Genomic DNA, 72,089 nt, shown 5'->3' with positions numbered 1-72,089 from the left:
TTGCATGTCATCTTACACTTTTCTCTGCCAAAGTCCAGTGTACTTTTTCATCGTGAGAACAGGGCAGATGGAAAGGGCTCTCAGGAGAGAGAGGCTCTGCCACAGTAGGTGGCCTTGCACATCGAGCATTTCCAGCCTCTCTCCTCTTCCCATTTAGATTTTTCATCCTGACAGGCATCATCAGAGCGGTCCATCCTGGAGAAGACAAGTTCCTCTTCACTACACTGCTGTCAGTTTTTGTTTGCTCATGTGCTCAGGAACCTTGGAGAGAAGGGGAAACCTGAGTGCTACGGGCTCTCCAGGCTGCGCTCCTATTTTAGGCGTCAGCAGCTTTCCTCATTCATTGTCAAGCACTGTTTTTTGCTCTTTTCTGCTATGGAGGGGCCAGTCTACAGTGGATTTCCTGTACCTGATTACACTTCCCACTCCTGCCTGAGTTGCCAGACCTCACAGGGCATATTCTACCGGTGGAATAAAAAAGACAAATAGAACAAAACTTTCTTCAGATAATTTAAATTCCTGGTCGAAATTCCCTGCCACATCCAGCTCATAATTCATGCTTATGACATCACAGCCAGGAATCACAGCAGGAAAAGACAAGTGTTTAATATGAAAGTTTTCCTGTACAGCCAAAGTTAGTTAGACAGGATTAATGTTTTACATTTATTACCTATAACTAATGTACACTTTCAAACATACATGAAACTGTATATTGTAAATTAAAAGATTCTAGGTTTAATGAATTATTTTTTTTTCAGGCAGCAAGCCTATGAAATATTATTTAATGAAATTGTTTGTACTCCATAACAAGCCAGTTACGTGGTGGATGTATGATGGCGCATGCTTTAAATCAACATAGATGATACTATTAACAACCAAATTCACAGTTCTTTAACTCCTGCTTTTTGCCATTTTGTTATTTATAGGACAAAAAATATATATGTGGTTGAAGCTTGTAGTTAGAGCTAAAAAAACACAAGAGGTATAATATACAGATAGGCAGATGACTGTTTCAGTACAGTCAATATGACGGTGACAATGCTCCTGCAGGCTAGAGTGGTTTTCAAGTGAGCAAAAGATGCAGAAACAGCAGAAATTTGTGAAGTAAGGTAAGTTGTCCATTTTCAGAAGTGCTGTCGCATGGAAACCTTTACGATTTTCACCAGAGGAAATTCCATTAGAGAACACACAATAAAAGAGACAGCCTATTCACCTAACACCAAGAGAAGCCAACTGTTTGTCTGGGGCAAAACTCAGGAAAATGGAACCTGCCAACATGGTGACTTCAGAAAGGAGGAAATGCCTAACAAGAAAATTTTGTTCCAGTCTGTGTCTGATATCGTATACAGATCACAGAATACAATTGGTTTGCGTTTAATTTTGATCATGAAAACTTTCAGTTCAAGAGACAGCAAAGTGCAGTAGTTACTCTCCCATCCTGCCTCTTTCAAATCTCTGCTCTTCAGAGAGTGGGCAAGGCAGAGAATGTGTTCAGGTGCTAAATGGAAGTAAAATTTACCGATGCAGGAACCCCAGGAGACATTACCAGCTGGTTGCAATTACCAAGGTTCAAAACCTGAGTTAAAGGAAGTAAGTTGGTAGGTGGAACTGAGCAGGAGGCAACAATAAACTAATATGGTTTTGAAAGGAGACAGAAAACTAAGTAGAAATGGGAATATTCAAGTACTGGATATAATCTGGGGCATATTAAGTGGAAGAAATAAATCAAGCAATAACTTTGAGCACATGGTATAGAGCTGTGTTTTCCTTTATAATTTGTGAAATGATATCAATTTTTGACAGAGTTTTTAAGAATCAACTGGACACATATTGGAGATGAAGAAGTAAATCTGCAAACTCACACCACTGAAAATCTGGAAAGCCTGACAGAAGCACTCTTACTACAGCATAAGGCCTGAGTTTAAGCAGCTTCAGGCCCATACAGTGCATACAGAGATTATTAAAGCATTAGGTATGACAGTTCAAGTTAAATGTTAACTAGAAACAAATAGTACTTTTTCATGGAAAATGCATTGATGAAAAATGACAAATAATGTTAAAAATAATTAAAAAGAAAAAGGAAAACACTGCATGCAAAAAGATCATATTTTAAAAATGACAAAGAGTTTGAATGGTGTATGGAGTAGCAGTTAAGTATATGTGAAATCGGAGGGGAAAAAAAGAAAAATGCAATTAATGCTATCAAGAGAACACATCCTTTACAATTAATGCTATCAAGAGAACACATCCTTTAAGTACAATATAGCAATGTGATGGACTATGGCTCTAGTCCTGGAGGCTGTTCCTCATATTTATGCCTCCAGTCATGCAAAGCAACTTGCAAGAAAGAGATCTTAAACAATAAAACTGAAGTCCTGAGCCTACTAGATGTAAGCAGCAAAATATCCAGTGATGTCACGGAATGGGGGAAGACTGAAAAAAAGGTGCATTTTTCAGTGAAGCCATTTTGTGTTAGAAAGTGTCAAAACCTTTTTAAATCATGTAAAGACAGTTCTTGATTAAATTTTTGGTCAAAGGATGTAGAAAGAACAGCTAATAACACAACAGCTGGGGCATACGTATGAATTGTGGTAAGGGATTAACCCCGATGTATCTCTACTGGAGATGAACTTTGGATAAATAATTCTTTGAATAGAAAAAGATAGACTGATCATATGATCTAGTGATTTGGGCACTTATCTGGAATGGGACAAAGGCAGAAACTTGATCCTCTATCCCATACAACCGATAGATCTCCAATGAGCACTCTAGCCACTAAATTATTGATTTTACTGAATTAACCTGCACATATTGAATTAACCTTACATGTATAGTCATTCGCTGTCTTAATCCCCTGCCATCATACTCACAAACAGGATATTTTTTAAAGTTTCAAGTTTTGTTCTGAGAAAAAAATTATCTAGCCAATTTGCTTCACAGCACCATAAAAAATCGTAAATAAAGGTATAAACATTACAGGAATAGCCAGGAGTTATTACACATGGATTTTTTTTTCAAGTATTTTATAAGCAAGAGGTCACCAAGAAGATCATGAGGCCCCTTATGGCTGATGACAAGACTAATTTGTTGACAGAAGATTTAGCATTACTTAAGAATTATATGAATTCTTTTTATCAAAGGGAAGAATGGCTGATAGATACCAGAAACAGATTTATTTCCCTAAGGAGGAAGAAGAAATACTAAAGGAAATCAATATCAGATCAGAATAGGTGATTGAGAAATGTGAATGTTCTAGTTGCAGGAAAAAAAGTTGTTTCCTATGGCATTTTTTTTCTCAAAAAGACTACTATTGTGGTCTTAACATTCTTATAATTTGAAAAATGGAGAATCATGACTAAAGAAATTCAGAAAGATTCAAACTAATTGGTTTACATCAGGAGCATCTCCAGGTAAATGATATTTCAAAACAGTTTGTTAAGACAAACTGAATGGGAGATTACATTTTTCATTTTATTATGCACTTCATCCTATTTTAAAGAAAACAAACCAGAATGTGAAGGTGGGAGAGTTTCACAGCAAAGGAGCTCTTGGGCTGGGCTTACGATCTATCAAGAACCAGACATTGTCAGCTGAGGAAGAAGTCCTTACAGGCGAGCAAGCTGGAGTAGTCTTGTTCTCAAAGCTGATTTGTGGGTTTTGCTGTTCATTTGGAAATCAAGTTCCTACATCACTCTCATAAGTATTTTCCTGCTTCAGTTCCTTCCCCTTCCCTCTGACAATCACTGGCTTTGTGTACACAGAGCAGAGAGGAGGCAGATATTACTTCAGAAAACACAGGAGAAAAATAAGCTACTTCTTAAATAATTTTTTTCTGAAGCAACTACTAAGATTAAGCGTATTAGTCCTCCAAAAAGTGGATTGATAGTGTCTGATTACAGCATGATGGTTCTGCCCGAAACAGAGCCAAGCTTTCCAAAACCACCACTGTTTAATGTGCCTCTTCTTATGAGTATTCAATATAAGATAACTTGATCACAAGTTTTGAGCATTCCCATCACATAATGACTTCTTGGAGATCAGTACTGCTGAAACCTGAGAGATGGCCATCAGGAACTGAGGCCTTTAAAGACAGATACCAGATTTTACATGGTTTTTGACATGTGAGCTGTTGTCACAGCATAGTCTAGGAAATATCCACAGACTTCAGTAAAGAGGCACTTCAGTACTTGGGCTGTCCCTGGGCTGCAGACAACCCGCTCGTGATGTTGTTGCTCCAATTACGTTGACTGAGGGATCATCTGGAGCGTGATGTGGCTCTCTTCCTCTCAGCCTATTCACCCATGTTTCTTTCCTTCCCGTGGAAACAGGGGAGGGAAAGGCAACTGAGACTTGTCCAAACATGGAGATGGAGGCTGGTCAGGGGTCACACCTGGAATGGGATGGCCCTCGGAGGTCCCAGGGTACAGCCAGACTGTGTCAAAGTGGAAATGTCAGAGCACATCGATCAGACAAAGTGCAGTTTTGTTTCCTGCCGCATGCTGCTTTGTAGATTTATAACTTCACAAACAATTCTAATAAAAACAGGAATTATTTCCACACTAAGCTGTTCCTCAGGATGAATAAGAAAACAGGAAAGAAGCTAAGTTACCTAATACCAGCTGGTGTTTCTTCAAGCATTAGGGGAAACTGAAGAAGAAATACGTAAGCTTCAAGTACAACTACAATAATATTTGGTCTCATTATAATGAGCTGTAGCAGAAAGATGGAGAGTATCAAGGTGAACTTCAAGTGTTTCAAATGAATTTGGCTATATTGAGCACTAAGCCCTACCTTAAGATCAAGAAAATGAACTAAGGAGTAATAATTGTAGAATATTATAGGAACAGTAATTTACTAAGAGATTAATATATAGTCTATAAAGGCACAATTTACCATTTGAAATTTTTGCAGGGAGACAGCAGAAGATACAATGGAGGCTTCAGTAAAGCTACAATGAGGTTACAAAATACTACTGACTTTTTCAATTTGAGCTCAGAAGAGTAAATGCAGAGAGCGGCACCAAGCCTACTGAATCGGAGGTAAGTCTGAGCCAAAGGCACAAGCCAGGGTGTTTAAAGGCAGTTGTGCTTCCCAGGCTGCAGGGGAAGTGGTCTCAGGGCAGCCACTCTTCCACCACAACACAAATGGTCTTTCCAAGCTAGGAAAATTATTCAAGGCAGCAGACAAGGCCTCACAACCCTGTCACCAGGCCTATCTATCACATATATATATATATATATCAAGTACGTACTGCTACTTAAAAAGTAACCTTCCTCTGACTCCAGCTGTTCCTACTAATTTGAGATTGCATGTTTCCCTGTACTTTTCATGCAGTAACTAAATGACAGTCACACATGCAAATCCTGGATAAAAGTTGCCTTTCACATCACACTTATTAGTTAACAATCACTGCTGTGAGATTTTCCTTAGCTCATGATTCATCTCTTCCTGGTAGCAAGCCAATGTCCTACTGAATCAAAGGTGATTCTAGACCACGTGAATAATTCTAGTCTTCGGCTGTTTTAACTGTAAGGGTTTTTGAAGAAGGTCACAAGAAAATGACCGGCACTCACTCATTCTTACCTAGTTCAGACTTTCTTCAAACTCAGTGATGGTTAATGTGCAACTACTCAAGCTTTCCTTAAAAATAAAAATAAAAAAAAAATAGAGGAAAAATGAAACAACTTCTGGGAAAATCCTGTCTGTGAAATAAAATGTCAAACATTTAAGAGTACCTGAAGATTTGAGGGTAGCTTAAATGAGAGTGTCAGAGCGCAGCAGATGCTGCAATTACTGCTGGGTCTCTTACAATTCCCTATTAAATGTTAAGTTACCTCTGGACAACGGGGCACCTTACCCCATGAAAACTTTCCATTATCTACAAAGAAAGCCTGCAAGACCATGCAATGAAAAGGAAAGCCTCTCTTCTTCTCATCTTTTGGAAGTCTCTAGTATTTTGACAAGATCCTTCCTGTAAAGACTCACATGCTGTCTGAAAGTATCTAATCCTTGCAGAGGATCCAAGGAAGACAGAGAAGGATGCTTCTCCTCTTTTAATTCATGGAAAACTAAGAATAACCTGGCTCTCGGATGTTGTGATGAACATAGATGAACTTCCTGATTTGTGTTGGGAGGCTTCCTTATCCCCTATGCTAATAAACACCAAAATGAGGCAAGCAGGAAAATGGTTCAAAATCTATTGTGTCTTGCTTCATTTGTTTTAAGAACAATTCAGCTTATAACTTGCAATAAAGTTACTCCATAGTAACCTCATCTTGTATTTTGCCCTCTCCTTCTTATATTCACTAACAACATCAATGGCTAAGAGCCACCTCTGACAAGTAAGTCTTTGCTACAGTTTTGGTGATAACCCAAAAGGTCATATTGACTGAAACTGGCAATAGAAGTTCTTGAACCAATGGCTGCATCAAATTTTCTAACCAGAAAGCCATTAATAGCACTATAATCTGTATTTCTTCTCCTTGTCAACACTGCATTTACCTTGTGTCCTCTTGGAGCTCAGCTGCAAGTTTCAAATTTGCAAAAAATCATCACTAAAGTGTCACTAGGAATCTGGGTGATGGTGCTTCATATGGGTGGATCACAGCTCACTCTAGTCATCTCTCAGATAATTTCCCGTATTTTCTGTTCTTAATATACCAAACATTTCAATGCTGTCAGAATTCCTATCACAAGATGACATTAACGCTGTAATCCCAACATCTTGTCTCATGTGACACCTCCTCACTTGACTTTCACAGGTGGGAGCAGTAGCACACTAAAACACCAGAGACATGAAATTGGACAGGGGGAAAGAGTTATGTGAGAGCTGCCAACAGCAGGAGGGGACCTGTGTCCATCCCGCACTTAGATACATGACTGCAGCTGCATTTGCCAGTGGGCATTACAGTGTGTTCTGGGTCCCACTTCTAAAAGCCAGCATATATCTATGGCTAATAAAAAAAAAAGGAAAAAAAAAAAAGCTTAAGCATGAGGACACTTATCTATTTAATAAGCTTACCAGAACTATAACTCATATCTGTTTTTGCTTCTGGAGTTTTGTTTTGAATCTGACCTTTAGTCTGACTGAATAAAACACTTTGTTTTCTTTTACTGCTAAGCTGAGTTGGCTCCGTACCTCTGGGGGAGTCAAGGAACTGCAAGCACAGAGTGCAGATACTCCTGACAGCCCTTTCCAGCAGGACACCTTTAGAGGGTCCAGGCATTGGAGAGTGTTTCCCAAAGACCTGTGATGGGCCCTTTTGATGTTCAGAGTACTGCCAGCTGCTGAGCGTGGGGAAGAGTCCCCTCAGCAGGAATGGGTCTTCCCCTCAAGGAAGAGACAGCTGAAAGACACTTTCACTCAAACACAGCCGTTCCTTGTAAGCCGCTCAAATCCAATAATGTCATCTTTCACCTTTGATACACTGTCCAGTCACCTGTCCAAAGTGATGAGTGGGGCTGTGGATAAAATACACCCAATTCTCTCCGCTTTCTGGCACCACCAGAAAAGACACAGGATCACTTTTGTTGGTTAACTCCTTTTGGTGACACACTTCTTCAAAGCACCCCTCAGCTGTTAGCATCATGTACAGCTACATTTTGTGGTAGCAGAGTTTTCTTGTTTTCAATGTACCCATACATACCTTTGGGAAATAACTGTAAAGAAGGTATTTACCAGTTATGGGTCTCATAATAGCTTTCAGAAAATGTAGCACTGAATTCACACCTCACTACGCATTGCCATGCTCAGACTAAGAATCCAAAGAGGCTCCTTATAACAGAAAGGCTGGCAGGCTTTAAGGGCAATCGTTCTCCTTCCTCTGCCTCTCACTCCCTTTCTGTAAGATGAAGATCATGCTGCTGTCCTGCTTTGTAAGACTTTTTGAGAGAAAAAAGTCATGAGGGTGATTGGGGAGGAGGTACCTTTTCATTTTAAGTCACCCAGTATGAAGTAAGTGCAGTGCTGGAGCAAGAAGTGGGGGAAGGAGCCAGGTTTGTTATCCCTCCTTCCACTCCTCGCTGCTGCCAACTGAAACAAAAACAGGAGAAGGGGGAAGGTTAATGCTGAGAAAGGGTTCGCACACACTCAATCTTGGAAAGCGTCCACTCCTTTCCTCTTCAGCGTCAAGCCCCCTGGATAAACCCTCCCAGTTGAGTATAAACAAGGCGCCCCGTGGAAACCCAGGGCTCAGTTCTGGTGCGGGGTTCGCTGCTGCCTTGTGCGAGGCACCAGGAGTCAAGTGCTTTTCATGAAGGCTGGCTCCTGTGGCATGAAAGCAAACACCTGCTATTCGTATGCCTGACATCAAACACTGATTCCTCAGCCCCTCTGCCACCCAAGAAACAATGAATCCAAAAAAACTCTCTTTCGTACATGGAAATAAAACAGTAATGTAAAACAAGGGTGCAAAAAGTCATGTAAAGACTGAAGACCTGCCTTGCCCTTACCACATTTTTTAGGAGATGGAGCACAGATTGCCTGTTCATCTCCTGCCTTCCTGGCACTATTTTTCACAGCACAGAGAACGATGGCGCGCTGTGAACGGCTGTTTTATTTAACCTTTCTTCACCTTAATGCTCTGTTTACTTTTTTTGCTGGTGGGTTTTTTGTTGTATGTGCTCAGGCCAGAAGAGCATCACTGCTGAACACGTCATTTCCCCTACACAGTAAGAGAGATGGGTAGCAGCATTCTTGCTATCAGTCCACGGGGCTTGGCAAGAGGATTTTGTTAAGATGGGCACCTCATCCTACGCACCACGGGAGCACTGGAGAAACTGCCAGTCCTGAATCCTGTCAGCACATTTGGTGAGGAGGGGGAGCATGCAAACAGCACTGTTCAGGTGACTCATTTTACTGTGTGGCACAAACAACATGCACTACAACTTACTTTGTATTTGTTCTTGCCACAGTCTGCAGGCGTCACACCCACCTCTGCTCCCCAGGAGCTCGCTCAGCGCAGGGTTTTGACCACTTTAAATAACACGCGTGCTAGGGACAGGGAGAAAACTACAGCTGGTGGGAGCAGCAGGCAGCTGGGATGGAGAGCCCCATCAGCTTCTGGAGGTAAGAAGGTCACAGTGAAATACTTCATAACCCTGGGTATCTTCTGAATTTGGTGCAGTCCCCGTGGGAGTGGAAAATTCCAGGGGTTCTCCTTTGAAAGCAAATGTTTATTCCTGATTGCAATGCATAAATTACTTTATGGGTCCAAAACCCTCAAGGGTGCATATCAGAGTCATATAATGTTTCCATGGGCTTCTCAGATTTACAATAGCTGATAGATGTGTAAAATCCCAAGTAGCCAGAAACTCCCTCATGAATCCAAATGTGCAGATGCCACAAAGCAAAAATTATCTCTTCTAATGTTACCATTAATTTATACTCAGAATTTTCCCCTGCAGATTTATCTTTTTTTTTTTACTGGCTCCCACATGTTTGTGGACATTATACCTACTTTTAATTAATTCAGGCTGATTTTAATAACTCTTCTCACATGAATGCAGAGGATGTAAAGTGCCACACTTTCTGAAAAACTGAAGCATATCAGTGGGCTCTTAATCCAAAGGCCCTGAAAGAGAAAAATAAAACGAAAATTGAAGTGGTCTGTGAGGCTGATGATACAAAGGAATTGCCTGGTCTAAATTTTGTTATTTCCTTCAGCAAAAATATTTGAAACCGAAATGAATATTTATGCAGAATTACACTTTGAATAAACTACTCCGAAATAATGAAAATGCTATTCCATTACTTCAGTCAGCAAAGCATGAGCAGCAAAGCCAAACTTCTTCCATTAAGACAGAGACCCATTTCTTGTTGGTCGCATTCCAGTTGATTAGGTTCAATGAGATAAACACATGCTAATATGTTGGCAGTTACAAACACAGACCTGTGAAACTTTTTCCTTGATTGTTAAGATGAAGAGGAACGCACCCAGAAATCTTGCAAGAACAACATTACAGCCCAACCGTTTTGAAATGCACCATTTTGGTGGACCAGTACCTGGGTAAAAAGGGGCATTTCAAAATGACATTTGAACCATGGTTCTTGGGTAGCTGCTGCTCGAGCCCTTCAGTGGCATCGCCAAGTCTTCCTCCTTACATGTCCACCCAGCCCTGCTCCCTGGTGAAGGGGCAGCCCCATGAACTGGCCATGAGAGCCAAGTGCATCACTGGGGGACTCTTCTGAAGGTCTGTTTTCACAGCATGGAACCCATTTCACACCACCCCTCTCCTTCAGGTTTCCCTCCCCCTGGGCCTAAGTAACACTACTGTGGCACTGGCTTCAATAAGTAACTTTTTATTGTGTCTAATCATGTGCAAATGTGTTAAAATTGGTAGTTTTTAGCAAACAGTTATGGAACATATTACTGTAAGGCATTTGTTCCTGGCGTGACAATGATTGGCCCCATGCCACTCAAATGTTTTATTTAATAATGTGGGAATTTCAGTGTGTTTTCCTTTCATTATTTTTAACTTGAAAACAGAAACAGAAAGCCCCTTCTTTAAAGTTAAAACTTTACCGCCTAGAGTCTGTCAAAAGCAATCTAAGCATCTGGATTTTAAAAAGGGAGCTTTTGCAGGATGTTAATTTAATATACTGGCATATTTCATGCATACTTTTTATATTTTGTATGCTTGAAGCTATCTTCACAGTGACCACCCAGGAACAAGAGACTTCAAAATTCAAAACTTACGAGCAAAAGATGATGCTCATGTAATGTTGTGTATTTCAGGTAATATCTCCCAATTTTGGAAAAGAAATGCTACACGTAACACTTCAGCTGTTCCCTGCAATGCATTTATAGAAGCCATCAGCTAAAATAAAAGGGGTTACATTACAAACAATCTAACCTTTAGCTAACCTTTACTTCCAAAACAATTCCACTTTTAATAAGCTATGCTATGAACAGAAACATTTTCAATCTTACATTAGTAAGAACTTTGCAAGGTAACGTCTCAAGCCCACACTTTTTTGTCCAAGATGCCACATTGCATTGTATGTCATGTGAGAGGAATTAATAACCAAGTATGAGTTGCTATTCTAAATTGGGAACTTCATTAGAATAAGGAAAAACATGCATAAGTCCTCCCCTAGTTTCATGAAAAACTTCTGCTGAGATATTTTGCAGCAGTCCCTCAACTGGAAAAAGAGCAAGTGATTTGCTCATTCATTTCCATAAATCAAATTTGGAAGCTAAAAGGAAAAAGCCAACATATTTTGTTTTCAGCTGAACTCTTTCATTTCAGAACTTGACCCTTTTTCTTCTTTTTTCTTTTTTTCTTTTTTCTTTTTTTCTTTTTTCTTTTTTCTTCTTTTTTTTTCTTTTTTTTCTTTTTTTTTTATTTGCCTGTCTACAGCTATTCTGTGGGCTTTCTTTGGGTAACTATGTTGAAGTTCCCATTTCATACAATCAGTATGGCAAACCATTCTCCTATTGACTGTGCCGTAAGAGAGAGTTGGAGAGAAAAGCAAGAATACGTTGACAAATAAATGCTTCTAAGAATGGCCTGCCCTGACTTTTAAGGTGAATTTGAGTGATGACACAAGACACCCCCAACACCCAAATTACAAGAACAGAACAGGAGAAAAACAAAACAGAAGAAAAAATGGGGTATTTAGCAGATACAAACAAACCTAGAGTGAAATATGCAGGCTTACATTTCATGCTTCATCACTGACCTAGACAGAATTTTTTGTTAGTTAATCTTCTTTTGGACCCTACTGTAATGGTGTTACTGTAGTTATCCAGGCATTCAGTGTCTCTTGTTTACTACATCACATTTTATTTTATTTTTTCCTACCATCATCTTAACCATTATCCTCAAAAAAGAATAAACTGTTATGCAAAACCCCTGCTCTTGGAAAAGCAGAGGGAAAAGCAGCATTAGGAAGAAAGACCTGGGCGTGCTGCCTATGCTACAGGTTTACCAGTCCTTTTACCTGACAACTAGAAGGTATGCCAGCTCCACCACCACAGTTTCTGGGGTGAAACAAAGTCATTTTCAAGGGTCTTTCAGTTTCAGCCATGGAAGCATTAGCTGGAGAGCTGGAGAAACTGGGAGTATTTTGGAAGCTGGAGAATCAGGAAGGGGAAGGGTTACTTGATTTTTGCATTTTTGTTTTATGTCTTAAACCCAATTTGAACTCAGGCACCAAGATTCATCCCACTTGAAATAACACAGTTGAAATAGTTGCACTTACTTGGAGACACTACTGGCACTGATGGCCACAAATTAAACTACCTAATGACTATGGTGGGCAGATGGGGGACTCACTGTTTGTGCCAGAGTGACTCTTTGACCTTTTGTGGACCACCTGAGCAGCCTTGGATATTTTCTGCTCAATCAGCCAGTAACAGAGAACAAATAGAATAATTTTAAATTAATTACAATCACCATTGGTACATTCATGTATCTGAACAAATTAGAGAAAAAAAAATCCCTGTGCTTACTTCAACTTTTTAAAGAGTTGATTGTGGTACTCTAAAGAAAATTATTTAACATATATATTGTTTTAAAAAAACAATTATGTTATAAAATAAATATTGGCAGCAAAATGCTAAAGCAGAGGCATCCAGACTCTCTAACCAAAGGCTGCATTAACAAGCTGCCAGGAGCCCAACAGCTGCATTTAATTTTCATAAAAGGGAGCAGATTGCTTCAGCTGCCCTCCGTAGGAAGGTGAGGCTCAGGGTATATCCTAGCAGGCACACTGCTGCCGCCCCAACCATCCCATGCATGAGTCAGAGTAACATCACACCATGTCCCACAGTCTACTGAGCCTCTCTCGCGTGGAGTGGTAATTTGGCCTTTTCCTCCTCCCATCCCACTAGCCTGAGAGAGAGGCTGTGACAGAAATAAGGGCACTTAGCCACTTCCTAATCCACCCATACTCCATGGATACAATAAGGTAGGATGGAAGATAATTACTGACTAATGAAAGCATTTTTTTTTATGCACTCGGAGAAGAACGGCTTAATAGGTCTGCTAGATATCAGTTTCAAAAGTCCACACAACTCAGGCTGCTCAAGAGGGCAAAAGTTTAGGCAAGCAGAATTGCAGTGCACATCTTTCAGAGGATTTACTTTTCACCCAAGTCTACAAAATATTATTTATGATTCCACAACGGCTACCAGTTGCTGATGATGTCACACTTGGCTTTTTACATCTTTTCTGCCACCTGAATTCCAACTCCAAGAAATTCTACACTGCAGTGAAAGGCAGGAAGATGTCAAAATGCATGTGCTATGACTTATCACACCCCAAACATGCTGAGAACACAGACACTATGTAATGCCAGATAGAGTGCTTTCACATCAGGACATCAACAGCTTTTCCTTTGTCAGTAGTGCTAAATGAATTGGAAGATTTCTGTGCTACAGCTTCTCAGTTAGGAGAGCTGTCAGCAGCTTTGCGATGGCCATCTGGGGAAAACAAACGCTTGGCCCAAAGCAATATGACGTAACAGGCAAGGAGCACTGGCAGGGACACGGTGGATTATATTAAAAACCTATCTTATTTTTTAGCTAGCTGTGGATGACAGCATTGGAGTGCACAATAAAATGCTTTTATGATGCTCTGTAAATCCCTTGGGTTCACCACACGTGTGTATATCTTGAGCTCATCTATTCCAGGAATGAGACAGAAGGCAGTTATGTTTCATTCAAGATTAAAATTGTTATTCATGTATAACTCAATAATAGCTGCTGCGTAGTGCAGAAGTCTGTCAACTATATTTTGCATTTTTTTGGCACGCAACTTTTCAACTCATTTTCCTTGTACATTTGTTTCATAAGAGATCATAAATGCTTTCCTTGCTGTGCTGTGGAAAACTAATGCTGTAAGGTAAAGTGCAATATGTGTTATTTTTGTTCTACACAGGAGAAAAGAAAACCCATCACAGCAATGACAAATGCCAAAATTCAGGTGTCTGGTACCCCAGTTTTATGATGAATAGAACATTCTTTGTGCTTGGCAAGATTTAATCACATCAATAACAAATTAATTTTATTGATTAACAAATAATATAATAACTTCTACAAAAAGATGATCAGTTCATGTCTATTTCAGAAGCATGCAAAGGTTATTCAGTTGCATGTCTTTTGCTTGCACTGTTGGGTCTTGGCTGACCCATAGTGGCAGAATGGGTGAGATTTGGGTCCCGCTTGGTGGCTAAAGCAGAATGACTGTGTTTAGTTCAGTGGAATTTCTCCTGATTTACATCAGGTTCATGAAGATCAGAAGCTGGTAAAAAAAAAAAAAAAAAAAAAAAAGATTATTTTTGGCCAAATCTACAGCACAATGGCAAAACAATATTGATGAGGGTGCAGCTAATCAGCAGACCAAAGTGACTACATCCATATTTTAACATGACACTGAGAAGTTTGCATGGTCGTGGCCCAACCAGAGCCCCTCCAAACTCACAAACCAACCTGCAGAGATGCAAAAGGCAAAGGTTCTTGTACCTTCACTATTTAAAGAACACTCAGAAATGGACAAGCAATACAGAGAGCATTTACGAGATTCGATGTTAGCCCACTCTCTGGGATGCTGTAGTCTGCACTGAAGAACCTCAGCTAATAGACTTTCATCCTAGAAGTTTACAATACATGTGCCACTTCAGTAATAAAATCGTGTAAGTTGAAATGTAGCCAGAGAGGAGAGGTACAGAAATCCAGTGTGGGGTTTATTTAGAAAAAGATGTTTGCCATTGAAGTCTGCATTAGCAATCAAGCTTACATTCACTCAGGAAAAGAAGGAGAAAAGTACCTTGAATGGATTTCAGAGGATCACCTCTGTCAACCAGGACTTCAGCAGAGACCAACATTTAATTTATAGTTTTCTCAATGGAAAAGTGAACAGTATGGCATGTTCTGAAAATTAAATTTCAGTGATTAAAGAAATTATTTATTACACATGAGCTTGCCCCGGGCAATTACTGAACCTAATTTTGTTTCTTTGTACATTTCAGTATGATCCACTGAAAAAGCTTCTGAAAAAAAACACATTTGCATAGCTCTGTTCGCTTAGTCTTTTTGTTCACAGTTACCATAGTTTTCAAACACCTTCCTTTAAGGAATGCCAAAATCCAGATAATAATTAGGAGCCATAAATTAACAAAAACTTGTGGATGCATGAATAGTGCAAAAGGAAAAAAAAAAACCAAACCCAAAGCAAGTTGCAAAAGAGGCAGCTCTGGACCCTGGCTTCCAGCAGAAGCGTGATTCTAAGAGATTACACATCAGGACCAGATCACACTTCTGTGCAAATTCCTGAAATCAGAAGTTTGGGGGGGCTTTTTGTGTGTTTTGGGGGGGTTTGTTTATTTTTTTTTTTGTAATGGGAAGATAAAATAAAGGTTAGTTGCAATACCACAGGACAGAGTTCTTGCACGCAGCTGAAACATCCAAGGTCTCAGAGACAAACTGCAAGACACCATCTCCACTGCTTGCAGAGCAGGCAAACAGCAACCGGAAGAATTATGTCTCTATCCCAACCCCAAATTAGCTTCCATAAAAAAAAAGAAGCAAGAACCAAACAAAACCAAACACCACATGCTGCTTCTCAAACAATATTAAAAAGACTGAAAATATTTCATTGCAAAAATTGTGCCATTTCACAACTTTCACATAGCTGCATAAAGGAAACACTTTAAAAAAATGGTACAAAAATCATAGTTGAAAAGACAGAAAGATTTTTAAGAATGTATTTTGTGATTGCTCATGTGTTACTTAAAATGTTCCCATAGCTCTCAATAGTAAATAATTCCTTTCTCACTGCAAAGCAGGCATTTTTCCTGTGATTTCAGAGAAGGGAGGAGAGTTTAATGCTCTGGTCTGGGACCCAGGTTAGTGGGGTTCTGCTACCGGTTCGAAGCTATGACCTTAAACCAGTCATTTCTTCCTCTCCCTTTATGGGCCCGTCCTTTTCCCTTTGCTTGTAACTTCTTGACCATTTATGGTGCTTTATTCATCCATTGAACAGCTTGTCAGTTTGCCTGCATTCCTCCTCTCCCATCATTGGAATGGTTCGAGGTTTTCTTCCTAATCACACCTAATTGGCTATTTAAAATGCATAATCCTCTTTAGAAGATTACTGTAGCAGAGGCTTTCAGGAAAGGCATGCTCTTGGGTTATCGAAGGTCTTTGGTGTAAATGGCTTGTGGCTTTCTACCTGATTCCCCCCCCACCACATCATTGGAGATATTTAGAAGAATGCACAAGCAGCTTCCAAAAGTTGTCTACAGCATCGCTTTTCCTCTGGGAAACAACAGCAGCTGAAGGCGGAGGTATAGGTTTGGGCTGGTGCTTTGGAGGAGATGATATAATATAACAACAAACTTGATTAATTAAGAGGCATTTTAAATTAACGAACTACATTCTAAGCAGCTCACAATGTGCATAGTTTAAATAATTGTATCAAAAATAGAAATAGAATAAATATTTACAAGAAACTACACATCTACTATCAGTGTTTTTTCCTACCCAAAGACTGAAAGATATGATACTACAATCTATTGAAGTCCTTAATCAATCAAGAGGAAGAGAAAAGGTGAGGAGAAAAGAGGGAAAGAGAATTACAGAAGAATTAAGTTTCCTAACCTGCTAAAGATCCAATAGCCACTGTTGGAAAAGGGATGTCTTCTATAATAACCACATTTATTATGCATTGCTAGTAAAATCCTGACAGGTTTATCAAGTCAGTATACAGAAACCCTACCACCAGTGAATGCTCACATACCAAAAGCCCACAATCTAAAATTACATGTTTGGGCATTCATTGGATAAGAACATTTCAGGGGGGAAGATGAGTGAAAAAAAAAGAGAAGAGATAAAAAGAAAGAATCTCCTAATAACATGAGAGGAGTCAGGCATATCTGCAATTCTTGACAACTGCATTATTTCCACCATCACTATCTTGACGTTACCTTGTAAGCCCCTTGAAAATACCTTGGAAAAAGGCTACCTCAGAATCCACTGATCTTATGAAACTACGAGTTTTAATTGCCTAAACCCACATCCTCCTCCGCACTTTCTCTCTTTACAAAAGATCCTAACAGACTTGAAATGCCCAGGCAGTAGTATGGAACACAGCAAATTTAAACACAAATAGGTTAAAAAATTCACCGAAATACTGCAAGTTTTCAAACTGACTTCTGAGGAGCTGGGTGTTCTGATAGAGCAGAAACAATATGGATGGAAAATGATGTTGTTTTTTTTGAGGAAAGGTTATGATGACACTTAAGAACGACGTCTGGTTTACCCAAGAATAAGTGCCAATAAATACCTTAAGATGAAGAATTGACCATAGGCCTCCACAATCACGCTGGAGATATGTGAAATTTATCGTAGGCCTCCCTGTTATTTACCTCACTAGAAGCAGCACAGTGCTAAAAAGCAAGAACAAACAAACAAACAAACAAACCCAGCAGTTCGAGAGGCTGTCAAAAAAACTGAAGCAGGAGATGAAGGTGGCGAGACCTTATTCAGTATCACGACGCAGTCAGCGTGGTAGACACAGTGGTCCCGGTTCACAGCTCACATATCTGACTTTATGTGATCAAGTCAGTGGAGACCTGGGTACATTAGCTCCCGCCTTTCGATGCTTATTTGTTTCATTTACACCACAACAGCAGAGAACAAAGGCAAAGCAAATTAGGACTCATGCAGAGTTTATTAATAAAGTGTGGATGGATGCCATTTCCAGGTCATAGAACGCAACCTGGGTAGATCTGTAATTAATTTCCTTGCTGAATTTGCCCAAAGTCTTCCTTGGTGTTGTGCTCACCACCAGCAGCCCTTGCTGCAGCTACAAGTCAGAAATTGCACAGGTATGTTCTAAAAATGAAGTCCTAATAGAGAATTTGAATAAACTGACCTGAAACAGAGTCACCAATGCTTCTCTCAGGGAATTTCTAAACAGTGTCAGAAGCAGGGAACTTTCTTTTTCATGCTGGCACTGTTACAAGCAAAAAAAAAAAGGTGTAGTAGAGTCAAAAAAATGTACAAGATATCATCTTTAATCTTTGTACTACAAAATATTAGAAATATAAAAACCCCAAGTGGCCAGGGTTGCTTAGAGGCCTGAGGAGAAAAGCAAAGGATATCAGAAACTTGAAAGTTTACACAGAGGGATTTGAGCAATGAAAGCACCGGAGGCAGGAGTGATCAAAGCAGATAGAAGACAAAATGGGGCTGAACCCACACCTCAATCTCAGGGCACTGGGTAAGGTCTTTCTATCAGATGCCAGGCTTTAACGCAAAAGCAGCAGCTGCAAATTGAAATATCAGACTTGTCATTCAAAAACTTCCAACTTTTCTATGTTTCAAAAAAAGTTTAAATTTTCACTAAAACATGTCTGTTTTTTTCTAGAGTTAGAACTAATCAATAGTTTAGCAAGATGCTGTTCGCTCATTTTGTTTACCCCATCTGAACCAGAAAGGCCAGGGAGCTCTGGAAGCAGTCTATCCTTAAAGCATTTCCCTAAAGAAATCTGGGCATGTGGAAACAAAAATAAAATGCTCCTAAGTTTTTTAAAAAACAAAGCACTTGCTGCATGCTAGGACAGAGATTTTTGACAGGATTGACAAGGGAAAAATGATCCATGAAGAGGGTTTAGACATTGAGCCTTGATAGATGGTCACAATTACACTAATAAAGCAGCTGTTGTTGGCACTACCAAAGTTTACATATCAATTTATGACAGTGTGCTGTTACAGAATAGTATTGCTTAGTAGCAATTAGTTTTATTTGGAGTGATTATGTGTTCAGTTACTCACAGAGGCCCATGGTGTTAGGAACCATTCAGAGTTTGTTTGCAAATTTCTGCTTTGAAAAGTCTTTGAGTATTACAAATATTTCTTGCCACCCAAAATCCAGAGAAAAAAAATCATGGAAGCAATGCTTGCAATAAAAAATGTCAGGCAACCTAGAATGAATGAGATAAGGCCAAGCTGCCTGAAAACAAATTATCTAAATGTCAGTGCTGCTACCCACTTACCAGAGAGGAATCAGTTTCAGCCAGAGCTGCAGCACTGGTGCAGCTCCACCCAAAAACATTTCTGGGGTGTCTGCAGAGAGCAGGTCAGCGACAGGTAGACAAGCATAAGGTCACCCCTCTTTTCCTGTGCACAGACTCCTTCCATCCTGACATCCTGATCTGCTGGGAGAAAACTCATGTGCCCTTCCAGGTGAAGCCCTGTTTGTGCAGACAGACCAAAGCTCTGTGCTTGCAGGGACTGCCTGGATACAATGGAGTCTGTGCTAGCACGGTGGATCCTGACCACCGCTCCAGGTCAGATCCTAGCCAAAAACCCACAGCACAACAGCAACAGCGTTACAGTAACGTTGCCTGTTGCACGAGAGAGTTGCACATTTTCCTGTGGAGAACTCTAAATCTTATATACAACCTGGTTCCCTAAGACAGAACGTGTTTTAATTGTCCCATTAATAAAACTTTAAATATCAGTTGCTCAGATGCCAATGATGTTAAAAGAAATGTAAATATGAACTGTCAAAATTTTAATATCCCAGTGACCATAAGATGCTTTACCAGTTATACACACGCATTTTGATGGATCTGCACCCACTTCTGGAGAGGAGGCCCTTCCCTTAGTTAAACAAGGTATGAATTAATAAGATTAACATGGTACTACTCTAGTAATATTTGCCCTTGTATACCACTCGTGGATAGTATACAGCATGTGATATACTCCAGTCCTCCACATGTTAATTCCAGGTCACAGTTTAATTAGCCCATGCATAATATATTTGAGGGATCTCTATTTGTGATGTGATTGCTTTTGTGTTGGTGGTTTAATTCAAGAATCGTTTCCTGTATCTCTGTTTTGGGCAGGGGAAGACCATGCTGGTCCTAACAAAGGCACAGCAGCCTTCAGAAATCCTCTGCCAGCGATGGGGTGAGATGAGAAGCAGCAGTACAATCATCTTCCACATTAAACTCCCATCTCCCCAAAGCACTCTCCTAAGTGTCTCAGCCAGTCTGCATTGCGTGCCTATGCATAGATACTGATCCCTAGTGATTTTAGCTATTGCTTTTCTAGCATGTAAACCCAAAATTGTTTCCAACACAAATGTCCATCTTTGGACCACAGCTGAAGAGTGGCTGATTACTTCCCCATGAAAGTTAGACCATGTGTGTTACACAGAAAATTGTAAGCACTGAAGCTTTAAAATGTTTTACAGAGAATATGTTCAAGAAGCAAACCTGTGAGGTCACCTGAAGGAGGTACAAAGAGCTCACAAATGTAAAAAATAGTATTTTACTGGTCTCCCTTCTTTAATTTGTATCTTTTGTCTTGTATAGAGACATGGTCTCCTGACTCCGTAGTAATTAGTATTAAGTTCTTAAATTATTCATACTACTATTATTTGGGTTTAAAAATCAAAAGTTGCTTATAGTCACAAAATATGAGTTAATCACTTATAAACATATATGTAATACTGAAGTTTGTATCAATGTTTCTAATAAATAAGGAATTACTGACAAAATTAGTGTCATCTAAACATTAAGTGTTGTCAAAGATACAAAGTATCATGAAAACAAAAATCTGTAGAGTTGAGGGCATGATATCAAAAAGAGAAGTATATCCATGTAATTATTCTACACCAAACATTAATCCAATTAATAAAAGTACTAAGGGTTTAAAGTAATTTGGCTTGCACACACGAATCACTTCACTACAATAATCACATGCTCAGACTAATTGTACACCTCATTCTAAAATAAACCTCACAGCTTAAAACATTAAGCAGAGGGTTAAGATGCTGATGCTGAGGGTGATAAGATACAATTATGGTTTCATTGTGTTTTAGATAGGGTTGTTTTAAAGGTCAGTGCTAGCTTGGTCTACAGCAATCCAAGAGTCAGACTGAGCATGTTCATTGGACATACAGGCTTTTTTTCTGGTAATACTACAATTTTCATACACAACATACTGACAGGGTAGCAGGGGAAGAAAGAAACAGAGCAATTAACTGACGTCATTTGTACATACTTAGGCTCATTTTCTTTAGTATCAATTTAAGTTAGTCCTCACTACTTTTCTGCATTTCTGTGGTCACTAGTGGAATTTCCTTCTTAGACAATATTGTCCTTTTAAAACCTGTGCCTTGAAAAGGTCTGCAGAAAAAAACAAGCCATCTAGATTTCTGAAGATGTCCTGCCCCTCCTAATGATAACAAGTTGCCTCTGAGGATACACTTTAAATCATGTATCTCTAATTATAAACCATAACTTTGCTTCACTGTTTTCAGATTCTTCTGTACCGTCTTTATTCCAAATGAGTACCTACCACCTGTTTCCAATAGCGAAATACCTTATTAGTCAATTGCTATCAATTAACCTTCAGCAACCACACACTGCATTACAAAAGGATTATGAATGTAGATCAGATCACAGTCCATCACAGGGAGGGAATTAGGTGTATACATGATCAAAGTCCATTACACCATATACTGTGTGTAAATTACCACAGCAGGGCAGCATCAGTGTTTTCACTATATCTGAAAACCCTTGGTGCATACTAATAGTTAGAGCTTCTCCTGTGACGAAGGGACCTAGCAGTAGTCAGTAGTCTGACTAAGACCTATGGTATTAGAATTTCACTGAATTTTATTCTCCTGTCTTTCATTCACATCTCATGTCAGGACACATTATGCATTTCTTGGCTCAAAGAGAAATATTCTTCTCCACAAAAAACCACACAAAATCACAATCTATTAATGAAAATTATTTACATTAACATAAAGAATTATAAACCTGAGATCACAGAAGGAGTTATTTCACTACAGAAATGAATCCTATGTTGTATTACATACTATGCATGAAGAATTCCTAGGTTTTCCCTTAATTCCCATGTTTTCTTAGTATTCAGATGTCACATTTTCTTTCTGTTCTTGGATCTGGCAGATCAACAAATATGACTGTTTGTGGTCCATCCTAATTCCAGTGCCATGATGAACCTCCAGCAGCAGTGATGTCATAGCTGAAAATTAAAAACACAACAACTTACTGTTGAGGACTGGCAAGGGATGCACTCAGAGATTTGACACTCCTTCATTTCTAAAATGCTGCCTAGGCTCTTAAGCTGCATGATCCCTGTTAACACCCATACAGATTGGGAAGCTGAACTCAGATGTAATGATTGCAGGCTCTTAGAGATCATAGCCCTGTTACTAGACACCAAACTGAATGGACTGCAGAAACAACTGACAGCAAAAATGTTATTAACTGTTCCCAGTAGTCACTGCTTTGAGATACAGATTCACCCCAATATTCTCTCTCTCTCTGGTGCTTTGTGATAAAATAACATGCATGAGAAAAATCATCCTTTCTCTCCAGGTGCAAATTTTTTTGTCTATGATTGTCTTTTCGTGCTCTGTTTCACTCCTGACATTCCCGCTTTTCCTCAACGTTGCAGGGTTGGCTGGCCCAAAGAGAACTGAAAAACAAATGTGGTCCCCTAAGGAGTCATTTTAAAGTAACAGGCTTTCTGTATTAATACACTTGCTAACCCAGACACATGGAAGCCAGGGGCTAAGGCCACTGAAGCCAATGGGGCCTAGATCTGTCCTACATTCAAGAAACCTCACTGTGTTTTGAGACAATACCATCTGTTTTGATGAGAATTGCTGTTTCACAGAGCCATGACCTGGGGACATGTCTTAGAGGAACCTGTCTCCAGGATTCCCCATTATGATTTGGGCATCTTCGAGTGAGAATGTGTCTATGTTCTCACACGTACTTGTCTCTTCATCTTCAAAAGCAAAACCAAACAGCGTCACTGGACCTGATCCTGGCAGACTTAAGGCGTAATTTGTATGGTTAAGTGGAGATAATATAGTGTTCTGTATTTAATCCTACTCCTCCCTGTCTTTCTGGTATAGCACAAATGAGAAATTGAAGCTTTGGTAAAACATCCACAAGCTTCATTAAGTTTTAGCACTGTTTAATTAATAGGAGAGTTCTAAGTTGCATTGTTTGCTTTCTCTTCCTATGAGAGCCTTGTAATGTGTCTCCCTAATAGGAACTGAAGAAATAAGGTTAAAGAAATGCAATGACAACTCAGACTGAATTTTGGCTTGTACTTTCAAACAATTCAGTATAGGAAAAAAAAATTATTTTCCACATTTTCTGTTGGTTTGCAGCTTTGTTCTTTCCCCAGTGCCAACACAGAGAAAACCTACCTCTGAAATTCTCTGCCTCTGGTTCTTGATCCTATTTTTTACCTTGTGTGGTTCCTGTTCCCTCTTCTTCCTCTGCACCATGGACAATTCAGCCTCTCACTGCCTCTTTCCTCCCAAAATTATTTCACTCTGGGGCCCTTCCTCCCTGTCCTGGCCCTTCCCATGAGTGGCTGAATGGAGGCTGGCACTTGAAAGCATCCCAACATGTTACATCCCGGTTGCACAGTGCTTTCTCATGACGGTGCTGAACACACCTGTGGCAGTCAATGTGCTGCACAGGTGCGTAACTGGAAGCAGAACTGTGGGTTTGGAGAACCCAGTGTACATTATAGAGGCTACTGTTTAACAGAGGTAGTTCCTGTGCCCCAACCAATGTCCCTGTGGTCCATCACAATGCCTACCAAGAATCACTACAGTGATGTCCTTGCTGCTGCTGAAGTCAAAGGCAAAATTACCACACATTTCAGGGGTGCCAGCTCGAGGCTGGGAATCCAGTGTCTACTTAATTAGACTTCCATTTGCCAACTGCCTAAACTGGTTTTCCAGACCTACATTCCTGATATACACCACTGTAAATGAAGGAAGAGCTATGTACTCACTTAGCTACTTGTTTGAAAGATATCCATAGTAGACCTACAAAAATAGATTACTAATACTGAAGAATTTGATGTATGTAAAACCACTTCAAATGTCAGGAAGTGTCATATATGCAACATACACACAACTAGGCTTCAGCCTGCAAAGAAACTGGACAGAAAATAACATTTGTCCCAAAGTCCCAGCATGTGATGCACTTCCCATTGTCCTCACATGTGAGTACTTTGATGTTTACATACCAAAGGCATGAATGACAACAGAACATATACAGGAGCCTGTACAATAATCCTGCTAAAAGCTCTGAAGAGAAATCTCACAGAACATGCAGTTCTCTAGTTTATCGTTCAACCATACAGAAATTCATTATAACTTTATTCCAGCATTAAAGCCGCTAACTTACTTTGGACATAACCCTTTCTATAACCTGTCCCCGTGAAATTATTTCACTACTACCTTGCTCAGAGCATTTGTCTCTCTATTACCCATAATTATTTCAATGTGCTCCCTTTTGCCCTTTTATTTCCACTAAGACAGCTATAATTACAAAGCCTTTTCTTGTCCTAGACATCCTTGCATCACTAAGAGCAGTAGACCTCCATCAGGCTATGTTGTTAATCTTACCCATAATGACAGAACTTGTAATATTCTGGAATCAAATCCATTTTACAGCTTGTTTTACAGCTGCGGGGTTAGTTGTAACAGTGACAGCTCTTGTGAGATGAGATTAATACATCTTTTACAAAACATGTAGAGCATTTGTTCTGATAAGGTTTTCTGGTAGTTTTGATGTCCTCCACTACTTGATATTTTATATATATATAACTACAGTATTCCACACAGTGGTGCAAAAAATGTTAGTTTTCAAACTGATACCTAAAAAAATGCTTCCCTGCACTCTCTCTTTTTTCTTTTTCTTGCCTTTTTTTTTTTAACTACTCAGAGACTTAAAGAGTCATTATGAAGGTTTCAGTTTTAATTCTTCTTAAATCTGGTCTACAAGAAGAGATGCCTCTTATAGATTTCCTGACAGCTTAATGACCTGGACTTTTAAAAATGTTTTTTCTTTATTAGCTATGCTGGAAAGGAAAACAACAGCAGCACTGCTTCTAAGGGAGAAACAACAACAAAAACACACCTAAATGGGGATTGGACATAAGGAATTTTGTAAGTCTGAATTTAATATGCTTGTTTTCAGTGGCAGGCAGCTTTAGGAACCAATTATACATAACTTAAGTACATTGAAATTGCCACTGTGACTTACATTTATGGGGTGTGATACAAATAAAAGACCAGCCTGGATTTTGAGCAAATAGATTCTAGGCAGCGGATCTGAATCTCTTTGAACTTTGGGGGAATGAGATGTGGGCTGACATTTGTGGCTTTGCTTCATCTCCACAAAGTTTCACAAAACCAGAATATCAAACCCAATTTCCTCAGAGATTGGAGTTGCTCTGATCTACCTCTGAACTTCATGGAGGCAGTAAGTGAGTAAGGTTCAACACGTGGTTTACTGAAATTCACTGAATGATTTGAAAATTAGAAAACACCATCCCAAATGTAAAAAAAAAGTTTATGGTTACACAAGCAAGAAAGTCTGTGGTTTATACAGGGCAGAGTGCATGCAAGCATTGCAAGCAGGTGTGAGAAAGTTCATTTTAGATATCATGTACTTTATTTTTACCAAAATTCTTCTGTGAGATTTTTTGTGTATCATAATCCGAAATAACAAGATCCAGACACTATTAGCTTTACTGGAACTTTTCATAGCTGTTGTATTTGAAAACATCAGTGTTAGTGCACTGATGCAAGCAATCCTTTTGACTCTGTTTCCTAGGACTATTCCCTTAATCAGCGTAATAATATCATCAGTCTGGTTATTATTCATCCCAAGAAAATCCTATTGATTTCACCGGGGTAGTATTAGACTTTGAACATTTACACATGCTGGATTATACTCCTGGCAGCTTCTTATGGATCTCTCCCATCCTCCTCTGGTTTCTGCCCTCCACAGAACTTTCCTCTGTAGACCCATGTCCTCTATAAGTGTTTCACCCAGAAGTCTTCACCCTACCCATTAGATCCCAGGGGTCCTTTGGGATGTCAGTCAGGCCAAAGGCAATCAAAGGTTGTTCTAACATGTATTACTTGAAATTGTGCCTTGTTGCGTTGAAGAGTCAATTAGCTGTCAGATATGCAATTAGATCAACCTGTGTTGTGTCTCATTAAATCGGATACAAAGCAAAGAATAATTTTTTTTTTTTTTTTAAGACAAAGATTATCCTGGTCTCAAAAACACCTGAGCAGCTTCCACGCATAAAATTTATCCTGGAGCTATTTGGGATAAGATTGCCAAAATGTTACGTGTCCTTAGACTCACTGACTTTGATGAGAACTGGGTGGCTGAATCTTTATATATTGCTTAGAAAATTGGGATCACGGGAAACGCATGTCTCAATTCCATGAAAGCATAGTATTGCATGTATTTTAATTGCTCTATTAGCACTTATTCATCAAGACAATGCCAAAACACAGGACTAAAAAAGGTAATCCCTCAGAGGAGTGATGGACAATTCCTTGTACAGCTGCAGCCAAAGCAGTTCACAGAAAGAGTCAAGACGGTTCAACTGTCAGCACATTTGACCAACGGCTGCCAAGATGGAAACTGATACAGGAACGAAACATTTATGAAATTCAGAATTTTCACAAATTTCACAGGATCCAATTCAGAGGATCCTCAAGATCTCACTTTAACAAAATATCTGAAGTCTCACTGAAGACCACACCATACCACAGAATCACAGAATCACAGAATCAACCAGGTTGGAAGAGACCTCAGGGATCATCGAGTCCAACCGTTGCCCTGACACCACCCTGTCAACTAGACCATGGCACTAAGTGCCATGTCCAGTCTTTTCTTAAACACATCCAGAGATGGTGACTCCACCACCTCCCTGGGCACCCCATTCCAATGTCTAATAACCCTTTCTGTAAAGAAATTCTTCCTAATGTTCAACCTGAACCTCCCCTGGTGAAGCTTGAGGCTATGTCCTCTTGTCCTATCGCTAGTTACCCAGGAGAAGAGGCCAGCTGCCACTTCACTACAACCTCCCTTCAGGTACTTGTAGACTGCAATAAGGTCACCTCTGAGCCTCCTCTTCTCCAGGCTAGACAACCCCAGCTCCCTCAGCTGTTCCTCGTAGGACAGACCCTCCAGACCCTTCACCAGCTTGGTGGCCCTCCTCTGGACTCGCTCCAACACCTCAACATCTTTCTTGAAGTGCGGGGCCCAGAACTGGACACAGTATTCAAGGTGCGGCCTCACGAGTGCCGAGTACAGAGGGACGATCACTTCCCTAGACCGGCTGGCTACACTATTCCTAGTAGAGGCCAGGATGCCATTGGCCTTCTTGGCCACCTGGGCACACTGCTGGCTCATGTTTAGCCGGCTGTCGGTCAGCACCCCCAGGTCTCTTTCCGCCGGGCCGCTTTCTAACCACTCTTCCCCCAGCCTGTAGCGCTGCATGGGGTTGTTGTGGCCGAAGTGTAAGACCCGGCACTTGTTCTTGTTGAACCTCATGCCGTTGGTCTCGGCCCATCTATCTAACCTGTCCAGATCCTCTGTAGGGCCTTCCTACCCTCCAGCAGATCGACACTGCCACCCAGCTTGGTGTCATCTGCAAATTTGCTGAGGGTGCACTCAATCCCTACGTCTAGATCATCTATAAAGATATTGAACAGCACCAGCCCCAGAACTGAGCCCTGGGGAACACCGCTAGTGACCGGCCGCCAGTTGGACTTTGCCCCATTCACCACCACTCTCTGGGCTCGGCCATCCAGCCAGTTTTTAACCCATTGAAGAGTCCACCCATCCAAGCCCCGGGCAGACAGTTTGTCTAGGAGGATGCTATGGGAGACAGTGTCAAATGCCTTACTGAAGTCTAGATAGACTACATCCACAGCCCTGCCCTCATCTACTAAGCGGGTCACGTTGTGACAGAAGGAGACCAGGTTGGTCGAGCAGGACCTGCCTTTCATGAATCCATGTTGGCTGGCCCCGATGCCCCGATTGTCCTGCATGTGCTGTGTAATGGCACTCAAGATGATCTGTTCCATCACCTTGCCTGGCACCGAGGTCAGGCTGACAGGCCTATAGTTCCCTGGATCGTCCTTCTGACCCTTCTTGTAGATGGGCGCTACATTTGCTAATTTCCAGTCAGCTGGAACTTCTCCAGTTAACCAGGACGGCCGGTAGATAATCGAGAGTGGTTTGGCAAGTTCGTTTGCCAGTTCCTTCATTACTCTGGGGTGAATCCCATCCGGTCCCATAGCCTTGTGGGTGTCCAACTGGCACAGCAGGTCACTAACCATCTCCTCCTGGATTACGGGAGGTTCACACAGCCCCCCGTCCCTAACTTCAGGCTCTGGGGGCCAAGTCTCCTGAGGACAACCGGTCTTGACATTAAAGACCGAGGCAAAGAAGGCATTGAGCACCTCTGCCTTTTCCTCATCCCCTGACACTACACTACCCTCCTCATTCAGCAGGTGGTGGAGGCTCTCCTTGACCCTCCTTTTGCTGTTGATGTATTTGTAAAAGCTTTTTTTGTTATCTTTGACTGTAGCAGCCAAATCAAGCTCTAATTGAGCTTTGGCCCTTCTAATCTTCTCCCTACACGACCTGGCCACGTCCCTATAGACCTCCCAAGTTACCCGACCCTTCTTCCAGAGCAAGTAGGCTCTCTTTTTTTCCTTAAGTTCTAGCCTAAGTTCTCTGTTTAACCAGGCCGGTCTTTTTCCCCGACGGCTTGTCTTCCTACAGACTGGGACAGCCTGCTCCTGAATATTTAGCAATTCCCTTTTGAAGCATGTCCAGCCTTCCTGGACTCCTTTGCCCTTCAGGACCGATTCCCAAGGGACTCGGTCCACCAGCCTCTTAAACAGGCTAAAGTCAGCCCGCCGGAAATCTAAGGCAGAAGTTCTACTCTTGCCCCTCCTTACTTCCCCCACTATCGAAAACTCTAACATTTCACGGTCGCTATTCCCAAGACGGCCACTGACCCTCACGTCTCCCACTAGTCCTTCTCTGTTCACAAACAACAGGTCAAGCAGGGCCCCTCCTCTAGTGGGCTCACTTACCACTTGCATGAGGAAGTTGTCCTCCACACATTCGAGGAATATCCTAGATTGCTTCCTCTCTGCCATGTTGTATTTCCAGCAGACATCCGGCAAGTTGAAGTTGCCCACGAGTACAAGGGCCGGCGACCGGGCGGCTTCTGACAGCCGCTTGTAAAACGCCTCGTCCGCCTGCTCATCCTGGTTGGGTGGTCTATAACAGACTCCCACCATAATGTCCGCCCTGCCGACCTTCCCCCTGATCTTCACCCATAAACATTCAACCTTGTCATCCTCACCATCTTCCTCAATTTCAACACAGTCCAAGCACTCCCTAACATACAGCGCTACCCCACCGCCTCTCCTGCTTCGCCTGTCCCTCTTAAAGAGCCTATAGCCATCCATAGCTGCACTCCAGTCATGAGAGTCATCCCACCACGTTTCTGTGATGGCAACCACATCATAACCTTCCTGCTGTACAGTGGCTTCTAGCTCTTCCTGTTTGTTGCCCATACTGCGTGCATTGGTGTAAACACACTTCAGCTGGTCTAGCGGCCTTGCCCCCGATGCAGGCCTGTCACCCCTAGGTTCATTTGTGGCTGCCCTGGTCTTATCCCCCTCCCCCATCGAACCTAGTTTAAAGACCTCTTGATCAGCCCTGCCAGCTTCTGGGCCATAACCCTTTTCCCCTTCTGATTCAGCTGTTCCCCATCCGGCATAAGCAGGCCCGGTGCCATGAAAGCCGCCCCGTGGTCAACAAACCCAAAATCCCACCTACGGCACCAGTCTCTTAGCCACATATTAATCTGTTGTACTTTCATAGTCTTTTCCCTATTTTCACCAAACACCGAAGGAATTGAAGAGAATATCACCTGCGCACCTACCCCCTTTACCTAATGCCCCAGGGCCCTGAAGTCCCTTTTGATAGCCCTGGCACTTCTCTATTCAATCTCATCCCTACCCACCTGGAATACTCACAGTGGGTAGTGCCTCCTGAATACCATTTATTTGAAACAGTTAGTGTTTCCAGTGACTTCAGGCTCCACCAGATGTAAGACCTAGTCAAGAAGCAGGTATCAAGAAACTGAATACCTTCAGGGGAATATGGAAGGAAGGCAATACTATAAATTGTAATTTAATGTGAAAATTAGGAGAAAAATAGTATTGAAAAGATAGATCTGCACTATTCTTCCCTCTTTATTTTAATTATTTTTTAAAAAGGCGGGGGTGGGGAAGACATCTAGAAGTCTCTATTACCTGCCAGTTACTTCTGGTAGTTTCTGGTTATAGGCTTAACAAGCCCCAGCTGACTGATAAGGACTGAAATCAAATAACACAGCTACAGCAAGTAATTAAAAATGGCTAACTGGGCTTGTTTGGCCACTTGTTTGTTGTGGATGTCTGTTTTAAACTTTTTCACTACTTTTTTTGTAAAAACCCATATTTGAGAGCCAGGAAATCTGCAAGGGTGATTGACAAGGTCCAACTAGTCTCCATGTGCCCATACATTTTTTCAAGACTTATTTTAACCCATATATATTTCAGTATTGAATTTTCTGCAATTGGCTGTTAATGAAAATCTGTTATAAAAGGCAGCTTCTCAGGAAGCAAACATAAACCAAGGACAGGGATCTGGGAGTGAGCTACAGCTCAAGGAATACGGCAGCGAGAGGTATGAGCAGCACATCTCTCCCGTGGGAGGGAACCAGACTCCCCAAATGCCCGTCTCCCTCCCACATTTCTTCAGGGGCAACACAAAAACACCCTGACCCTTACCCTCAGAAGGTTGTAAGGTTGTCATCTAGCCCTCAAGGATTAATTCAGACTAATTTAGCTCCTGCTGTGCTCAGAGGGGCTCATGGTTGTTCCTAATGTGCTGTCTTAATGCCATGAAATAACATTTACCTCACCTGTACCTTGCAGCTCCTCAGCAGTTCCAGGGTAGTTGCAGCAGCGGGATGCAAGTCCCCATTGCTGTGCTGGATTGCTGGCTTCCCACCAGAGGATATCCAACAGGCACATGGGATTGTCCTATCCAACAGAAGAGGCAGAAATGCCACTTTCAGAGGCTTTTCACTTCTCTTACAGGAAACCTTCATCTGACAGTCACTTTAAGAGAGCTGTAAATAATCTGGCATTTCTGCAGGTAACTCAAGTCTCACTAGTATTACAATAGACTTTGTAATCTGCTGGTGGTTACTGCAAGTGCCATGTAAAACAGTGCTCAGGCAGGACATCACTCTTTTCTATCTTGGGCTTTAGCCACTCTATCTAGCAAAATATTTTGTGACAGGCTCCTCAGCAAGTAAAATTTAGCCGTTCATGGTAAATCTGTGGAAAATTGCATCTAGGATAAACATAGCACTTTGGTGAGTTCTTAACAGGAAGGGGTAAGACAGATATGTGGGTCACCTGCAGGAGGTTACCAATGCCAGAGCTTTCTTCCTGAAGCCCTCAGCTTTCTAGCATGCCCAGTGCATGTGGTCACAGGACTGTGAAGCTGTTCAAGGGTAGGGTATTAGCTAAGGGATTGGGAAAGCATGGTGATATACAAGTGCTCCCAAATCCCAGGTGCAACTCAGACTGATTTTTTTTTTTTATTTTAAACAATAAATATTGTTAACTTTTAAAATTGGAGGACTCTGGTTCTCATTATTGTTGGACGTAGACATTGGAAACGAAATTTCAGGAAAGACAATTACAGAAATTACAAGACAAAACTCTCCCTCCCAAACTGAATTGGACTGGTATGAGTAAAAAAAATTTAATCTTGCATTTCCTTTCTTGCTTTGAACAGTGGAAGCTGCTTTTGCCCCTCCAGCCAAAATGCACAGCTGCCCATTTACACTGGGGTTGGCTGAGGCTCAGAGAAGGGTTAAATCTGTGTGGAACCCCTCAGCATCCCCCCTCAGATCTTTTCCAAAACGTGTTTCACTTCTGTATATTTCTAGCCATACTAAAATCAAACAGCTCTTTAGCTCCATTAGAAAGACATATTCAGTGAGAAACCCAGCTCAGTTTTAAGACCGGGGATTTAGATAGATTCACATCAGACATTCAGATGAACTTAATTCAACTTAAAATGCATGTTATTTGGCTATGATATTTCTTCCTCTTTTTATCTCATGCTTATATGATGTCAAGAAAAATTTACAAGACACATAGGCAGACTCTAATGATGTGTTCATGTCGCAGAGGAGAGTGATTTATGTCAATTAAAGAATCACTGTAAAAGGTATTAGGAAAAGTTATTTTAATATGAATTTGTAAAAGCATTACTTAATGTTCAAATGGCAAGGTTCACTCAACATGGGAGAAACATACAAAAGGGATAATCAAGATGGAATTGGGCTAGAATGATTTACACAGAGATCGGGGATGAAAAGACTAAGGGAGAAAAAGGTAAAGGAGAAAAGGTCAGGGAGACCCTCCTACTGAGTCACGAGGTTCAGAATGGACCCCCTTGCTTTCTAAACTCCTTCTCAGAAAGGATTCTACGTGCGGCTGGATCCAGTCCTAGTCCTAGACTTGGTCAACTGTTTATGTCTAAGGGAACTGGATACGGGGATTTCAGTGGTATTGATTGAACGTGCTATTATGATTTCACACAACTTCAGGACAGCAGCAATTTAAAATTGTTAAAACTATTACAGTAAATCACAACATTAGATTACAAGATTTTCTAGCAATACTTAATCAATCAATAATCAACAATCTATTATAATTAACACAGTGACTTAGTTCAACAAAGTTTCCTAAATCAAATTGCATACACACAAATATACATACACAAACACAGGCAGATATAGAGGTTAACCTATGGTTAAGATTTTTTTTCTCTGCAGATTATAGTAAATTTTGGGGACCCAATAATCTTTGAAAACCTTGTGAAATTAAAATATAGTGAATTGCTCACTCTTTCTATCTTTGAACCTCGCAAAATCGAAATATAGTGAATTAATCACTTTTCCTTCGTTGGCATCTATTGACAGATGATCTGCATTACCCTGTGAATCTATCTCGACCCTCATGAAATCTACCCTGCAAGGTGTCCAAGCTCAAGGGGAGATGCTGAGTTACAGCCTGCTGCAATCCCAGAGTGCTCAAAAGGCCTCACTTAGGATTGCTATTTATAGGATTACAAGATGATTGACTTTGGTCAGTACTTTTTCATTATGGCCATAATTCTTGTCATGTAATCTTGGCACCTTTCAGAGTGGGCTAGGATCCAGGCAGGAGGAGTTTCAGGTACGTTTCTCAAGGAACAGGAGTTTCAGGTATGGTTAGGGTGTGCCTGATCATCCCAACTCACTGTACTTGTACTCAGGACTAGAATGTACCAGTGTCTCAACTCACTTCACCGGTAGGCAAGATCAGAAAGTGCCAGATTGTTTCAGCCTCTGTACTTGCAATTAAAACAAGAACACAATTTTGGCTGGTGCTGCCATTGCAACATGGCCTGGGGGGTGTCTACACCACCACATGAAATCTCTCACAAGCTATTATTCTGTTCAGCATGCACAAGAGTTTCTTGTGTACCATTGGTAAGTCACTACGTTATTTCCAACCTTGTATGACTTGGGTTTCTAAACGCAAATATCTTAGTAAACTATGCAGTTGTCTCCATCTCTCCTCAGAGTAATCTTCAGATTAAGAGTGAAATCAAAAATCAGGAAACAAACTGTCCCTCATTTGCTAAAAAGTAAGCCTTTCACTGCTAAGATTGTAACTTTTAATCAGGCAAGAAATAAATACATGAGAGTTGGGCAGACTATAAAACTGTAATTACCTTTTAAAATTACTGCTAACAAGCAAATTAGCCACAGCATGAAATAGCAGCAGATCAATAGCAACAGTAAAACTAAAAAGATTTTGCTGATCGTGTATTGTCTGTGGATGCAAACTGTAAAAGAGGTCCCCGCAGGCCTCACAACAATAACCTACAAAAGAATGAGACACAAAGGGTATTGAGCTCAAAGATGCTTCAGTTTCCCTAGGTGATGAGTGCTCGTCCCATCAAACCACCTATTAGTCACAAACTCATACAACCAAGAACTCTCAGGCCTCTTGAGGTCTCCTGTCATCTTGAAAGAGATAATACCAATGAGAGGCACTAGTTCCTCTTGAAGCATGTTCAGTTTATTGTTTTTTAATGGCTCAAGCAATTTACGATGGTGATGCTGCAAACACATATAAATAAGTTTGCACATCCGCTCTTCAGCAAAGGTCTGGAGGCTCACTGCAAATTAGTTAACTCAGAGAATTAAAACAATAAATGGGCAGAAGCATTTTAAATGACAAGATTTTGCCACAGAACAAAAAAAAACCTTTTCTTCACCTGCTTTAAAAGTTATTGGCTGAGGTATCGTAGCAATGGCACATTTACAAATGTTTTGTATGGTTGTATATTTTATAAAAATAATTATCTTTGCTGCATCTGACTTTCCTACAGCACACTTTCAGTTCTTTCTGAAAACACTGAATGATACAGCTATGTTTTGTAAAAACGTCCCTTTTCCAACACTGAGTACTATCAAGGTTTGTATTTGAAAAGTGAAAAATGTTGCTTTGAGATACCTGAAAGTATGATTTCCTTTTTTTCTATTACTCTGTATACACTGTACCACAAAAAATGCAAGCAGAGAAATAATCTCACTGAAAATACCTGTTTAGGTATCCAATGCAGTTAATACATTTTCAAGAGCTATGTTTGTATGTTTACATATGTATACAATTTAGGCTCTATACAAACCATAACAATAAGTTTATTTTAAAATAAGTTAGGTACACATAACACAAAATACCCTCTGTAAATGTTTGCTTATCAGCAAAGTAATAAATAGGCTTAGAAAATCTTTCTGATAGGATATTAACTGCAATTAGCAGTGCATTAGTTGTATGATTTACAGAAACTGCACACACAGCACCATCATTTAAGGGTAAAGATGTGTTGTATGGCAATGCTTCACAGCCTTCCTATTATGTAGCCATTGTGTCTGTGAAGGTTGAAAGGAAGGAATAAAGTTGATACTCATGATGATAAATAATGTCTGTTCTACTATTCTAATTATTCATTTACAGCCATTCTGTTTATTATTATGCTATTAATTAGTCAGAATATGTTTTTAATGGCTGTTCTATCAGTTGTCTTTCCTTGTACGAATTACAGCAACAGAAATCAATGTATCTCCAATACAAAGCCCAACCAGCATTCAAAAACCTCCTTTTAATTACCTTGAATTGTATCTTGTGTTCCAGAATGGCAGAAATACTAAATGCTTTCAAGTTCACCACACACATTCAAACAAAGATGATTCACTGTAAATAGCTTTTAGACAATTCGTCACTCCAATATTTGAACCCATGCACTAAATGGAAATCCTGTAGAAAAATAAAAAGTAGTGCATGGTCATCTATTTAAAGATATTAGCTTTCTGGTGGCACAATAGGAAAACTTAATTCTGCCATTTGCTACATTTTGAGCACTTGTCTTTGCAAACAAAACAGAGCATACATATATTTGCATGTTTTCTATGTTTTTATAACCACTGATGAAGCACAGTACGGGATGGTAGCTGCAGGAAAGACACAGTAATTTTTAGAAGACACACACCCTGTAGAAAGCTGCCCACCCAGACATGGCAAGAAACAACTTCAGTTCACTGATCCCTGATTTTAATCTGGGTAAGGCTCACACCCTGCGCAGAACTGATGTGGACAAAATGGGGCTGTTCCTGACAGGACTAACTCTGCCCTCTGTGCTGCTAGTCAGGATGATGGTGGAGCAGCATCCCCAGCAAGAGATGCTGCAGGACCAGCTAACGCAGCAGCCAGGCCATGAAGTCAAACTTGGGGCAATGCAGTGGGGGGACTCCCCAAGTGTCCACAGATTCCATGGGCTGGAGAAGAGCCCTTAAAGCCTGGCCAGGCACTCCAGAGCCTGTTAAAATTCACAGTGAGGGGGAGGCAGATGAACTAAAAGAGCGCAAATGTCCTGTGGATATGAAAAATGCTGACTAGGTCTCAGTCAGTGGGGCAAATAATAATTGCGAATCAGAGGCTAGTATTGCCTCCACCACATTATTCAAGGTATGCTTCATTTCATTTTTAATATAAATATCTGTGTTACGCTGTGTGCTTGTGGTTTCATATTCCCAAGAGTGAGACTGGGGAAGAAATACCTGTAAAGGTGACTACAGGGCTTAAATTTTAAGTCCCTAAAGCCTGGGAGCTTTAGGTATGGGCTTGAGCCATATGTTTTATTTATTTTAGGAAGGGTCCCCTAGACATGTTATTGAACCAGTCTTGGTTACTGTTATTGATATCTGACATAAGGTTATACTTAATCACTAACATTTAGTACCACTGCTATGAGGAATCTGAAAAATCCAGTCTGACCAGCCAGTCTACCATTATGGGAAATCCTTTCCAGACCCCAACAGGCAACTGCATAAATAAAGCACACAGCAAAATATCAAACCCATGAATAAGCCGTCATATAAACAAAGCCAAACAAGCTAGTAAAAACCACACTAGCATGTAAAGTAGGAGAACAGATATCTATGCCATCAGAATGAGACATACAAACCAGGACAGAAAATGCACTTTCTTGCAAAGGATCAGGCGATGGAGGGGCAGGCAGAACAGCTGAGCTGGAGGCTCTGACTCCTGCTCTGTAACCACACACTAGAAGCAATCAGCAGAACCTTTTTAAAAACAACAAAGGAGCAAATATATGTTTGTAGTGTAGGACTTGGAAATGTGTGGGAGAACAGAAAACCCCCCTTTCTTGCCTACAAAAGTTTGGTGGAGGGAGTTTTTTACTATTTTTGTGTTGGACCCATTCGGCAAGCGGGGTTTCATCTTTATAAAATTAATCCTAGTGCAGATTTCAAAAGGTGGCAAATGCTTCCATGGCTTTGTACCTACTGAACCTATAACTTCTATTGCAGTGAGGGAAATTTTCGAGAAAACGCTCACCCTTCATAGCCAGCTGAATATTACATTTTACTTTTTCATCCCTTCAGGAGAGACAACGACACTATGATGAGGAACAGAACTGAACAGGTAAGTGACTAGTTCAGCAAGTACTACAACTCTCCACCACTTGCGAAAATTAAACATTTTCAAATCTTAAGCAGCCCAGGAATTTTACATTGCTAGGTAACAACTGATCCTCATCTTAGGTCAGAACTTGAAAGAGAATAATCTGACATAATTAAGTCACTAAGAGTCAGAAGTGTGAAATCCAGTCCATACTGTTTACACCAGAAAAGTACTTAGCCCAGTAAGCTTAGCCCAGCCCTGTATGTACTCACTCCCACCATGTAGTTTCCAAATTAGCCCTTTTCCAATATCTGTGTTAAATACCATTTATTTCTCTTCCAGCTTCAATGTTGCTGAATCTGCATTCCAGCTGAGACTCAAAAGGCATTATATCAATTTTATCCTTTCTGAGAATATGAGAGAAGTAGAAATCATGCAGATCATGTACACCACAGTTACATAAAAAAAAAATTAACAGACTAGTAACAGATGCTTTAATCACAGTGTTGCATATAGTAACCATCCCCTTTTCCCACAAGCTAAGTCTGTAATTTCTATGTATTTGTGTGTGGTACTCAGACATGTGGCTGTAATGACAGTTTTTTGTCTTATTTTTCCCCATTAATGTTGTTACATTTTATTTCTAAAGTAGAAAGAAAAATCCACACAATGTCTAAAAAACACACACTGAAGTATTTTCTAAGAAATTAGTGGGCAAATCTATCAATCGAAAGTTATTGTGTGCCACTGAGTGTGGTTTTAAAAAATAAAACCACCTATGAGGTTTGTGATATTGATCATGTGTACTCTACTCTTCCTCCAAAAGGAAGCTAACTAACTCTTCCTAAGAATAAGTTTCATAAGAGTATTTTTTTTTTCTTCTTACACAGAAACATGTTTGGTTTGGGAATAAAAAAAATAGTTACTTGACTTGTTGTGATGGCTCAGATGGCTGAGTCACTACACCACACTCGTTTCTATTGAAAACAAGTCTCTGCAAAAAGGGGAAAATATCAGTTTAAATGCACGGTTGCAGATTGACGACCTCCTTACCTTATTTCCAGCAGGAGGCAGTGGCGAGAGCTGCACGGCATTGCAGAGAGCCAGAGAACAAAGGCTGTCTCTTTGTAGTTCTGCCATCAAGTTTTTATGCTGCTCTTTACTATTCATCTCTAATCCAAATTCCCAAATGTGCTTCTGATTGCCAAATGATAGTTAGGAGCCTAAATAAGTTCCAAAAGGACCTTCTGAGCATTTCATTTTCATCATTACATCACGTAAATTTCCTAGACTCAGTTCGAGACTAGTATGTGGAAAGACAGGGAGAATACAGGTTGATGAAGTGGGTTGTTGATGAGCCAGTTATGGAGAAGAGGAGTTCATGAGAAGGTGGATAGCGGCTGTACAGGTAGGAAATGAAAAAGGAAAGATGTGGGGAGGATGCCAAATATTGAGAAAATAATAACCTCTTGTGGCATTAATTATTTTGCTTTGGTATTATTTTTCCTATTTCAACACTGGGATAAAATAGGGGACACAGTACTCTATCTACACTTATTAGGATCAGTTCTTGTTGCTTATGGTAGATTACAACCACCTACCTCTATTTGACCTCTTTCACAATCCCAGTTGGAAGTCATAGGATATTACAATCACAGAGGTAAGTTGAGAGCATCACTGAGATGACTAAGTTTGATTTAAACTGGTTAGCATAGGTCCCTTCAATATGGACCTTAGACATGCATAGCAGCAAGGAGTTTGGTACCATCTGTTCACACAGCTTGGCTGCTTGTCAATGTATGAATAGCCTTGAAAAGTCATAAACAAGGTCTGGTAAGTGGCGTCCTACACATGTTGTGGAACTTGTGTATTGCAGCTGACAACGTTTCCCAGCCCAATCTTGAACTCAACAAGGTGTCACCAACAGTTCAGCTTTTGACTCAATTGATCCTGAGCAATTCTTCTGCCCTTCTAGTTTTTGTGGCTCCTCTGCACCTGATTGTTCTTCTATCTTCTCATTTTGCCTTTGGTTGTCTTTGGCAGGAGATTTCTCATCCCTTTTCTCAGCTTTCTGTCAAGAGCCTAGATAAAAGCTATCCTTGAATCTCCTGTTCTCTTTATTTACACCCTATCACTGGCTGATCTTATCCTTTCATTTAAAAAAAGATGCATGTAATCTCTCCAGGCTGTTGGCACACACATCTACCTTTCTTCTTCAGAGCTGCCAGCAAACTGAAATTTAACTTTGTTGTTCTGACATTGTATCTGATATGACAAGACATCATCTCAATATGAATAAAATACAGATCCCCCTTTCTATTTTTTCAGTTATTTCCCACTTCTTAGCTTTGAGCAGGGTATTTTTTCCTAGATATCTCTTCTTTACGTTCAAGTCTTGTGCCTGCTTTCCACAACACATGGGATGCAGACTTCCCGATCTGCCTGTATAATGAAACTTGTGTATCTACCATATCCTTGGACAAAGCAAATGCAAGTTTGACCAACAAATATCCACCCAGATGACTATTGCTGCTAAGATCATTTTCCTAGCCATTGCTTTACCAATGGCTGCTTTCTCTGTGCATTCACCTCTGCAGTGTCAGACATAAGCCATTTGTCTTTGCTTTCAGAGCTCTTTGCCATCACCTGTGTCCATTTATTATTAAATTATTAACTTCTGCCTTGTGTCTTGAGCCTGTTCCCAGCTCCAGCCTCTCTCATATTCCTGTTAGGCACAGAAATACATATCTTCATACTTTCTACCATGCTGCACATAGAGTTACCCTTAAAAACCTGTGAAATTGCTTCCTTAACCTCCTTCCAATCCATCTTTAAATCTCTCCTTGACAGCAATTACTTTGGGGACATGCTCTACCACTGCACAGGGTGCTGATCCTTGTTTTCCAGTGCTCCCTCCACTGTCCGCATCCACCCATTTTCTCTCTTCTGGTACCTGGATATTGGAAATGCTTGACTGCAGGGACTCATCTTTTGTTCTCTATTGGTACAGCAAGTAGTCAAACAGGTTCCTGGCCCAAGACTGGTCTCTGATTCATGATTGTAGTAAAAATAAAAAACAATAACATTAAGAAACAATAATAATAAGAGGAACAACAATAATAAAAGAACCTAAGAAGGCTTTAGGTATTTAATACTAAACACGCTTCATTGCAGTTTTCTGAAATGTGACATAAAAAAGCAGTAGCAATAGCAAGGAAGTATGGGGGGTGGGCGGAGCGAACAAAGCCGAGCAAAGTAAAAATCATGTCTCAAGATGATATTTTATGCTTTGTTTTTAAACTAATTCTGGTCACAAAAAAAAACCCCAAAAAAAACACAACAACAAAGCAAAACCCCCACAATCCAAACAAACAAGCAAGAGCTAAAACCAGGGAGGAAAAGAAACAGTCATAGGAAATGAGAGGGAGACATGCAGATGACACACAGCATGTCAGACAGAAATAATAATACAAAGCCAGGAAATTGTTGTCCCCTAGCGATGACTTTGGCCCACAGTCATGCATAGCAGTGCTTACCCCACCCTTCAATATCGTTTGGATAGTTAACTGTAATGCATGCTATAGTGTTAGTTTTTATAATTATATTTACTTATTTTTATATGAATTCCACTTGCAGAGCTTAAGGAAAACACATCTTTCTGCAATTACTTCTTTAAGCTGGATGCTGTCTCAGTGTAGAACTAGCTCATTTTTATTGCCTTTCACCTCCTCATCTCTGACATCAATGGAAAATAACTGTCTGTGTAACTACCCAAATACACCTCTGAGAAAAAAATCTATGCCAGAAAAGAATATTACACTCCTGACAAACATCCCCTTAAGCAAGCAAGTTCTGTGACGCAGACGTCTCTCTGTCCCTCCTCTCTGCGCCCACATAAGAGGGTCGGAGACAGATGAGAACCTGGCTTTGAATGTTTGACTTGCACGGGGCTCCTTTGGCTTTGCTAGCACCTTGTCTCTGGTGCTTACCTTGCAGCTTGTTGTGTCCCTTGTATCTGTCTCTCGGAGCAGATGCTAAGAGATTTCTCATGAAAAAGTCTTGTCGAATTTGTACTCATTTTTGAATGCATGAATTTTGAAGTTTGAGGGTTTGTTCTTCTGTTGAGTTGTTTGTATACTTGGCTATTATAAAAAAAGCTAGGAAAAGATGAAAATAAAAAAAAAAGTCAGGCTCACTAACAGATTTCTGGAATAATGTATTGGCTTTATGTTTAAAACTGGAATGTTTCACAGTAGCATTAATATTACAAACAAAAGCAAACCCAAACAATTCAAAGGACATTAATGGTTGATGTACAAACACACATTTAAGAAACAGCAGGAATTTTGGACTAAATAAAAGCAGAAGTAAGGAGAGACAGCTGGGAGAGAGGAACAAGGCGGCTTGAAACTTTGTGCCAGCAAATGATAAAGTACAGTTTTTACAAGCCTGCTTTCTTTATTCTCTATTCAAGAAAAAAAGCATTTTGCTACTGTCAGTAACTTTTATGCACTGACTAAAGCTAAAAACACACTGGCTGTGTGTTTAGTTTTTAATTTAGCACAGCCTGTGTAAAACATATGCAAAAAACCCTAGTGCGTTGTGCTCATACTTAAGTTTCTTCTTAAAAAAAAAGTAAGATGCTGACCTTGCAACCTTTCTGCACATGAGTGTTCACTTCAGGTAAATAATAACCATTCAGGTATTTCAAGGCACTGTACATGCATTCACCTACCAACAGGAAAATTTTGCACATAAAGACAAATCCAGCAAATAAAGATTTACAGGATCAGGTCCTAATTTTTATCTGATTTTAAACTGATTTAAAACTAAATACATTCAAAAGCCTGAGGTAAAACCAGTACATAAACTTATGAGTTAAATTGGCTGTAGAAAGCACAGAAGATAAATGTAAGAAGGCAAGAACAATAAGTTCAGTGCCTGTTTATAAGGTTTGGGTTCAGCATCCATATGTTTCACAACTGCCAAACACTTTTCAGCTTTCTCTTGCTCCAAAATACACTTTCAAAGAAAGTACTGACATAGTTGTATGTGTACAAGTACATGTGTGTGTATTACATGTATAAAAATGAATATTTCTGTACAGGGTGGAGAAATTGATGTAGTTTCATTGAAATCACAAGCCATGGATTAGAATTTAGTTATATCATTAGGTAAAACATAAAAGGTTCAGAAAGACACATTTTAAACACCGTTTTTCTGGCCACAGGCAATGATGACAGTGTTTCTTAGAGCACCTCTGTCCTAAGGAAAGTGTATTTCTTTCTTTAAGTCTTCTTGTGCCGACAGTTTTTGAGCAGTGGTTTGCTCTGCCTAAAAATCGACAGCTTTTGTGTTACATACCACAGAGGGGTCCAAGACACACACGAGGAGCTGCATCTAAAAGAGCCATCACAGTAGCCCAGAACAATTCCATGATTTTATTTCCATGAATTACACCTCTCCTTTGTTGCTGTTCCCAATAGCCCAGTTCTCTATAGAAAACCATTCCTCTTTTGCAATGAAGCAACATACACAAAGAAACCTTTTTCTGGTCCAAATATGTGCATTTGTAAGCTTTTAGTGCAAGCACCATGAATCTTGGGCGCTTTGGCTAGAGCACTAGAAAAGGTAACTTTACTAGTGAAAAAAAAAAACGTGCGTGAGCCAAAGGCTGAAGCAGCATGTGTTACGGAGCCAAGCTGGCAAACGAACAAGTGGAGATGGATCTTACGTGGGCCTGTCAACACAGTAATGAGAACATTCCAATGGTAAATTAAATCATATTGAAGCTGTACTGCAAATAGCATTTTAAAAGCATGGAAGAAAGGAAAAACAATCACTATTGGTGCAAGATTGTAAGCAGCACCAATAATGACATGCATTTCACAAAAAATTGGGTCTATTATTAGCACAGGATTTTCTTACACTTGCACTCTAAATCACCAGTGTCAGCTGAACACCAGTAATATCAGCCTAAGTTTTGTCCCAGCTAGTAAACAAAATCAGCACAGATCAAAACAAATTTCTCAATGTTAGGACTGAATGCTGCTTGTCAAAAAGCATCCTCATGAGCAGCTACAGGGAGATAGCCCTACAATAATCAATCATCAATCAGTCATAGAAAGTGCTTATTCTGCTATTATACAAGGATCTTCATTGCTATATGTGCACTGTTCTCAAGAGAGAAGAGAGAAAGGTTTCTTTCACTGATTAAAGCAATAGTTTTTATGCAGTAAACCAGATTTCATTCTAGGGAAAAAAAAAAACCCTAAACCAAACCTAAAACAGGAGAAAAGTACCAAACAATGTAGATAGAAGCAGTAGTGTTAGTGAAAGGTCCCTATTCTTCTATTTGTTACTTCATTTAAAAAGCGCAAAATTATAACTTTTCCAGTTTAGGAAAGGGGAAAGGATATTGTAATCCACAGCAAAATATTCTTGAAGAACTTAGAACTTAATATTCCCTTTCAAAATGACGGGGAATACTGCATGGCTCCAAATTTTGACAGTGGAAACTGACCCAGTGAAATGTGTGCCCTTTCAGAGTAAGCAGAGGGCTATTTTAAGCTCCATGGAAAAAATATTGAATTATATTAGAAGGTTGATAATAATATTAGTTTAAAGTAAAGGCTAAGTATCTAAATAAAATGTGTACAGTCCTCAGTATAAATGCAAAATCAGAGTGAAAAAATTGTTTGAATCTGCAGAAGTTTTTTATATTAAAATTCATAACTCTTGAGATCTGCAGATAATAATATTAAATCCCCTGGAAAAGGGGGGTGGAAGGAGAAAAAACATTTCTGCTGTTTATTTTTGAAACATAGGCATTTTCTTTCCCTTAAGTGAGCCTGCAACCACCCTGGCACCTATTCTGCACCACTAAATAACAACTGGATGCTCATGCTTGGAAAGCTGGGTGAGGGAAGCAATTTAAAATTTATTTTCGTAGTGGAAAATAGGTTTTGCCAAAATAGTTTCAGTTTATGAAAGGAGAGAACAGCTGTATTTGGTTTATAATAAATCTTTCACAAATCAGTAAAAGCAAATAGACAGCACAACTGTAACCCATAAAAGTGGAAAATATTAAACAACAGACAGTGAAGTTGTTAAACTTTCCCACAGATGCTGTTGGTAAAAAGCCTCTGCAGAATACATACATGAAATGTGCATGAAAAGCGAAGCTGAAGGCAAGAGGCATTGGAATGAGGCAGAATTACTTATTAGAGGAATATCCTGTTAAGATGGCTATTCTGGGTACACAGGAAGGTGTCTCCAGTAGTTTCCTACTCCCATTACTGAATGTTAGTGCAGAATAATTACTTGCTTGCCAAAAATGACAGGACGTTGACCCTGCAGACTTATTGAATTCGTACTGCTTGCCTCCAGGCCATGTTGGGGGTTATTCAATTTTGCCCGAGGAGGACAATCTATTATGAGAGATGAGTCAAGAAGGCATCTTCCCTGATTGCCCACCAAAACCATTATCGCAGTGTGGAGGGGGCATGAGCAGCAAGTGGATGGACAAGGCAGCGCTGATCCCGATTACCGGGGGACCAGATACAATTTGCATTACGAGCAGCAGTGGAGCTCAGGGCAATCAGCCGGGCATGGGGCTGCCGGCCACACGAGCACCACGCACCTAATTGCTTGTGCTTGGCCTGGGAACCTTCACCCTCATGAGGAGAAGGCTGATTGGCTTGATCTGAAACTGGGTGAATATTTTTGCATTGACAAAAACCCACAACTTACTCCCAAAAGGAAACCCAAATGTTTAAGGTGCATACATTTTTACACCTCTGACACCACCTCTTCTTACAGCAAATTGTTTGACGTTGATGTTTTTCAGCCACTTAATGAGATAGAGTCAATTCACAGCTTCATTTAAAATGAACAGACTAACAAAACCAGAAAAATATTTCTGTGGAGTTAAAAACCAAAACAACAAAAACGCCCAGAGGATTCATTTTTATTGAAAGATAAATATGTGATCCTTTGCAATCTTGTCCCAACATCAACGGGAATCTTTCCAGTGGCTTTTAATCAGGCCCTTTTTTTTCAAATGAAGGTCCTGTTCTTACAAGCTTTTTACGGGTTCCTCAGCTTTGAGAGGAGCAGTCCTGTATTACATACCTGAACACAGCTGCTTAATTTATGGAACTAATTGGACATGTAAAATAAATCAATGTTTTCCTGTTCTCAAAGGATACGCTCTTCCCAACATTGTCTGGTGCTAGTAAAATTGATCTGAAACCTGACTCAAAGCAAAATGAAACCGCTGGAAATGCTATGTCGTTCATTTAAATGTGCTGAGTTTTATTTGAATAACGTTAAACTCTTTGCTTGTGAGAAAACAGAAACTTAATGCAGGAATTCATGTGAAAACATAGGTAACAGCACGGAAAAATGCAATCGTTTCCTCAGTTCTCTTACTAGAAAAGTGGGGAATCATCCTCCTGGCCTTGCACCATATTTTCCAATATTTCGGGTAGTCTGGAAGTGTAAAACTGTGATGGGAAGCTGTTATCTCAAGAAAAAAATTTAACAAATCCTAACATCCAAGAAAGCCTGAAATATCTTTGTCTAGATTTGAAAGTTAGTTAAAACCTACAGCTAGTAAGGTTACAAAACTAAAGTCAAATTTGCATTTTAACACATCCTAGTAAACAAAAAAAAAATCTTTGCATTGTTTTGCTGTCCACAGTAGCATAAATTATCACCTTTAAAAAGAGAACAGAAAATTCTAATATTACCCATGCATCACCAAAATCAAGAGCAAGGCAAAGTGAGTATAAGTATAAACTGATTTATTCTGCCATGATGACAGGTCTGTCACTAGTCTGTGTGGACAGTTTGATGGGTAGAGTGTGTACATATCTACAAGTTACCAGACTAATTCCTCTTGAAACCACAGCTTGGATTACAGTGAGGGCAAAAAAAGGAAGATGAAGATATTGTGTCAATCTTGTTTGCAGTGAATAAGAGCAGCCCATATTTAAGGTCTTGGTTTAAGACCTCTAGGTGTATTCAGACTGATAAAGTCAGTCCTTTCCTCATGGAAACTCAATTTCATAATTAACTGCCTTCCTTAAAACAAAAAAAAACAGTCAAATTGTTCATAGTAACTTTTTCCATTCACATATTTCTTTCACGAAGCAAAACAGTAATCATTAGAGTAACAACAATGTGCATAAACACAGATATCAAGTGTCATATGGGCTACCTGGAACATCCCTTTTGTCCAGTTGTTGCAGAAGGGCTCAGATCTCCCATCCATCCTAGGTCATCTGTGCCAGCCCCACATCGATCTCTCCAGTTGGGCTATCTAGAATGACACAAGGTAGCTCTGTTCAGGCACTTGATTCACATCATACAGAACTAATACAGAACTATTACAGAGCATTATATAATATTAAGCAATCACTGAAAAGCATTCAAACCTTGCTCTGAAGAAAGTTTTCTTAATTTTCTCCCTGGCTTTTCTGGAGTGAGCATTCCTGTAACATCAGACAGCTTCAAAGCACTGGGACAATTTCTGCCTGAAGTGAACCAAGGGACTCTGGCCAAGATCCTCCTTGTCATATTTTCCTTGTGTCCCAAATCGCAGTATATCCCACACATCACATGAAGAAAAGTTCTTGAGCAACATATTACTATAATGAGATAACAATAATAATAACATTTTGCATTCTCAGTTGGTGTTTATTCAGTTCAAAGTTAAATCCCAAGTTACATGCATGAAAGAGCTGTACTAAAGAAGACTCCATTTTAATATTTACTAACTTCTTAGTCCCTGACTTGGCAACCATCATAACATTTTTTCAACCATAGGGGTTTTTGAAGGCTTTGTGCTCTTTGAACAGGATTGGGGAAAGCTCTGGATGGATTTCCTTTGTTTTACTTTCAGGCATGCTAATGAAAGAAATTGCTCTGTGGAGCCTCAAACTGACATCCAAAAGCTTCCGCAGCCATGCTGAGCTTCCAGGTACCTTGTCCACACCAGGAAGATATGTACAGGTAAGGGCAGGGGATAGGCTGCCTCTTTTTCCCCAAATCCTGCATAGCAAGGAAAGAAGCAATCAGCTGGCCATTGCATTTTGCAAGTAATTGCTAACAGCAGTGGAATGGTGACAGCTGAGAATCTTCCTCCTCAACAGGGGAGGGCAGCACAAAAAGGAGACTTTCCTGCCATCCTGCTCTTCCTTATTTGGCCTCTTTTGGTCTGCTGGGAGGGCAGGTCATGCTATCTGAGGAGAAGCATGGTGCTAAAATGGCTCTGCGTTTTGCCAAAGTAAAGACAACATTCCTATCATATTTAGCACAATCTGCTAGTGTTAAATATTAAAGCCCAACTATTTTGTGTAGTCTCTACACAAACGCCATCTATCCACCCTTTCCACTGAGACCACACCAATTCACATCTCAAGACCATATTGGCATCCCTCTGATCTTCACAGATACCTGAAAATTATTCTTCAGATGAAATAAGTTTTTAATGATGCGTTCTGCATTGCAAGCCTGCCCCACCCTAGAGAGAGATCAAAATGCTTCAGCTAAATCTGGTTTTAGTTCCATTAGAAAATATGACTACTGGCATTCCAAACTTCTTCTAAAGAAAGATATTTAAATGCAGCTTTTCTTGGAAAAGTGCTAACGGATAGGTACTATAGCAGAACCACAGCATTTCTGTGGCCTCAGTGGCTTCACTGTAGATGCAAATATTTTTCAGGTGATATTGACAGTCCATGGTCCCTGGGGAACATACTCTAGCACAAGATGGATCTGCACAAACCACAGAAAAGAAAAACTGCAGGATAATCACATACCTTCCAAAGGGCTGTTTACCAGCAATACATGGCTGTTTATGGCCACAAATACAAAGCTTTAATGAATCAGAAGGAAGTGTTCCCGCTTGTTAAATTGCTGACATGGATATTTTAGAAGTAGGTGCACCAGATAGATTTCTCTTTTCCTGGCATTTTTTGCTTTCTTTCCTACTAGGTGATCAGCCTTACTAGTATCCCCAGCACTGGATTTCTGAAAATTAGTGCTTTGTAATATTTCCTTTATGAGAGTCAGATTAACCAGAATGACAAGACAGAGGACGCATTGCTCAACTCTGCCTTTTACTCAAAATTCTATCACGAAATCATCAACAATTTTGCATGACTAAAGGCAGGAAGATTTGGCTGAGGAGGTGATAATGCTGAGCTCCATCCTGCACTGTGAACAGACACCCAGTCCTCCACATTCTGTCATGGCAGAAAATGGCTCTTTTAACATTTTACATAAAACAAAAGTTACTCTTCTGAGTTCGGCCCTTTATTTTCCAAAGCAACCTTCCTCCTACCACTGGAAGCACCTGGAACTCAATCAGCACCTCATCTGGAAGGATTGACTTGAGACATTGATTCTTGAGGTGCTGGATTAAGGCAGCAGGAGTGAGGCAGATTGATCCCATTTGTAGATTTGTCTCTCAGCTTTTACACTATAGAAACCATTTTTACATTTTTCAACTCCTTTTCTGTCTAGCTTTTAAGAGAGAAAATGCTTTTCCCTGGGGTCACTTTAGGCTCGCAGATATAAAAACATATCTGTGGCCATTTCAAGCAGCTGATCAACTTAAAATGGAGTAGAATTTGATAATTCAATTAATTCACTAATTGCATCCAATGCTTCCATTTTATTTGTGGTTTCATACTAAATAAGGATTTTGTTTAAACATATTTTGGAAACAAGCTCTTTTAGACCATCAACATATTCTACTACATATATTACTGTTTAGGCATTCTTGTGTAAGAAGGTTGCGCAGTTAGTGCAGTGCAACAAGTCCAAAAAAGCTGTTAAATTTTCTATAGAAATAATTAGAGTGTCTTACTCTTTAAAGAATGTTAAAGCTCTAAAAAGAAAACTTTACTCCCAGACTCCAAGTTATACAGAGACCTTTTCATACCAATCCACAACAGCAAGTTACCAGAAACTCAGTGGGCGTAGTAAATTAAAAATGACTGAGAGAAATGATGAGCAGCATGGGACGAACAAGACATCCTTCTTCAGTATTTCTCTGCTAGGGACAATTTGGCTAAAATAAAAAAGAGGTTTGCTTCCCAGCAATCCCTGAGTGTCGGTGCAACCCTTGGGAGCTATCGTCAGCCATACGTTCAAGTAAAGCATAAACATGTTAAACCTGCCTCTGCAATGAATAAGGTCTTCTGACACTGCATATGTTACTTCTGGTCATGGACCATAATTCTGAGCTCAGCAGTGTTCACATATATACCCCCATTTGGATCAGCGGCAGTAAAAACTTAAAGGTCTCTGGTTTCCATATGATATTTTCTGGCATAGATGGATTTTGCTCTGCATTGGAAGATTAGGATTAGAGTACAGACATAATAAAACTTCATGGCTTCTTTCCCAACCTGGGCTCTTCTTATTAGAATCAGATGGGGACATAAATTGATCATAAAAAAATGATCATCTGTTATTATTTCAGTAATATCTATTATTTGTACATGGGATATATTGTGAGAAAAATTCTAAAGATGTACCAGCAAATATTAATAAATCAATCACCCACGCTGTTTCCCAGACACAACAATTGCTTAAGCAAATAACAAACTTTAAAAATCAGCTTTTGATTGGCTTGCACTATTCCATACAGCACATCAAAACCTGGTGTGTAAGGTGAAGACATTTCTACGACAGTGCTGTCCAGGTTTATATGCATAAAATGTAGAAAGGTAGGATCACATGTAGCTAGAAAAGAATGCCATCAAACTGACAGATTAAGAGAACCCCAATGAGAACTAAATCTGGGTAGGTGAATGAGTGAAGGAAAGACTCCATCTTATGACATCAGGAAGAATATTATCTCCTGGGTTTAAGACCTCTCCTTGTGTGAGAGGACCTAGAGAGAAGGTGGTCAAAGCTGGGTGGAGTGAATAGACCTGACAGACAGGCTGCTATATGCAAGTCAGGTTGACCTGACTTGCCTATAGCAACTGAAACAGGAGGCACTGGCAAGAGGAAATAGAAGTCATTGTAAATCTTTGAACCAGAGGCGATGACAAAATGTGCAAGAGGAAATGGCAAAGAAACTGGCCGAGTTACTAGCTTGAGAAGAAAAGAGATCCAGGGTAATGATGTAGAGGTGGTAGTTTGCTTAAATAAAGTTGTCACTCAAAGGACAGAAACAAAGACAAGAATAAGGTCCTCTGAGTGTGAATATGCACTTCTGGCCTGACTGCAACCACAAATATTGTAATAGAAAAATTAGCTCAGCAGTCGTGATTCGAAACAGAATAACCAGCTTCAGTATGACAGGGAGCAAACCTTTTGAGCTCTTTTCCTCTCCTTAATTGATTTCTTTAACAGCGTTTTCCCCCTGCCCATAGCAATTTTCTGATATTTTCTCCCAGAAGTTTTCTCTGGGTTCTTGCAGCACCACTGAAGCACATAAAGTAAGAGTGTCGAACCAAATCATATCTCAGAACTAGCTGTCCATCCTCAATTCTGCAAGGAAGTATTAATTTCAAGGACATGGCAAAACAGGTTAGCACCTTGCACTCAAATAACAGCAATTTAGTGGATTTCTGGAGGATGTGATTAACTTTTCTTGGTTAGAGATGTAGGAGAAAAAAAAGTCACTTTGTGTTGTTTACAAGACAAAATCTGCAGACCTGTTTCAGTAGATTCCCATGTGATGCATCTGAAGGTGCAAAATAACCCAGTGACATGGCAGGCTGTACATGCCGACTGCTGTGTTTAGACTTTCCACGTTGTGATCAAGTCTGAAATGAGTGGCATGACTCTTGTTGGCCTCTATTTATTGGACAGCCATAGATGAACTTGCAAGAACAAACACTAGTCTTTGGACAAAGAGAGACTTTAGATAACTCTTCCTAGGAAGTGTGAACTGTGCTTGGAAAAGGATGCTCTGAATGGTGAGCAGAAGTAAGAAGGGAGGCAAAGTATTTTAAAATGTGTTTTAAACTAAGACCTAGCAAGGCAGTGGCCCACAACCTAAACATCAATGGTGGGAAAATGTGATGGGGAAGGTGGGTCAGCTCTGTTATCCGTGTCATTCGCAGATGCTGCAACACATGCAGGTTGCTACTTTCCAAAGTAAGCGCATGCAGATCGGGGCAGGGGTGCAGTGTCCAGCCTCAAAAATGCTGTACCATACATCCATCCCCGAGCCTGATACCTGTCAGAGTCAGGAAAGGAGTTCACCTCTTTTCTGCCACCCGCAGGTCTCTTGGGTCCATGCCACGTGCCAGGTTGCAGCCCCGCATCAGCCCCATCCCGACCCTGGGAGCCCACACTGGAGCAAAGCTCCTCCCGGCTCTGCCTCTGCTGGAGCAGCTGCTACAGCCAGTATCAGCTCCTAATTCATGCTCTTCTCCTAGGGCCTAATACACTTTCCATTTCAAAATTTATTTGCTACAATCTTTCATAGAATCCTGGAATCATTTATGTTGGAAAAGACCTTTAAAATCATCAAGTCCAACGGTTAACCCAGCACTGCCAAGTCCACCGCTAAACCATGTCCCTAAGTGCCACACCTACAGGTCTTTTAAATATCTCCAGGGATGGTGACTCCACCACTTCCCTGGGCAGCCTGTTTCAATGCTTGATAACCCTTTCGGTGAAGAAATTTTCCCTCCTGTCCCATCTAAACCTCCCCAGCACACCTTGAGGCCATTTCCTCTTGTCCTATTAGTTGTTACTTGGGAGAACAGACTAACACCCTCCTCTCTACAACCTCCTTTCAGGTAGTTGTAGAGAACGATAAGGTCTCCCCTCAGCTTCCTTTTCTCCAGACTAAACAACCCCAGTTCTCTCAGCCACTCCTCATAAGACTTGTGCTCTAGACCCTTCACCAGCTTCATTGCCCTTCTCTGGACTCGCTCTAGCACCTCAATGTCTTTCTTGTAGTGAGGGGCCCAGAACTGAACACAGTATTCGAGGTGCTGCCTCACCAGTGCCAAGTGGTATTTCTGATATATTTCTGATATTTCGACATTTTGCTACTGTACAGACCCTCAGCACGTTTGCCATGTCTTCCTATAAGTTTTGAATGGAGTTGAGTTATTCTAAAGCATTATTTTCTGTAAAATAAAGCAGCTGTAAAAATTCTCACCTTGCTGTTGAAAATATTCTTCCATTCAGGCTGACCATTCCTCAAAGGACCTTTTAAAGAAAAGAAAAAAAACATTTAAATTTTGTATTGTGATCTAGCAGCTATTTTCCTTTTTAATATGGGAGCACCAGCACCACTTGCTCAGGTTTTTTGTGTAATGTTCATTTAAGCTATGTGTGAGAAAGCTGGCATATAAAACATTAGACTAACATTTGGCATCTGGAACAGTGTTGCAGAAATTAATAGCTCCAGCTTGCAGCTAACATTGATATTGACCACTGACCTATTGAACCATTATATTTAGAAAGATCATTTAAAGGAAAATCTCATAGGCTATCAAATTTGAAGCAGTTCCAGCTACTCTGCAAGGCTTTTTTTTTTTTCTTCCTTTTCTCTCCCCTGCAGTGGAATTCTCCAAGGCAAATGGAGTAAAATATTTTGCTGGAGGGGATACTTTACTTTCAGAATTTATTCCTTTGCAGCACAAATATATCAAGGAAAAAAAAAATCAAAGACAACAGAAAAAATGTTCAAAGAATTGGAAAGTTTATTTTCAATCTCAGTATGAGAGTTTGACAGTTAAGCAGAGATTGTTTGTTTTATTGTGTGAGGGGTGTTCATACTTATGTTAGGCAGCTACAATCAAATTGAAATAACTAACATTATTTTATTTTAATATTAGTTGTTTCCCATTTGATGCCATGTCAAGGGAAGAACTACCCTTTCTACTTATCTCAGACATCTACTACAGAGGAATTGTCTGTTAATTATCTTGACAGATACAACCTGCAAGCTTGTTTTGATGAGCTGTAATCTAGATGATGTAAAATATATCAAAGCATTATGTGTACAAGCCTATTTAGCATGCTAGCAGCATGTATTTATAGATGTTTAGTCTCTGCTTTTCTCCTACCAATAGTTTGTATGTTGAGCTAACCCTTGCCCTCATATTTGCAATATGATAGTCAGACCACCATGCACACTACTTATTACCATCTGCCTTTCTCTGAGGGTAGAAATATGTATTAGACTGTTTAATAGTCTGTAAAATCCAAACCTGAGAGAATATTTTGCTGGTCATTTCACCTTGTGCATTCTCTCGCTCCTTATTCTCTTCTTAAAAGCATTGTGCATGACTTTTCTACCCTTATCAAATGTTGATATTAAAAACAAACAAATACACGTTGTTATTATTAAAGAGATTCTTGCCAGGAGGTAAAAGAAAGATGTGCTCCTATGAGATTTGCTTACATATTCAGCGGATTGTAGATAGTATGGCTTTACATTTATTGAAATTGTCTTTTCCCCTGAGTTCTAAGAAAATGTGCCTAAAGCTATTATCGCATCTATCGACTCTGTGGGATTTAACGGACGTGGCTCCTGCTCCCAAGTGGTTGGAAAATGACCTCTATGAAGCAAAGTTCAAGCAGAGTGAAAGCTCTGAGACTGAGATTAGAGACCTGTCAGTTGCCTGGTAGGATAAAAGTGTAAAATTATATGTGATGCTCAGTTCAGTCACATCAAACAGCTCAGAAATGTTTACTGAATGAACTACACAGTCGCTAATTACACTTTCCCCTTAAGTATTCACATTATCGTGGGCAACAAATATCCAGAGAATCTGGAAAGGGAAAGCTTCTAATAAGTATGCAACAATTACAGCAGGCATGGTTTTGCACCTTAATTTTCTTACAGTGATTATTTATAGTGAAGAGGCAAACTTGGCCTGTCATCGCATACAGTATCTCTATATCTCTGTTTCAGGTCTTCTGAGAAAAAGATATCGTAAATTTTAAACGAAAATATAGCCACAGGAGCATATCTGCTATCACTAAAATAAATATAGCTTTCCTCACAACATGGCACAAAACATTGCCTTAACCTAGTGACCTTTAGTGACTAAGCTGTTCAATCTGGCCAGATATATAATGTCTAATGATTATAGCAGCAATTAAAAACCTGATGAATCAAAGTGTGTTGAAATCGCTCTTCCAATTCTTTCTGGAAGAAGTGCATTAACTTTGTATACCATGGATATTTTTCATTATTGCCACTTCCCTACATTAGAAATCAACTTTCACTTGATATTCATCAATTCCAAATTTTGTAACATAATACCGAAGATATAATAATGAAAGGTCCTCCTTCCACAAGCAAGGATCCTGCTCTACACTTTAACTATTGCCCACACAAAGCTCTGACCATGGACATGATCCAGAGAGCAAAAGCAAGATGCAGGGGGCCCCAGGACTTCTGAGCTGAGCTTTGTGGGACAGTTGTGGTACATGGACACACGACATCACTTCTGGCCAGAAGGGAAGACAAGGCCAGGGGAGGTTCTGCTTCCGGTGTCCACATGCTAGAAGACATGCTCACCTCATTTGCTTCCAAGCCCATTTACCCCAGGCTGAGGCACCAAGGTCATTAATAAACCCGCAGAGACAGAAACCTGTGATAATCCATTTCCACGGGGACACAGGCAATGAAGCATTTAAGCACGTGGCCATACAGAAGGAGAGGTACCTGCTCAGCCTGCTGCCATTTTCACTCTCTAGGTAGACAATTTGTGGTTCCTGTTGGTTTTTTTTTTCTTTCTTTCTTTCTTTCCTTGAAAATGCATTTTATACAATGGAAGTTTTGTTGTTTCTTTTTTCTCAGTGATTGTTTGGAGTCATACTATACTCTGGTCAGGAAAGGAAGAAACAATTTGTTTGATGGAATAACTACAGCAGATAAAAGCCAATACACCATAAAACTCAGTTATTCTAACCTGCTGAGCCAGTCTGGAAGAAACTACTGTTTTGCCATCTGACTGTTTCTACTGTCTACTCAAAGTATAGTTTAGTTAAACTGTTTTACATTAGGAAGTTTAGACAACAAATTATTTCACAGGAAGATATTTGCTGTAACAATTATCATCAAACAAATGTAGCTTTATCTCTGTCTCTGAATTTAATGTATACCTTTGATTTTTTTATTCTCGTGATTTTTCTCAGATAAAAATTAACTTTTTCCTGATCTTTGTTAACTCCAAGTTCTGTAACATCATAAAAAATCCTAATTAACAAAATCAGAACGTTAATCTTCTACAATGTATTCAATAACCTGCTAGTAAAAAAAAATATTATTTTTTTTCTCTCCACTTCTATATGATCTCTAAAACAAGTGCTTAATTAAAATTGATCTCTCTTACTTGAAATCTTTACAGAGTGACTTAGAGAAACACGGCCTCAAACACAGTTATTTGAATTTACATTAGCAGAAGATCTAACCAATAATACGTAATTGCTGTTACATAGTGTCATTTACACTTAATGCTACTGTCTCAAGCATTTTAATCATGATAAAACATACGTTGTTTCCAGCTGTTTTTTACAGACTGCTTGATTAAACCCCCAAAAGTATATAAACCATTGTACCCGGTATGATGGACAGGTTAGTTGAAGTTTTAAAACAGGAGTTTTTTTTGCTCAATATGGATATTCTGGAGCGGGAGTCTGGTGCTGAGTTCTGGTGTCTGGTTCACAGTTACAGGTCACAAGGGGCACATCCCACAGTATTTTTCCTGGTAGCTGAATTAGCCACACCATGAACTCTGAAGAATTAACCCAAGACGGCAGTGGTGAGAGCATACATGCAATATTCTGCTTTTTAAGGCTGCATGTTTTAAGGCTCTGTAAACATCCTTCAGAAATCTAGTGTAACCAGAAAAACACATTAAAAAAACCTTTCCTTTTAATTTCTACCAGTGTCTGACTCTAAATAGGCAGTAGCCTCATAGATTCATTACCTTCCCTAATCTCTTCTCAAATGGTCATTTTAGTCTTGGCCAGTTACCTAACTTTACAAACTTTTCTGTTTCATTGGCACAGGTATTAGTTCTACCAAGAATATCAAGAAATGGATGCCAGAGAAATTAAACCAGTACTGCAGCCAGAACAGGTTAAGGACACGAGGACATGTTCCAAGGCATCCAAAGTAGCTCAGGCAGTTTTGCTTATGCGGAAAAAAAAAGGTAAATATGCAGAAATAAAAGGAGTACCTCTTCCATGGTGCTTTGCCAGAAGGAAAAATCCCACAGCACTGCCATCCTCCAAATTTTTACCTTCATTGTCTCCAGGTATTTCAAAGGTAGATGCCTCAAAGGCAGTCTAACATGAGGAGTGCAGCTCAGGTGACTTAGCAGAGATCCCAAGGAGCAGAGACAAATCCACACTTTGGACTGGCTGACATACAAAAAATACCGCAAGTCTCTCTCACGCTTGATCTATTAACAAATGGTGGAATTTTAGTATTAAACCTGATCAAATTTTAGGTGAGGAGCACAATCAAGACAGACTGGACAAATGGTTTACTAAAAAGATTTGGAAATCATGACGAGATAAAGTACTTTTTAAAAGTTATGCACATATTCCATGGCCAGAATGCAAAATCCATGAGGAAATAAGCCCTTTCGGAGGAGATTTCCTTCAAATGCTGCCCTTCATGGACAATTTGCAGAGCTACCTCTGCTCAGAGTTGAGAGTCCTGAATCTCCTCATAACTTTCCTATTCTTGACTGCAGAGAAAACAACCCCCCCCTGTACTCTGTTAACTGAAAACAAATATCCAAATCTTCCTCTCCACTCTCCTTGTTTTCTCCCATCCCTATATTTGGAGAGTATTAGCAAAAGTAGTGAAGAACAGCTGCTGAGGCTCCTGCTAATCGCAGGGCAATGGCAAGCAGGGGAGAAGCCAAGAGAGTGCAGCAGTGACGGATCCCCAGGTAGGTGCTGACAGGAAATTCTTGGTCAGTGCACATTTTCTGTGGATGCCAGTGTATCAGACAACGTGACCTGAGGTAGATATAGTCTGGAACTGGATGCCAAAAACACAGGTCTAGCTTTTGTTTCTGGGAACTTCTTCTATTTGACTTTGAAAATTCCTGCCCTCTGCAATAACAGTTATGAAAAAGACATTTTCAATCCTCCCTCCCAAAAAAAAAGTGGAAGGTGAATTTAAAAGACAAAGTGTTTTCAGATGTTTTAAAACTTTTGTTACATTTGTTTTTCGTAGAAATGATTTTCAGAAATAAAGACATGAAAGATATGCCCTGGGCTTAACTTCCTGTGGGCTAGAAATGGGATAAATTATGTCTTTGCATTGTAAAAGGTGATCTTTCCTCTCCACCAGTGCTATCAGCATCTGCAGGTCTATATCCACAGGGAACAATTAATTTTTTCCCAAACTTGCTCATTAGAGTATCTGACTACCACTTTATTTATTTCCAATAGATGGTGCCCTCTTTTTGTAGCAGATGTTGAAACTGAAAATAAGTTCCTTAAACATATGCTATTACAGTTGGGGAATGTCAAAAGTAGCCTGCCTCTGTTTTGCGCCGGAACAGGTTCTCTGTCAGGCACTCAGTGGGAAGTTGTCACTGGTAATTGACACCCCGGGAAAGGACAGGTTGAACTTTCAGCAAATATTTCCTTTATATAAAACATGAATTATACACTGAAGTCAAATATCATGTAATGAAAACAGAAACAGATAAAAGCCCATTCCCTTCACAGATGCTCAAGTCTTGAATCTCCCCTCCTGGTAGCACCTCGTCCCCTCACCTGCAATGCTCTTTTGGCCCAGATACAGCCTTGATGTGCAAAGAAAACAGCAATTTGCAATGCCCTCTGCTGCCTCCTCCATCTATTTTTTTTTTCCTTCAAAAAAATCATATTTGATCTTTCCCCATTCTAAAAATACTTTGCAAAATATTATTTTTCTTTGAAATTCACCTTTAATAATTCCCATCCTTTTGCTCTTCCCGCACCTGGCACCTCTGGACAGCCAGGTGAATTGCTTGTACCATCAGAATAGAGGGCACAGCAACCTCACCACTTCCGTCATCATGGTGAGTTTGAGACAGTCCCCCAGGCGATTTAACAACAGCTTCCCCCCGCCACAATAAACCACTTTATAGCACTCTTGTCCATTTCAAGTTGACCTGCAGGGCACATTTCAGTAGCAGCTTAATTCACTTTCTCCCTTCCCTTGAGTTGAAAACGGTAGGACATTAGTTGCCATACAATGGGACGTCTATGTCTTGTCTCCCTTATTATCTAGACTAAGTAAATCATAACAACAGCAATATGGTTGTGAGTTGATTTAAATGAAGAAATATGGCTCGATGTTAAAATAATTCCTCTAATTTATATATTGCAAAGCCTCACGCACCGTCTTATGGCAATGGTCTCCCAAATCAACATGTGCAATCTTGAGAAATTGTTTGATTAACTTCTGTCTTGTAAAAGATCTTCTCATGGCAAGTATTTAAGCCTGTAAAAGCTGCCAAGTTCAAGCCAGTGTGTCTCATGCTATAAGTCTTTCTGCAGTCCTTTGGGCCACTCTGTAACAAGAGCTACCATTTGCTGTCACTGTCACTTCGCATATCCAGTCTCTAAAGCTCTGTTTGTTGTTTCATTCTGTTCTATGTCTCCCTTAGGAACTTCTTCATTTTAATATAAATAGAGCGCTTCATCATGCAGTGCCAAAGACTTGTGGAAGGTGCAACTCTCAATATTACTGAAGACGATGCATACAGATGAATTTGGCAGCAAGTCACAAACAAAGGGCCTTAATGAAAAGGCGCAGACTTCCTAACCTTAAGGTATGGAAGGGAAGAGTTTGAAAATAATAAAGGAAATGGGAAATGAAACCTGCTAACCATTGGTTTGATCATTATTCACAAACAGCACTGGAAGCAGATAATTATGGCCTTTTGCCATACATCACAAATACACCATACTGCATGTATATTTTTAAAGTTTATTTTTGTACCTACTCATTTTTATATGATATGATCAAGGATATAATAATAGGATATGATATAATAATATTAAAATAGGAGAATTAAGTTAGGATAGGAGAATAGGATCAAGGATGCCCAGGCAAAGGCATGAACCTTGATGTGTTATGTGTTGAGGAAATACAAAATAAAAAGGCAGTTTCTCGCACTTTCCTAGTAATAGTAAATAATAATAATAATAGGGAAAAGAAATAGAATAGAAAAAACTGTATGTTACTATATGACATAGTAGCTGTGACATGTTACATTCTGGTCACCTAATACTTAGTACCAGGAAAACGTTTCATATTTTTGGAAGAAAGCATCTCCTATAAAAGTGACACTTGAAACGTTACGGAAGAGATGAATGAAACCAGAGGGTATTTCAGTTCTGCAATTTTTACCTCTCATGTTGGTGTATAAACCCAGTACTGCTGACAGGTTGGATCTCATCCCATTCTGTACAAAGTAACACAAGGGGATTAAGTAAAAGTTGGTGTTTGCCATAGCAATAGCTTCTCATGGCTTAACTACATTTAAACCGTGTTGTCCACAATCCTTTGGCTTTAGCCTCTTATTTAGACGATATAACTGGTTTTATCGTATCCATATGGAAACGCTTTGGGGATCGTACCTGTTCATGCTTCCACATTTAATGTGGTCATGCCAGTTTAATAGCTTACTTCATGACAGTTCGTAGCATTTCTGTTTCCTTTTGTGCCCTCTGCAGTGAATACCCAGGTTATCTCACACACTTACTATGCTTTTTCAAATACTACGTGTGCACAAACATCCCAGCCATTTGGAAATTGCTAATATCCAGTTACAAATTCAGAAGTGGCAAATATGCAACCGTGAAATTCAGTAGTTACAAAGCAGAACATTTGTACACTGTAAATTCCTGTACATTTCTTAAGTTGCGTGATGGGGAGCAGCAGGTGACATGATCCAGTTTTATGTGCGCTTTACCTTTCTCTAACAGCCCTCTCACCCCCTTCCCTCCTGCCGATGCTGCTGAAGTACAGAGTTTCATTTATTCACTTTAATGCTAAAACCCATCATGCTCAAAAAAAATAATTTCAGAGAAGTGAATAGGACCAAAGCTGATGTAGACTTTTATCTGATAGGTATATTTGTATGGTTACGTATGTGCTCATGTATGTAGATGAGAGTGAGCAGAGAGGGAGGATGGAGGTCACATTACAGTATTTAATAGACGTGCGGCACTTACCCTTTCTGCCATCTACCCTCTCTGCCCCTCACCACATAATACGAGCACCTCAAAGGTATTAGCATATCTAAACTCGTGACACTTCTATGAGGCACAGGACTGTTATTACCCCTTTTCTAGAAACCAAAAATTCAGCCCGGAGCCATCCAGTCAGGCCAGATCTCCCACTTTGCCACCCAGCAGCAGAGCTCTGAGCCTGCAGGCTTCACTTTTGCAGCCTTTCCTGCTAAACACGAAAGTTTAGCAAGACTTTCAAACTAAACAACACTAAGGTTAGGGCAACTCAATTAACTGGTAGCAGTGGTGAGTAGAGGTTTTAATGTCCCAGCTCCATCCCCTGCCCCCAGCGAGCACTTGAGTTACTTTATGTTGAGAAGTGCAACATGGATCCCCTCCCTCCCATGAACCTCCCCTAAGACCAAGGCGGCAGGATTGTGATCTCTCCCTCTCTTTTGACCAAGAAAATTGCACACAGAAAGTTCAGACCAGACCCAGGTCTCCTGAGCCTGAAGTGAGGCGCATGCATGACAGTGCCCGGGTACCCAGGCACCTCCCTCCTGGGAACACGTCTCCATCAGGGTGTTTTTCTCCCTGCAGAACTCAGCAGGTGGCAAACATCCTGTGGAAATCTGTGGAGCAAGACAAGCCAAAATGAAAATTTTTTTTTTGCACCATGGAAGTGCTCCTAGACATGTGTAAGGGCTTTTACTACAGAAGTAGCGCATCTGATGTATTGGCCCTGTGTCCTTTTTACTGTAGCTGCAAATTCTATCTTTTTTAAAAACAAAAAAAACAAATTACTTAAATGATAGAGAAGAGATATCATAGGAGCATATACCAGGGAAATGCCAAGGCTTGCAAAACAGACCTGCACAAAAAGGAAGAATGAGGTTACTATCTAATGTCTTTTATGCATTTTTAACATAATGATCTGCTCCCAAGTTACATTTAAAAAGCTGTGTAGTATATCTACTAATCACATCTCAAACAACCATCATAGAAAATACTTACTTCATATCTGTAAGATGCTCTTTCACCACGCCAATAAAACATACATCTATGTGATTATTATTTTCAAATATACAACAGTCTACTTCATTAGTAGCCCAGTGTATCTTCAGCCACACCACTCCAAGTAAAATGCTACTTGGCAAATAAAGGGGGATAGAGTTTACCTCATAATTATAAAAGACAATGAGACATAAGCAAAGGTTGGTATTTAATTATCTTATACCATAATTGATACTTTCCAATGAGGCAGAGCAGCAGATGCAAGCATATTTACTCAGAAGGCAAAGACTAGTAGAAATACTTAAATAACAGTAGTCAAATCCTGCTGTCACATTGCAAATTAATTGGTGTCAGAACTGAGTTTCAGTTGTCTGAAAAAAGTCCTTTCTTATTATGTTTTTGGTGTATAATATATGATATTTTTATGAGGAAATAGTTGTGTAACTCATATCTTCACTCTGTGCTTGGAGGTTTTTGCCTCACCTGTGTCAAAACATCATAATCTTACAGCTGCTAATTACAGCAGAGTGGCGCCTTGAGTTATTTTTGTGGTCAGCATGAGATGGCATGTGACATTGTATGTTATAGTAACCCTCAATGAGGCCTTTCTGTCATAAAGATTTTAGTGCAGAAAGAGGAGGGGGTGGAATCTCCTAACATCACTTTAATCTGTAAGCACATTTTTCTTGATCATTATGTAAAATTAAGGTGATTTGATTATTTATCAGATTTACTACTTTAATACTAATGCACGGTGGTGTAACACATTAACTAGCTAATGCTTTTAAGGCAATTCAAAATAAGTGCGTATTAGTTCAGTTCCGACCATGCTGGGCTTTTGCCCGAGCAGAAAATGAGCAAATAAAAGCAAGAATTTAACATGATGAGTCATACCAATCATATGAAAAACTTACCTTTTAGGGAACACATTAAGTGATATCCCGCAGCCCATATTTAGTCACCCTCTGATTGACATTGCCAAGAATTTTGCTGTGTAGGAACTATGTAGGGACTCCGGATTTTGACTTGCTCTCTTTTAAATGCCAACGTATCAGATGTGTTCTGAAACCACAAGCAACCGATTTCTTTAAAAGAGCATTTTCTAATCTCTACCAGTTTCCTAAGAGCCTACGAATAGACATACGCTCTTTCAACCAAGAACGTGTATCAGGTTTCCTGGAAACGATCCCACTAGGGCATGACTATAGCTCCAATATAAGCAGTGAAGCACTTAAAAGGGGGCTAATTAGCTATTTGCTGTACTTGACAGATAAAAGATGTATGCAAGCACAGAGAAAAGACTGCAAATATAGATATCCCTGATTATGTTATTGTCCAACATTTTAATTAATTTCTTAGACCATCTTTGTGTAATGTAAAAAGGTTTTAAAAGATGTGATAGTAACAAGGCTGTGGTGTTTCTTTAACTAATCACCGTCACTGCAGGGTGCTGGAAATTTTAAAGCACGTTTTATATGTTCAGTTCATTGAAGAATTACTTTTACTCCTACTGGCCTTAATTTTTTCTTTATTTGCAGAGCAGCAATGAGAAAGGTGTGATTTGATTCAACTAGTGTGCTGCCCAGAAGCCACGGCAGATGCCATTTTGGCATGTAAATCGTCTACAAAGGAGACAGACTGGCTGGTAACTACAAATAAGGGCAGATGATAAAACCTTTGGGCTCCATCTGCAACTCTACAACTCATTCACTGGGCGAGGAAGTAATGCAGCTTCTCTGAGACTCATTTTAGCTACCCATAAAATTGGGGAATCGTATTTATCTGTCACTTGTGAGTGTTGTGTGGCTTTACACCCCACCACCCCTCAAGTTCTTTGAAAACCTCGGATGAGATTTCCTCACAATATATTTTTGCTTCTAATTTTAGCCAAAACCAAACACAAAGTTGTGTACAATATGAGGCTAGCCGAGCAAATAAATACATTAACCAAACCTTCTGAAACAAAAACATTTTGGACCAGGGTTTAGATTCCAGCAGGAATTAAGGCTCCTTCCTGGTTTAGTGATATGGTTTCAGAAGTTCACAACAATATGCAGTCACCTTGGCTATAAATCATTTCAGTGTGTTTCCATCTAAGTCACAGGAAGGAAGGATTTGGCCCACGCCATGTCAAAATAATGAGGTATGTGGGTAAGCAGATAGGTACCAACAGAGTAAACAGCAGTACAGAAACCAGCAGCGTTTTAAGCTTTGTTAATAGAGAGGGGCCAGGTACATTAAAGTAGCAGACAATTTGTTTGATAAGCAATTGATATTTGACAGGCCAGTGACAGCCTTGTTGTCAGGAGATCACTGCTCCAGTCTCAGTATGTGACTTTAAAAACTTCACTTGGGGAAAAATTACAGTCAGGCAAGCAGCAGAAAGGCATAGCCTAAGGCACTATCTGCCAATAACTAAGTCCTAGGGAAAACTGATTTGTGGCTTCTGATCACATGAACCTATAGCCTTCACTATTGACTAATTGTGGTTCATCTGGATGTAGATCTATCTTGGCTAACAAGAAAGCACTAGAGGTCTTCATTTAGCCATTGAGCAGAGTCTCTGGAGACATGTGTGCAGCTGCCTTTACCTTCTTACCAATCAACACATCAAAAGCTGCAGAATATATTTCCACTTTCAGAAATGCAAACTGCAAGTGAGATAAAGTTGCCAAACTAGACTTGAAAAAGAGTGAATGATTATGACTCTACTGCAAATACAAAAGATAAATCATTTATGACCATGCAGAACTTTGCTATCTATATAAATTTAGAACAGATACAATGGAGTCAATTTATCAGCTAGACAGCCACATCATTTTAATGTAACTGTAAAGGATTAAAACAATTTTAGGCGCTTTTTTTTCCTACAAAGCATTAAACTGGGGAGAACACAAGCAGACCAGGTGAATGCACATTCCCTTGCACAAAACGACTGCTAAATACTGCTGTTTTGATTTGTTTTATTTCACTGATGATAGTATGGTTCAAAATAATCTACTTGGTGCCATGAAAATCAGCTGTTAATTACTATGCAAAGTAATTACCTAGTCCAAACATTATGCTAAAATTGGAAAAAAAAAATATCAAGCACTATTATGGAAGTATTTGAAGCTAAAGCTACAGAACAGACAGGGTCAGCAATTTTGACTTAAATCACTTTCTTGGCTTCTGCTCAGGTTAGCAATTTGTTCAACTAAAGGCAGTATTGGCAAGACATAGAACACAACCATTGAAGGAGCTGAGCTTCCACATGCTCCATCAATGCTATCAGAGTTTAAAATTCCGCAGCCCTTTTAGGGCTCAGTTACAGTTTGACTTGAAGTCCAGATTTAGGTCACGTTGAACTTAATAGGCAAACAATTTGCTTCAGTCCCAAATGAAAAAGAATTTTGTGATGTCCGTTAATCAAGGCAGGATCAGCCAGTGCTGAATCTGATTCTCAGTTTCATAATATGAGACATACGCAAACCACCACTGCTTTTTTTCTTGTTTGTCCTTTCTCGGTAAGTCAGGAGAAAAGTTTTTCATGTGAGATTTCTGTTTCCTCCCACTCCAGAAGAAAGAGTACAGAGAGATGCAGAGTCCTCGCAGGATTTCAATGTGTCTGCGTGTCATCTTGGCTGCAGAAGGGAGATGGCAAATATTTCTGCCATTTAACATTCTGCCCAGTTAAATTGCTGTTTGCAGCCTGGCAGAGAAGAGCAAATTGAGGATGTAAAATTAAAAGTAATGTAAAGATCCCCTTAGAATATTAATCCTGAACATAACTTTGTGCATTTTTAGTTATATTAATGGACACCTGTTTCTGGATTGCTTATCTTGACTGAGATCAAAGAGGAAACTAAAACTAGCTGAGCAGTTTGGGAGGGAGAGTTGATTTAAATTTAAAGCCTGTTCTTCAGGGCAGACTATACTATGCAGGTAAAGCAGAAAAACTTGTGTGTTTTCAAAGTTCTTAGGTTTTAACAGAATACGTTTCTGCATCTGTCGAGGTGTACCTATTACTGTTTATTATTATTACTACCAATTTTGATCTAGCACACAGATGGACTTTTTTTTTTAAATTAATATATATATCTCACATTTCTTTTTGTTGGACTTCCACTGTGAAGCTTTTGCCTGATAGACTTATGATAAATGACAAAAGTTCTCACAGGCGGGGCAAGCAGTTCAACCTGTTCCCAAAGCTGCCACATCCTTCTTGTTAGAAGACTTTCGTTTCACATTGCTTATAATTTTGCAAAATTCACTCCCAAGGATAACATTTTCCATACTGAAGTAGTTACTCTGGAAAATATCGCGAGATTTTGCCTCATCTTTGAAATACAGGAATACCTTTATACTCAAAGCAGGGATGGCTTGTTACAACTTACTCAAAAATGCCTTCAGTTGGCCAAATTGTAAAACTTTGTGAGGAAAAATTAAAAAAAATTTAAAAATCACACTTCAGTACAGGCTCAGTAAAAATATCTTCCACTTTTAAGAGTTTTTTCAAAGGGAAAACTCTGAAGATTTCACCTTACTGAACTCACTCTGGCCCCCACGAAAGACAAGACGGGTGCAAACCCAGGGCAAGGGTGACCTGGAAGTGTTTCTCAAATTTTCTCTCAAAGGCCTGCTCCTCTCCAGTGCTGCTGCCGGGTACTGTAGTTAAGAGCAGGCCATCACCAGCATTTCTTGTGCAACTTGCTACTGCTCCCTGTTGAGGTGGGGAGAAACCGCTGGGGCTGGAAGACAACGCAATGGAAAACTACGAGGAGCGAAACGCAGGGGTTGCAAAAAGGAGACCAGTGGGCATGCAAGCAGGGAAAAGAGAAAAACTGTGATGAGTATTTTATATAGAATGGGGTAGGGGGAAGATAGATGAGATTTAATGATAAATTTGGAGCTAAATTTTTTTTATTAGGAAACACTAGTTTACCAAGCGTGTAACTTTCCTGCAGAAATTACAGTTTTCCTATTATGTTTCATTCAGGAAAGGGTTCTCGCCTCCTGAATGGAAATTTTGGAAGGAGAAAAAGGCTTGGGGGAAGGGAAGGGGAAGAGAAAACTTATCCCAGAATAGTTCAGTGCTTCAAATGTTTGCCTAAGCACTATGAGACTCCCCTCAAGGACCTAATTCAGATCTGGACTTGAACCTCAGCCTTCCAATTTCCACAGAAATACCCTAATAGCCAGTGCATTGGTTGCTCCAATGAAAGTCTTTTTTTTTCAAATGCTTCTACAGAACAAACAATTTCTTCAGTTAGAAAAGCCAACAATGCAAAACCCCTTACTTACTCCAGTTCCCCACTACACCACCCCCCATGCCATATAATTCAGCTTTTAATGGTACAAACGTGCCTCATTTTCTCAAATCTCCCTCTCCTCACTCAGTGTGCGGGACAACGCTGCTCTGGGGATGGATCCAAGATTTGAAGGCAACAGCTGTAGTACCCTTGCTTCATTCACCACAAAAGTTACCGAGGCTGCAGAAAAGGAAGCTGACCACCACAGAATATGACAAGAGGTGATCTCATCTTGTCATCAGAGCAGTTCACACTCAAGAATTAACTTCTTCAGAAATATGCATCTCTAACAGAAAACCTTTCACAGAAGGACACTAACTAGGCATTTCTACCTAGGCACCTGAACAGAAGGTGAAGGTGCTGATCTGCAGAATATATGACTCCTGGCTATGCTTTGTGTATTTTAAGTACATAACATATATTCTGAAGAAAAAGAAAAAAGCAAAACAAGTTCTGGATGAGGACGCACACGACTTTAACCCTGAAATGTCAAACCTAAATAAATGTTGTTTCCATAAGAAACAGGAGCTGATGATGGAACTGTTTGCTTACAAAGAAGTACACACAAAACAAGGAGACAAGTTATTGTGTTTTCTCATCTTAACCCCTCTCAAGTTTCTTGGTACTTGTCTTGCAGACTGGATAGATGCTTTGTGAACAAATTGCTTTCATCCAATTTGGAATTTGAACTCTCCAGCTTTCTAGAAGAAACACCCTGAATCACACTGATATTCTGTGACAATTTAAAAGCAACTGAAGAAAATACTTGGCACATCATAATATTTGTGGTATGCCTCATTTCTGAAAATATACAAGCATAGAAGCCAGACTCTTGAGACAGAGTCTGTGCAACGTGTTTGGTTTTGGTTTCTTTTTAATTACTACCTCTGCAGCAATTTGAGAATTGGTTGGGTAAAATGACCTTTTCTACTCCTAGAAGTTACACATTTTTAAATTACTAGGGCAGTAATTTCCATAATAAAGACATAAATCTACACATATAAACCAAAATAATTATTTTTAAAATCTATTTGCAGAACTCTGAAACTCCAGAAACATTAGACCCACATAAGAAACACAAGTAAACTAAAAATTAAAGCCCAGCTAATTTCACCATGCTAGAAAGGAGATTGCACAGTTTTGGTAAAACCTTAGATTTCATCAAGGGAGAGTCTTCAGAATTAGAAGATGCAGCAGGAAGCTGACACATACCAATGCCAGTCCTGAGGAGGATAGGTATGATGAGGACTGGCAGGCTTTTGAAAATGGGGTGCAACTCTTTAGCTTTAGCAGGTCAGGTCCTCCACCTTTTCCCAAAGAGTTTTTACGAGGCTGAAGGCACCTGTAAATAACCTCTGCTAGGGATACAGCAACAACACATCTCCTCGGTGGACAGAGTTTATGCTTAGCTAACGAGTACAGCTGCAGTTAGAAATGGCAGCTTGGCATTCAATCCCATTTCTCCTGAGCTCATGCCATCCTTTTGCAGGAAGCTGAGTCAGCAAGGCCTAAAGTGTTTCAGGATTTCTCTTTTTACAGGTTGAGGAAGACACAGGATCAGGATTTGATACCAGGCTCCACTTGCAATAACTAGGGCACACAAGAGGTTTCACACGCAGATGCATGTTCCAACAACTCCTCCTCTCTCTTTTCTTTTGCTATCCCAAGAGCACAGCTAAACAACTGTTCCCATAGGTATTACTTTTTTTTTGCATTAATAATAAGGTAACTCCAATACTTTCAGCACAGCAGACTAACCGTAACATGAGAATGATTGCTCTAATATGTGCCATGATTGATAAAACCTGAAGGTGTTACCTCATGTATTGTTTCTAGAAAATGAATGAGGCCTACCTATAGTAACCCCAAACAAAAGTCTGTTAAGCGGGATTGCACCGAAGCTCTGTGGTAGGGGAAGCCTGTGCGGTCAGAGGAATCAGAGCCCACTAGTTCACCCTTCTCCATCTGCATAACACACTGCCACCGTTTCTCAGCCGGTCTCCAGAGCCTTGAGAAGAAAAAATTGGTCCAAAGCACAGAAACTGTTTATTCTACCAGTACCGTTAACATTCTAACACTGTTTAGAATACATCACGCAATTTAATGAGGCTGCTACTGAGTGTTGCAACCAAAGAGATTAATTTGAGGACTGGTACAAGTGTCCTTAAAATCACACTCATCATCTGTGTATCACCTACCTCATTTTTATGTACTTCTCTCCTTTTTCCTTAATTCTGTTTACCAAGAAACATTTTATTCCCCCACAGATACAGTTTTCCAATTATTTTCTCCCTTACTGATTAAGTACTATATAATAACAAAAAAGACATCACCTTGTTTGGTGAAGGAGACCTGTCTTACACTTTGCTAACATTATAGCCAGATTTCACGGTCATGGGAAAACAAAACACCCCAAATGGAGCAGTTATTAATTCAATAAATCCAGCTGCTCTCAGTGCTCTGGGCAAAAGGCGAAGTTAAAAGCAGCTGCTCATTGACGACATGTGCAACCTGACCAGGGGAAGGTAGCTGTTTTAACACATCATCCACCACTTTGAAGGCTGACTGCACTCAATTTCTTAGACAATCTACACACCATTTTCAGTTCTGTACCTCCATAATTTATCACAACAATACCTCAAGCATACAGATGGGGGGTTGGAAATGAAAGCAATTTACAGTATCAAGATGAAAGAAGCTGGACGGCTCAAGAAGACCTACTATGTAAATCATATCCACAAGTTAAAGGAATGTCACCATAATATTCTGGAATTAATTTTTCCAGCATTCCTATATAGGTCACACAAAGGTAAATGTAGTTTCCTCCTCCCCCTACCACTTTATCTGGAGTTGTTTATCAATATGTTAAAGAGGAAATTGATTCTACCTCCCCTTTTCTACATGGACAATAACAACCTTATGTATAAAAACTTCTGATAAAAATAACAGCAATCAGTAAAAAATTAGTGTGTAATATATCTATATATATTCCCTTCAGATTTTTGGACACATCCTTCAAAAGCTACTCTTCATGATACTCAAGATTAAGAAAGGAAAATAATCTTTTCCCACCAACAGGCTAGATCACACACAGTGTATTCTATTCAGACATACCTCACCAATCCTAGCTAACTTTAAAAACGCAAAAGTTACGTGCAGCCTTCATAACATTTCTAACAAATAAAATATGTGATTTTTAACAAATAAAATATGTAATAAAAACAATTATTTTAAAGCTGATTTCAAACACAGATATATATTTTCAGACAGTTTTCTAAATTATAATGGCTAAATATGTCTGATTAATCAAAGGTGTGTTCTCTAAAGGGAAAATACTAATTTTCCTTTGTAAGACTATTTGCAGGTACAAATTCACTTTTTTATTGATGGTTAGGTAACCATCTTCTGTACACAAGTTTATTTTTTCTGTGTTCAGCAGGTGCCCCATGTATCCCAAGGAGAGTCAAAACTGTGTGTGCAAATCTCCTTACACAGTTTTCCTTCTTCTCTCAATTATCAATGACATGTTTATCTAAGAAACCTCTGAATTTAACTACATCTATTGCGCACTTCTCAGCACTTGAACTGCAATCTGCCTCTCAGTCGCTCTTTCCTCCAGGATTTACTTTTAAAGGTACAGGCATGTTAACAGTTTCAAACAGCTGCTATGGAAAAAAATCATCATGAATGTTTCCTTCTTCCTCCTCATTTGTGGATTTAAATCTCAAAATACACCAAGGCTGAGTTGCAAGAAGCAGTTGTAGCTACAGGATTAACTCCAGACACCTCCTGCTCCAGCAGGCTCAGAGTTGGGGCTTATACCAGTGGAAAGGTGATACAAGAGATATTCATCTCTTGTTTTTCACACTGGTGGGTCCTGACATTTCGGGTCAAGCAAATTTTTAATGAATGGGAAAACTATTTGAAGTTATATTTAAGTATTTCTAAATATATTCTGTGTTTTTCTCTCCTTCCAAGGAATATATTTTTAGACTTCAGTCGGCCAGTTTTAAAGACAAGAGGCTTCTGAAAAGAACACAAACTAAGACTGTATTTCAGCAGAATATGTAGTACATTTGTAATATGTGGTTTCACATAGGAAAGGTAACCTGTTCCCATGAAAAGGAAACAAGGGATAACGTATTAGATTTGAATGGATAATCCCCATATCTCAAACCATGCTTCACCTCAAATCATTAGATAACCTTCTGTGTGCACAATAGTCATATGCCAACTGAATGTCTAAACATAGTATTTCTAATACCATCCTTCGCATAGGCACATGTATAGACCCCATTTCTCCCTACCCAATGTACTTCAGACACAAGCTATTCGATTTAACATTACCATTACCTCATCATTCATTTAGCAAAGTAGTATATAAAACTGTGCTTGCAATACTATGACTACTTGCTGAAATCACCCATTCCCAGTTTGACTCCACCCTAACACAGAAACAGACTTAAAATTACAATTTGTTTTTTCCTCATCTAGTTCTAACATACCGTTTTGAATCTTCAGCTCATTTTCCCAGGGCAGATCCCCTCTACGAGACCCTGATAATCTTGCCAATATTTAACTCTTAGCCATCAGGCTGCGTGTAACAATACTGTTGTATTTTGGGGGGGGCTGATCTTCACACCCCGTTTCACTGAGCCTCCACTGGGATACACAGTGAGTGAATTGCCAGATTGAAGGCTCACAGAGTCACGAACAAGCATTTGCCACCTTGCCTGGCTAAACAGTGTTGGCCAGAGAATGTAAATGGAACAGGGAGTATTTCACATTTCTTGTCTAAACATTAAAAGCTGTTCAGACAACATTTCTGGCTTTCTAAAAATCCCAGCCAGTCCAAAGTGTAAAGGTTTATAAAAGGACTTCTGTTAAAAAGCAGTTGATAACAACCTGCAATACTGAAAAATAGCATGGTATCTACCAGATCTCCATGCTAAATAGCAAAGATCCTTCCATAGAGTAAGTAGTCCTGTACTAGCAAGTGACAGAGTCAATACCATTATTCATACAGAAGTGGACTAATTGGTATGAATAAGGGTTAAATTGTGTGTCAGTATTCCGCTTCCAAATGTGCATCAGTGTAAGCATTTTGCTAATAAAAACACTACTATGATTTAACCAAAGTTTTGGAAATGGACGTATTTTCTTGCTATACATAATAAATCATTAATTTAAAAATTATTAATATCTTCTCCCTTGCTTTTACACAGAGAAATACAGAAAATAAATTCTCACCTGATTATTTCTCATAGGGCTATATTAGCTTGAACCTGCAGTGGGCTGGGGAATGATTTTAGTCACTTTCTTTGCAATAGAAGGTTACACTTCACGGTCTATCACCTGTGCTAGGTCCAGGTAGACTAACTGGATGAATCAGTGTACCTAAGGCACAGGGAGAAGGAAAAGCAGGAGCTGGTAGAGCTGCCATCACCGGCGTCCAAAGAGCAGCAGGTTAAGATTGATTCACATGTTAGATTCACAGCACCTGCACTAAATTTGCACCCTGTCTGTTCAGGTATGAAGGACATCGAGTGACACTTGGACAGTCATCTCTGAAGAAGGGAGGAGTTGGCTGTATATGTACAATGAATCTAATCAATACCAAGTCCA

At 39.8% G+C, this 72,089-nt stretch overlaps 2 long non-coding RNA genes across 4 annotated transcripts; one reads left to right on the top strand and one right to left on the bottom strand.

Annotated features, from left to right (window-relative positions):
- Positions 1 to 17,880: 17,880 nt before the first annotated feature.
- LOC137664819 (uncharacterized) lies at positions 17,881 to 62,253 on the bottom strand. 3 transcript variants are annotated; one of them, XR_011048388.1, is made up of 11 exons: positions 62,088 to 62,253; positions 52,109 to 52,158; positions 46,404 to 46,616; positions 46,187 to 46,288; positions 40,953 to 41,120; positions 38,565 to 40,010; positions 38,017 to 38,363; positions 35,152 to 35,298; positions 30,828 to 30,948; positions 21,844 to 22,010; positions 17,881 to 17,961 (listed from the first exon to the last, which is right to left on the bottom strand). It is a non-coding gene; the product is annotated as an uncharacterized lncRNA (long non-coding RNA). The 3 variants fall into 3 exon arrangements; XR_011048389.1 differs by having other exon boundaries at positions 39,917 to 40,010; XR_011048387.1 differs by having other exon boundaries at positions 38,017 to 40,010.
- LOC137665355 (uncharacterized) lies at positions 61,790 to 67,270 on the top strand. Its single transcript, XR_011048486.1, has 3 exons — positions 61,790 to 61,844; positions 62,712 to 62,818; positions 66,553 to 67,270. It is a non-coding gene; the product is annotated as an uncharacterized lncRNA (long non-coding RNA).
- Positions 67,271 to 72,089: the final 4,819 nt, after the last annotated feature.

Source organism: Nyctibius grandis, chromosome 6, assembly GCF_013368605.1.
Source record: "Nyctibius grandis isolate bNycGra1 chromosome 6, bNycGra1.pri, whole genome shotgun sequence".
NCBI classification, from domain to species: Eukaryota; Metazoa; Chordata; class Aves; order Nyctibiiformes; family Nyctibiidae; genus Nyctibius; species Nyctibius grandis.
This window is presented reverse-complemented; position numbering and strand designations above follow the sequence as displayed.